Genomic DNA, 59372 nt, shown 5'->3' with positions numbered 1-59372 from the left:
AAGGGGAATACCCACAAACATAATTGGGAAGAAGATGGGAGTTTTGCCTTGGAAAGACTTCTAGATTTGGTCGTGAGCGTGTCCCCAGCCTGGAGGGTTTGTTTGTTGCCTTAACGTGCCGTTTCCAGCACACCAAACCGCTAAGCAACATGTTAGAGAAGGAAGCGAATCCTGTACTCGAGGTAATTTATGGAGGAGACCTAAAGTAGGCAAAATGCGATACCCACCTTGGAAATCTGTGGGATTAGCACCTGTGTCACCGGGAGAGGTGTCACTGGGCAGCCCTTCGCTCTGCATCTGACGGAGAGAAGGCATCGCTCCCAGAAGTATAGTGTTTCCTAATGGAGGTATCAAGTGATATATTTCTATTTAGAAGAAAACTTGCTTTTCAAATACCTGATAGTGTTCTCAGTATCCCTGTTTTCCTTTTCAAGAGGTCTTCATGGGATTGACCCTACTTAACTTAGTAGATCTGACAAGACCATGGCCCAAGATGGCCTGGCTGAAGATCATGGAAATACAAGAAGGTGGCCAGGGGCTTTATTTACAGTCAAGAAATTAGCAAGCGATAAGTAACCACTGAATAGACAGCTTCTGTGACCCAAACAGCATCGTTTGGGAGAATAACATACCAGCTACTGAAGAGCATTGATTTATTTGATAACATCAGGAAACCATTTATGGACTCTATTATGGACAGCAATCGCTGGGGGTTAAAACTGCTAGACCAGATAGATTGATGTGTGGGTCTGCTGTTGTGCTTGCTACTGCATAATATAAAATAAGGATGTCCCCTGAAATACCCAAGGGGCAAACGGAGCCATTACATTCTTGGCTTGGGTTTTTGTTATTTTTTCCTTTACTGCTTATTTCGTTCTTAAATTTTTGCCCTCTTCCCCGCTGTGTAACAGCATTAATTAAATGAGGACCTTTGGATAATGGCTTTTTAACAGAGGTTAACAGGGCTTTGAACACCATGTTTCTTGTTACAAAACACAGCAAAGAGACACTATCGTCATGCAGAGACTATTTTGATGCTGGCAGACTCCAGCAGAGCGTGGTTGAGATGTAGCGAGAAATATGGCTTAAAAGTTGGTGGGGTTTGGTTTCACAGCCTCTCGTCTGTGGTTTCTTTCCTATGAAAGACGCGTTCGCAGTTGCAAGGTGAGGATTTGATTTGATACCCCCTGCAAAGAATATTTGAAATTATGAGAGAAATCTTCCTAATCCAATGAACAGTCCAAACTGCGGTGTACTGAAATTGCACTGTAGTGGTAAAATTACCCACCCACGCTACTCTGCTTTTACAAAGCAGCCATGAGCATAGTGGTGTTGGAGATGATGTGGCTTTCTGGTTTACCATGTAAACTTAGAAGCCTATAAAATATTCTGAACAAAGGAGGAGGTACTTCTTAGCTGGAATGGATACTTAATGAAAAAAAGGATTTCAGCTAATCTTCTATACTTGTATCAGTTCTACGAATATTAGCAAAGTAGATCTTTGTAGTTGCTTATTAATTCTGTAAAAAATGGTAAAAAGTAGGAAAAGGATGAACCCAAGATGAACTGTCAGCCAAGATCTGTTGACAGTACAAATAACATCCACGATAGAGACAGGCCAGTCAAGAAATTGGGCATTGGCATTGCCGCTGGGCAGACTGGATAGGAGCAGGACATGGGTGTGCTGTGGGAAATGCTATGGGGAAATGCTCCCTACGGGAACGTTCAAAGGGCTGGTGCCCGTCGCCGCAAGGAACCCCTGTCCCCAAGCACAAGGTGTGTGTTGTACCAGCTGTTCACCTGCCTTTTTTCCATCTTGGAGGATTTTACCTTAACTAGGATCCGGCATTTGGGAGAGCTCATCGATTGCACAATGGCTGCGCTCACGCCAAAACCACCCACAATATTCGGTCAGGGTTTAGACGTGGCTAAAGGCAGCGAAGAGCCTGCAGTCCCCAGCCCTTTTGAGATATCTGAGACATTACGGATACAGAGACCTGCTGCTGATTCTTCCCACGGTGCAGAATTTCACCGGCACGCCTCGCAGGTACCGTTAATGTCGCTCTACCCGCCTGTGGCGATTCAGGCACGGGGTGAAGCACTGAAAGGCGTAGTGCCCCAGGAGTCCTCTAGAAAATGGCCGTCTCCTGCCTTACTCAATGGGGGACGCACCAGCTGCACTGAAATGTCAGAAGGGTTTGTGCAGCTGACAGGTTGCTGAAAATGGAGCATGGCAGCATCGCCATAAATTCTCTTTATCCAGCCAAGTGCAGCTTAATATAGACTTAGCTGCACGGTCTGTCTCCCTCACTGAGACCGAGAGCTGCCACAGCTCATGACCAAAACGTGAAGTTGTGGATTTAACCGAATGAACTACTACTAGTGAGGGGAAAAAAAAAAAAAAAAATCTTTTAAAATTTATCTTTCTCTTTAGGTTTAAAATATAATAGAGGAAGGAGAGAAGAACAAACATGTCTGAACTCAACCAAAACGCTGATGAAGAAGTGTGTCCTGAGGACATCGATGAAGATGAAATTCTGGCAAACCTGTCCCCCGAGGAGCTAAAGGAGCTGCAGTGTGAGATGGAAGTCATGGCCCCAGACCCCGAAGTCCCAACTGGGATGATACAGAGGGACCAGACCGAGAAACCTCCCACGGGGAGCTTCGACCACAGGTCCCTGGTTGACTACCTGTACTGGCAGAAGGCATCCAGACGCATGCTCGAGGACGAGAGAGTTCCCGTCACCCTCTTGCCCTCTGAGGTAACAAGCAACAAATCACAAATATTTATTATGTATCTGCTGTGGGATCTGTTTTATAGCTTTAATACCTTAACCTGTCTCTGCTTCTGTCCCTTACGTAAGGTACGATACAAACAAATTTAAATTCATCCTAAAAGCCTCAGCAATGTCAGGATCCAGCTTGGACTGATGTCAGGATTAGTAATTTTTTAATTGTTTTTCCTAAATATTTACTTAAGCTTTTTAATATAAGAGTATCATAATTCTGTTTCAGTAAAGCAAATCACTGAGACATTGTCATAAAATCAGTTTGGAGGATGTAACTCAAATTCGTTTGACTTTGCGTATGGAACAACACCATGTTGCTTTTCCATACATTAATCATATGTATTAAACTAATTGACAGAATTTAATGTCATACAGGACAAAACCCCAAAACACTCTATTTTAACGATGTGAAACATTTACTAATGACTAAGCATGCAAACTCCACAAACTAGTCCAACTCTCTTCAATACAGTACTTAAATTTATTCTACTATCACTATGACTTTGAAATAAAGTTAAGGTCATACTTAGATATTTTTCAGGGCGAGGGCTACACTTAAAAATAAGTTAATAGAATGGAAACTTGGCCGGATGAACCACATCCATACCTGAACCTAAGGGAATTTTAGGTAACTGATTTTTAATTTTTTTTTTAAACACTAGTGGTTTTGCTAATACACAACCAACCGCACAGTCCGTCAGGGCCTTCCCAGGGCAGATTTCATGGGCTGCCTGTGGAGAGGGGAGGGAAATCTGTGGTTTTTCCCTCCTGCAACACTCTTACCCTCAAAGAAACAATTTTTTTTTAACGCTTCTGAGGTTAAATCTGGACTTTGAGTATAGAGCTGCCTGCTGCATTCACAACTGGTCAAGGGATCCCCATACTAAACCCATCTACTACCACAGCCCTGAGGGCAGAAGTGACTGTGGCCATTTTGTCTGGCTTTTGGTGAAGCACAAGCCATGACTCTGCCCTGCCTGAACTAGTGCCAGTCTTTTAGGAAAATATCTTGACCTTTATTAGCGCTTTATTAGCATTCCTCAGTGATGGAGGATCTACTTGCAAAAAGATGCTTGGAAAGAAAATCTCAGCGAGGAGGGTCTCTGGAGATGGTGGAAGGTTGCAACTAGTTTTATTTTGATACTAGAAGCCCCACTGCCTTGCAGCAGCTGTGTGCAGAGTCCAGTTTCCTATCTCTGGACTCAAAATAAAACTGAGATTTTGCTTTATCTTCAGCGACATGCTTCCTTAGCTGTGATGCTCTGGCAGGTACCAGAGCAGGCAGCTTTGTTGTCTCATGTGCTGGATGACTCCGCTGTTGTTACTTACGACGTGCCCTCTTCACTCCTCCTTGGGCTGAGCAAACAGTCAGTGGTTAATACTGATTTCTAATGGTTTGTGGCATACAAAATAAACTTTCTCTCTTGTCAAGGAAACAATCAAAATTACACAAAATCCAGAAAGAGACTTTGGATCAGAGACTCTTAACCCCCAGAAGGGTTCAAGGACCACCTTAACATAGCATTAAATACATACAGAATTTAATTGTCAGGATTGAATTTAATAGGCAAAGATGAGAAACTGGTTTGCAGGCACTTTAAGAACAACCGTTCCTGGTTCCCAAGCAAGCCAGCACAGCCCTGACTTACAGGCAATGACACTTTTAAGGATTATTCTATAATGTATGGGCATAGAGGTATCTAAATCCAGCCGCTACATGTTTATTTGAGCAGAAAGTTAATGTAAAAAAGCCACGTTCAATTATTTCAGCTGTGAGGTTTTGTCTTCCTCAGAGAAGCGCTGCGGAGGAGACGGAAGCAAAGGCCTGCAGCAGCGGCCAGGCAGCCGGTGGGAGGATGCCAGGAGTAGAGGGAAAAGAGAGACATTACAAAAATGAGCGCTTGTCCAACTCAGGAACGCAATTTGGGGAGACAAAGAAAGATGGAAGCCATAAGGAGAGAGAGGAGAAGGAGGATGAGAAAGAAGAAGCAGAGGAGGAAGAGGAAGATGATGAAGAGGAGGAGGAAGAGGAGGAAGGGGAAGATGAGACTGAATTGGAAACAAAGGAGACTTATACCAATGAGAACCGTCACAGTGATCAGACAAGTAAGAAACCAGGTACAGAATCAGAAGAAACCACAGAAAAGCCAAATGAAAATGAAAAGAAAATATCCAAATTAAACATCCACAAAAAGTTAGCACTGGATACCAGCTTCATGAAGCTAAGTGCCAGGCCTTCAGGAAATCAAACCAATTTAGAAGAGAGTTTGGAGAAAGTCCGAAAAAACAACCCAGACGTGAAAGAGCTCAACCTGAACAACATAGAAAACATCCCCAAAGAAATGCTGATAGACTTTGTCAATGCCATGAAAAAGAATAAGAACGTGAAAACGTTCAGCTTGGCCAACGTGGGGGCCGATGACAACGTGGCGTTCGCCCTGGCCAACATGCTGCGGGAGAACAGGAGCATCACCACGTTGAACATCGATTCCAATTTCATCTCTGGGAAAGGGATCGTTGCCATCATGAGGTGCCTGCAGTACAATGAGACGCTGACGGAGCTGCGCTTCCACAACCAGCGGAGCATGCTGGGCCACCAGGCAGAAATGGAGATCGCCAGGCTGCTGAAAGCCAACCCCACCCTCCTTAAAATGGGGTATCACTTCGAGCTGCCGGGCCCCAGGATGGTGGTGACCAACCTGCTCAGCAGAAACCTGGACAAGCAGAGGCAAAAGAGGCAAGAGGAGCAGAGGCAGCAGCAAATGAAAGAGCAGAGGGAGTTGATAGCGATGCTGGAAAACGGACTTGGGTTGCCTCCCGGGATGTGGGAAATGTTGGGGGGACCGCTGCCCCAGCCGAGGATGCACGAACCTCTGCAAGCCCCGAAACCACCCATCCCCACGGCCGTGTCTCTGAGCAAAAGGCAGGAGAGCACGAGGCAGCCGGCCCCCGAGCAGCCGCACAGAGAGAAGCCCGTCAGCTTCAGAGTGGTGAAGCTGAAGAAGATTCAGCGCAAACCCGCCGTGCCGGAGTACGTGGAACCCCCCGAGAAAACCAACCTCAGAGACGTCATCAAAACGCTTAAACCGGTTCCCAGGAGAAGGCCACCGCCTCTCGTCGAAATAACCCCCAGAGATCAGCTACTAAACGACATTCGTCAGAGTAACGTCGCTTATCTTAGACCGGTAAGTGCTTAGCGGTGGCCGGGAGGGGAGGGAATCGCGTTCGCCCAGCGCCCCGGTGCCGTCGTTCGAAACGTCGGCCGTTCGGCGGGGTGCGCGAAGGAGCCGGCTCGCACACAGAAATGGCAGCAACCCTCGAGGGTGCAGCCTCGCACATCCCTGTCTGCGTCCATAAAGCTAAAAGAAAGCGAATTCACTCAGGAGTCAAACAAAATCACAGAAACTCAGCGTTAGCGTAACTAGGAATGGCATATTAGTTACGATAGGCAAAGGCTATTATGTTTGCTTCAGGAGAGCAACAGGTATTATTTTTCGCATTAGTCTGTCCTCAGTCCCCCGTAAAAACCATATATTGTTTTTTTAACCGTGTTTTTTACTTTTCAGTAGCTGTGTTTTTCTTTAGCTCTCGCTTTCCCCAGAAAAGCACCATCGCTTGCCCCACTCGATAAAGGCTGAACTGAAACACTGGCAGCAACATAACTTACCCAAGGTCACTTAAGAAACTGCACGGAGGCGGGAACTGGATTTCCAGTAACGCGCTGGCCAGACTCCCCTGTCCCTGCGGTGGGTGCCCAGACCCCCCGGGCTGGCCGGGGCGAGTAACCGCGCTCCTTCGGCGCTGCCACACGCCCGCCAGGCCAAGGCAGTGGGAAGCGAGAAGGGTCGTGGTCCAGAACCGCCTTCGGTTGGTCTGGTTTAAACGAAATTAAAAGCTTTAGCGCGAGGGGGAATTTAATATATTTTTTTAAGAGTTATTTTCTTTCTGTAGAGTTACTTTCTTTAACAGTGATACTGCAAAAACCCTTGCTACAATATTTTTCCATGCACTTGAGCCTTACATTTTGAATTCTAACAAGAGGATGAGTAAAAGATGCTTTTTCTCGGCTGCCTGAACATGTTAACGCATTTTTACAGTTGCCTAAAAACATTTCAGATAAAATAGTTGGTCCTCTAAAATACTGTTTGGTGGCAAAAGATACAAATTGTGGGGTTTTTTTGTTTTGTTTTTTTTTTTTTACTATCATCAGGTTTAAAAAATTGTCAATAAGCTGATAAAAAGCAGGGAGGATCGGGGCCAAATTCACCTGGGGCACACAGATATGCCCACACTGAAATCTAGCCTAGATGCACAGCCTGCAGACTTGCTCCTGCCGGCCTCACCTGGTAACAAGGAGAGTATTTATTTTAGTGACCCTCTGCCGTTCGATTTTGTTTTTCCCTATTTAAATCAACTGCAAAATTCTAGTGCCAATAGGAAAAAAGAAATTAGATCCATTAGCAGTGAAGATGGAGCAAGGTTATAGGAAGAAAGCAGTGATACCACAGGATTTTTTATATTCGTTTTCAAGTAAATCTCTGCCATTGAAAGTGCTCAGTGGTTGCAACTCAAGCGCAAATGTGAGCTCGACATCATCATGGCTTTGAGAATCCAAGTCCCAAACTGTGATAACTGCCTCCTGGTGATGCTCTTACTCGGATGCCAAATTCATGGGCCATTCAAAAATGCTGGCCACCAGATTTAACCTTTTGCTTTCCTGAAATGTTGTATTTCCTTGCATTGCACCATTATTCAAGAAATACTAAAAGACCTATCTGTAGCTAGTGATGTTGATGCATCTGTTTGTGTTGCTAAGGCTAGAGGAAGAGGACAGAAAATCCATTGCAATTAAAAATGGTCTAGTAGTTATTTTGTAATTAATATTTTGTTTAATGTTTACATTTTAATATAGTGGGCCACATCTTGCTTTCATCAATACCTACACAGAAATAATTATCCCTCAGTAATTCCAGAGAGAGTAGTTTGTCCTGAAATTTTGGCAGGGGCAGATCCTGCAGTGACCTCTGACCCTGGTCCAGGTTTAATGTGACCATTGTGTCCTCAAACCAAGTTTTGGGGTTGTGGGTTTCTGCTGGCCAGTCCGACTTGGCTGCAGCCAGGGCCTCTCCTCAGGACATTTCTGGCCTTTCTAGGCCAGTCGAGGTTTTGCGTTTCAGTGCCACGTTTAAGACGACAAGACCTGCTCTTGTAAAGGTCATGGTTTATCCATATGTGCCAAGACGGTGCTTGTGACGGCAGGTTGCTCTGTTGCTGCCTCCTCTCCTCTCCTCTCAGAAAGATGGAGGATGACGGTGCCAGTGCTTTGCTGGCCACAGCCCTTATTTTGCACAGCAATAATTAAGAAACCCGGGTGCTGCTGGGTGCCAGGAAGCAATAGTGAACCCCAGCCATTCCTCCCAAAATCCTCGGGAAGTTTTTACAAATGAGGGCTGTGGAGTTTGGGGCGGAGGGTTCAATTCATGGTCCATCCTAAATGGGGCAGATAACAACTGCTATCGCAGCCCATGGAAAGATGAAGCAATGGACACACGTGTTGGGGTTTTGGGGTTTGTTTGGTGGATTTTTTGGGGTGGGTTTTTTTTTTTTTTTTTTGGTCCTCTGTTATGGGGCCACATGGTTTGGATCTGGGGCCTTAGGGTGTTATTCTCATCTGCCTGCGTGATCTTGGTAACTCATTTGCCTCAATATCCCTAGCTTCCTCTCTAAAATGGGGTTTTACTGCTTGAGCAGAGCTGGGCGTTTGTTCGCTCCATGGTGGGACTCATTGCTTGCAAATTTATTTACTGAGCGTTAAGCACTGCAAACAGCAAGTAATTGGGGAATTACAAACAAAATAAATTCTCAACCAGAGCTCCTTGGAGCTCCCAGCTGTTGTATTTTTGATCTTCTTACAGTTTCTGAAGGTTTCTATTAAACTAAAGGGGTTTGGGAAATAAGACTGAGAAATTTCTTCCTCCTAATACTTACTGTCCTTGTCCAGGTGCCATTGCCAAAGCAGCTGGAGTGAGAGACCAGGCTGACCCAAAGAAACAATTTGGAATTAAAAACTATTCAAGTTCTGCTTACAACTGTTTCGGCAGATGTTTTCTGCGGAACCCAGGTGGTGTATACGACTCTTTGGGAACAAAGCTTGCGATACACACTTTTATAAGTGTGGTGAAAACGGCTGGCATGGGAAAAGTCAGTGCTAAGCGTTTCCATCAGGTATCAAACAATCCTGGTGCCATCTGTCTGCCAAGCGGATTTGAGACTCCAGTTTGTTGTGGGAGTATTTTCTCAGAGGCAACAATAACCTTGCCTTTCTAGTTTGTCAGCAAACTATTTTGCTTCCATGTTGTCCTTCTGCTGCCAGATTCTGCAGGAACATGCTGTGCTCTATCTTATCCTTCTTTTCACACACACGCTCCTTTATTATTCTCTTGTCCATGAGAAATGTATCTGGGTTTCCATGTATACAGCTTCATTTTTTAGGCTAAGGAAACAAATTAAATAAAGCGCTTTCTGTAAGATGTGTGCAGCACTTCCATGGCTAACGAGACGCTCACAGAACAGAACGACTGCTCTGGTATGTGGAACACCTCAGCTTGGTGGTTTCAAGCTACCTCTATTTCAAGAACATAATCTAGTTGGTTTTGCACCTGATCAGCATATAAAAGGTGATGCCATACTTTGTTTTGAGAGCTGTAACCTTCATTACCCATGATTCACCTCTGTCCATGATGTATTCTTTAATTACAGCCACCTTGGAGCGCACTGAAATGCCATTTCAGGTCTCTCTCCACACTATTCTTGTGGCAGGAGGATGAACCTTAACCCTCTCCTTGCCAGCTGTTTAAGAAACTCATCATTCCCCCTAGTAGGAGGTGTGAATAGCACGTCTCACCCCCTTGCAGGGCTGGATATGATGGGGTTAAACCTGCATATACTCAACGTAGTTTTTCCTTAATATTTTTGTGAAATTTTTTCTCCTCCCCTTTTTTAATCACAGTAGTTTTTTTGCTGCAAGCCTTTTTTGTAAAGCTGCTTCAGGTAAGTAAGTCACATTCTTGTGGAACACATCCACAAGAGACCAGTTGTTTTGGGTCTTTTTGTTTGGTTTTTAAAGTTACAAGGCATAGGGAAAGAACAAAGCCTTTCCCTTTGCTAACATGCAGCTCCCCTGCCTTCCTGTGGCTGATAGACTTGCTCAAAAGGCACAGTTTTGCAGCTCCTGGCAGGAGTTCCTTCAGGTGAGTTTCTCCTTGCTCCTGCCTGTAACACCCATGGCAACAGTCCCCAGCAGCTAAATCCCAGTCCCACCTCGCTCCCCCTTCCCACATTTATTATAATAGTCCTGTAGTATCAGCATGTCCAGGACCTCTTTGATTCCAAGGTAGTCTCCGCTTTCATTAGTTCAAGTTTTCATTTATCCTTGTCCTTCCCCTATCTATCATCTGGTCTCTTTCAAAGCTCTGTCTTCCAAACTTGTAAAGCCCCTTCTCACCTCTGCTTCTGTCTGCAACTGTAATGCCGCAGACTTGGGAAACGTGGTTGATGTATTGCCTAAGACATAGCAAGTAGTTTTTAAGTATCACGTAAGGGGGAATAGGAGAGCCATTTCTGCATGGCAGAGACATAAAAAAGGAAGTAACATTTTCATTGTACCCATTTCATACAGCCCTCTCTTTTTGTAAAGGATAAAGTAGGACAGGGAAGGAACTTGGTACTTCTAACCAAGCCCTCACATGGAGCACAGCAGCAAATGACAAGTGCAAAAAGCAACTCCCCCAGGAAGCTATTAGAGCACACTGCTCTCCATACTGGCTTCAAGGCCAAGCTAAGACAGGGAAGTACAAAGGAAAATGTAATATAGTGCTTTACAACCTCCAACTCAAGCTGCCAAGCACAAATTACTGCTACACCCAGAAACAGCCAAAGCAGCAGTGCTGCAGCAGCTGACACGTATTACCAGGATATATACAGCAGGACCTGTGAAGCCCTGCTCTGATCCACGTTCTCCCACTGAGCAGCCTCTTCAGTGATCACAGGAGGAGGGAGGCAGCCAGATACAGAGATCACACCATTAGTTTGACCGCAGCAGAGCTGGCTTCCTAGTACTGCTCAAGGTACAGCTCCCAGTAATCCTAGGAGCAGAAATCCCTCTCAGGTAATTAAAAGAAATGGAAAATCCCAGTTAAGTAAAGTAGAGTTATATAAGATACTGAAACAGCATGAACAAACGCCTTAAGCACTACTCCACCTCTGCAGAGAAGCCTTTGTAAGGCTGCAAGAGCAAGGCCGTAACATTTCTGCAGCTCAGAGGTCCCTCGTGCCTTAACAAAGTTACTACAGACACAGAGCACTCAAAACCAGCAGCTTCATCACAAGCATGAGCTTGCAGCAGGATCTGCAGGGTGACAGCAGATCTCCCACCCCCACTCTATGGGGTTCCACCAACCATAGAAACAGACAAGATCAAGTCTCCAACCACTTTTCCCAACCTGAATAAATGCACTCAGTAATGACCATTAGAATTTATTTTTCTTCATAACTGTTCAGTATTTTAAATTCTACAGTAATGAAGTCATAGGCCACTACGTTCTTTAAGCGTGGAAACAGTTTTCAAAAAACAAAGACCATGCGCTACAAGTGAGGAACAAGCCATTGACTCTTCAGCTGGAATATACAGACATTTTCAATAAATACTGATCACTTTAACACTTAAATGGAATGACATGTTCAGATTTCTACACAGTTCACTATGAAAACAGCATGGTAAGTTACATAAAAGCTTCAACTTTAAGGATCCTTGCTTTTTTGTTAAATTAATTACTTCATTAGAAAAGCGAAATGCAAGAATATCTGAAATGGAGTGTCACCTGGACAACTTTTTTCCCCCCTGTTGTTGGTAAGCTCTTGTTATCAAGATAATTCCATCAGAGCTGGCAGTTAAGTTAAAATATATATATAAAAGAATCCCCCACACCACTTTCAGGAGTTGTTACAGGCAAATATCTTCATGAATTTGGAACGGGTTTTCAAAAACTGCATCTTGACATTTATTGCTTTTACTTGTAAACCTGAAATCTAGTTTATTCCTTCGAAGAGTGTCAGAAGTACAGAGTCAGTGAGACACATGTTTTACTTATAACTTTGCATTCTGGTTAAGAAGAAAGAAAAAAATGACCCACGCTCGAGAACACACATACACCTCCATCTACAAAACAGCCTATACAGACTAAAGGAGAACAAGGTAAGTCCTAAAGTAGCAGTATTTAAAAAACATCAATAGGGTAGAATCCTTGCTCATCCAATGTATCTGAAAACTTTCTTTTCTCCCATGCTTGGCCATAGCTTAGCTGGTATGCAAGGAATTTTGACTCTCCTGCAGACAGGAGCATTTTCTATAGATCAAGAGTTTGGAGAGACCAAAGGTGCATTTTACTGGAACTGACAGAGGCACAGTGCCATACATAGTCTTCATGCTTAGATCTATTTAGACTGTTTCCCAGCTGCTAAAGGAGGAATGTGAGGTGAGGACAGGAACCCATATTCATTACAAGTACTGCACAGTTTTACTGCTTGCCAGTTAAGCTAGCAACATGGTCCCAATACAGACCACTCAAGTGAGGGATTTGGAGGATGCAAGAGATACCTACTTTTGATATGTTCCAGCTCACCTTGAATATTGCCAGCCTGAAGGGGCTACTCAGCATAAACTGGCTAAACTGCCATCTTGTAGAACTGAGATGAAAGGGGTGTTACTTTTAATAGACAAATTTGCTACAAGATAGTTTGCATTCCATAGGTTTCCATCTCTTCCTCCTCTACCTCCCAGAAGAAGAGACAAGCAAACACATTTAAGTTAGTATGTATTTGTGTAAACACCAGTAGATTTTGCTATACAATAGAAAAAAGTTGCTGCTCTTATGTTCTTAGAGGAGCCCTGAAGACCCTGGAATACCTGTATCCTGCAACTATTAATCTGTACCACGTGCATTTCCTGTTTTGTACACAAACTGAAAGCAAGCTTGAACAATAGTAAATAGCAACTACACTCCTGCAACAGGTAAAAATGCCACGTTGCAGCTGCTTACTCCTTCACTTTAGATATGTAGTCAGCCAGTTTGTTGATACTATCCTCTTGCTGTTCTAGAGCATCCAGTATGATGCCCATTGGGGTCTTCTTCAAGCCTATTCCTTCCATCTTGTTCTCCAGCTTGTTCTTTATGTTCCGGAGCCTCAGAGAAGCATGGACGAACATCACTGCATGGCAGAAACACACTTATTAATTGTTAGTGCCCAAGGAATGCATAGTTCTTGCAGCGTTCATCTTAAGACACACTCCAATGCTGTGACATCACTGGAAGAAGATGAAGTCTCACTGACCGCTTAAGTTAACCACAGGTACCCGCTCAATAAGAACACTGAAGATGGTTTGTGCTGTTTTGTGTCCCCTCCCCTGCAATTGTGTTTTGGGATCATTTAACTAGACATAGTAAAGACAACAGCCAATTTAGACTCTGCAGACTTATTTGAGAAAGCTCAAGTCACATGCCACTAGCCCCCCAGAGAAAACTACTTACAGAGGAGAGGAAGCGTGATCCCAAACATGAACACCATGACATCTCCCAGATAGGAGATCAGGAAGTAGCTAGACAGCATGATGACCACTACAAATGTAGTTGGATACTGCTTCTTCAGCCTGCGGAGTATATCCTTGTTGTGTGATACCCACACAAACCCCATGAACACCAGCACCACCACAGTACCACCAATAAGCATATTCAGGGGACTCAGAAACCTGGAGAGAAGAGGGAGGAGGGAAGGAAAAAAAAAAAAAAAAAAGTGTCACATTTCAGAGCCTTCAGGACTTGTATCCATATAGCAAACATCTAGCTCGCTGGTCATTTGTTTACTAGGGAGGTAAGGCATTAAGAAGTCAGTTGTTGCTGTCAAGATCTTTATCAACTTCTGATTTTTAGGTAGAAGCTAAATAAAGCAACAAGTGCAACTGAACAAGCAACCCTTAGTAGTGAGTTTAGATAATCTTTGTCTTTATGTTCTCTTCCTGAGCATAGCTCAGGATAATGAGTTTCTGTAGCACCTCATCAATAGAAGCACTTACCACCAGGACCCCTCCTACCTGTGCAATCAATGCATTCATTTGGTACCAGACCCAGAGTTAGCAAATCCCAAGAGCAGGTGAAGCCAACAATCAGTTGCCCAAGGGACTGATCTTTTCCCTACACATGACCAAAACCAGGCTCAGCCTAGCCTAGTTCAGATGAACTAGCTTTTCATGTTATCTTGTCTAGGTTTGCAAAATGGGAAAGGTAGGGGAACGTTGAGTAAAGGAAGTTACTTCGCTATTTCTTATTTCTGAATAACCCTTCTTATTGATTTACACCCGAACAAAATAATTTTGTGAACCTGCAGAAGGAGCTTACCGCCAACACATGCACCAACACCAGCACAACAGATGGAAGCGCAGTCCCCAGCAAGCATGCCTGAGAGTCAGAAGGAACTGGAGTATGGCATAAAGGTCTTGCAGGAAGACAAGCCAGGCCTGGCAAGAGGGTCACTGCTGAGGTTTGTGTTCTATTATTGTTACTGGCGTTACCAAGCAAACCAAGTCAGAGTCGATCAGCTTTGAACTATAAACAGCAAGTCCCTTTTTTTGGACCAGGGCAAGAACATCACCTGCTCAAACCACTTTCCCAAGTATTTAGAGCTTGTTTAGAGTCAAGCTTTCAGCAATGACTTTGCTTAGCTTGTTTCTATACTCGCGCAAAGTCCAGGCTCTATTACACTTCACTTATATAGTAATAAGTTATGTGATTTCATGTGCATTCTGATTTACTTGCTTGTACATGCACTGATCTAATTACACAGCAGCTGAGGGCTCTGAGCTTTTACAACTACAACAGCAGCATAAAACTGCGTAACACTGCCCTGATAAAGCCAGACACAGTCAAGATTTTCTCTTGTAGCCTTTGCAGTCAGTCTTACTGTTCCAAAGCTAACAGACACAATGACTCACCACTCCACCCCACTGCTGAGGAGGATGCTATGGTTTGTGGTCTGTGCTTCATATCCGGCACAGGCAGAAGAAATCTATTGCTGGACTGGTATGCCAACTCTCTACCTGCAGTGCCAGAGAGCATTCTCTTAGAGAAGGAAGAACCCCCAAGAATTATTTCAGAGCAGAGACTGGCTCTCAATTCTTTAATTCAGTTGTGCCAACAGGAGACAGGATGACTAGATGGAAAGAGATTAAAATTCAGACTAGTTTTTTCCACCTGCTTCTGCTACTCATGCTGAAAAGCCAACAGGGCTTTTTGGAAGTGGTGATAGGGCAGGCTTGCTTGTTGCATCTGAGTCACTCCCTGTAGCCAGCCAGGTTATATTTAGCTCTGAATTGTCAATCTTAAGTTTCCAGGCTGGAAAAAGTGAACAGCATTGCTCTAGAAAGAAATCAGTTTCATCTGTGCTCCTTTGCAGCAGGAGGAGGGTGACTCATGACTGGACCACACTAGTGCCTGGCTTATATACTTACTACTGGACATATTAGATTCTTAAAGTAGAAGTCACCTCCACATCACAGCTATCTTGGAGCAGAAATGGCCAAACTTACTTGACAACTCACAGCAACCAATTTTTTTGTTCCTAAAAATCTACAGGCAAGATAATCCTGGAAGCAACAAAGGGCTAGGCAGAGCTCCACTCTACATATTCCATGTGTCTGGTAAATACTCTTAAAGCTTCATCTTCCCTACCCTTTCCTCTACTCTCGTTACAACTTCAGAAACTGTGGTGAAGTGCAATTCCACCATATTTATAAGGGAGAGACCAAAGACTTCTCTGCTCTACAGTTCTTTCTAGTATTATGCAGGTTCTGTATAACTGATTGGCTATAAGGGATATGAAGGGGAAAAAAAAAAAAAAAAAAAGAAGGCAGCATTCAAAATATCCCACTTTCCTGGGAAAAGTTATTTGAATTACATGTTTTCTGAAGTGGGCTGCATTCCAACGCGTACAAGGAAACAGTGAACATAAGTATCAAATGAAGTCATTCAGAGCCACATGAAAACAGATGGGGATAGTAGTTGCCACTAAAAACTGGTATTCAAATTATCAGCCATGTGTCCACAGACTTCAATACTGTTGATTACAGTACTGGATAGGGTGTCATGTGCCAAGCTCCCCTTTATTGCTTGACTTGCCCACAGCGTAATTCACAGCACTATCTAAGATTCTCCTAGAAATTCGTATATATAAACTTCTTCTCCAGCAATGGCATTTTTCGGGAAGGCGGACCTCCATTACCCAGTTTCACTCAGATCTGTTGGCACACTGCTCTTGATAACGCAACAGCTAAAGACTAAAAAGGAAAAAACAGGGATGTTATTTTAGAACACCGGTGCCTGGGGAAAAAGAGAGCTGTGTAACAGCCCTAGAAGTCACTTTATAGTTGAACCACCAGCATTGATATTGGCCTTGTTTATATAGAGATCAGAACACAATATGCCGAATTCATGCTCAGGCAAGAAGGCTGGAAGTCTTTCAAAGCCGCAGAGACAAGGTAAGTGACCAGCCGTCAAGTATGTTACAAGATACTTTCTAAATATAATTCCCTTTAGCAGGGATTTACGAGACTTCTCAAATACCTAAAAATGTAATGCATGGAACTATTAGCATGGCAATGGTATGGTAACTTGAGTTTACACTGCTCAGATGACTTAGGGGAACAAAAACTTTTGGGCTTGGAGAAGAAAAGCACTAACTTTCATGACCCCGAAAGGAGTCAGTATGGCAGGACTAAATAGCATTTGGGGGTGCTAACAGCCCAGAGCACCCTAGCTGGATGATCTTCTGCATTGCTCTCTGTAGTGGACAAGGTACAACCCTGGTAGGATGCTGTGACCTCCAGTACGTCTGGGTCAAACTGGCAAAGAAAAGCCATCACCTAGATTCAGGTCTAGCAGTGTTGCAGGGCAACTTTCAATTGTACTCCTGCTGCCCTTCAGAGACCAGGTGTCCTTCAGCATCTGCTTCAATACAAAGTAAAGAGATGGGAAAAATAAGTAAAAGAAAAGAAACACCCTGCCTGGCTGCAGGGACACAGGCATTGTCCTGTGCCAAGTAGCACCATGGGACACTTCGTGTTTGTGAAAGTAGTATCAGAAGATAGCAGAGATGCTAGCAGCTGGGGGTGCAGGTGTGTGGGAAGAAGTACTGGCAGCTACCTCACGCCAGCAAAAACAGATTAAGATGAGGTACTTTTTTTTTTTTTTTTTTTTTTACTGGATTGGTAATTCTAGACCTGCCCTACATGCATCACAAGACAGGTTAGATTTCCCATATAGGTGCAGGAAAGTCCAAAGAGCTCTGTTTTCAGTGACTTACCATATCACCTCTTTTTGACAGGTTATTTCATATATGCAGGCTTGTGCACAGCCTTATAGCAGGAGAGGCGAGCAGTTACTTGGAGAATATACAGCTATTACGTAGGGAGAAGAGATGCATCCTTTGTGCAAGGCAAGCAGCCTCCAGCAGCATGAGCCCTGAAATCAGACAGGCCGCAAAAAAAGCAAAAGCAAGCTAGCTCCATCCTTAAATCATCTCCATTTTAGATGACTGTCTCAGGGTGATTATTCAGCAGTTGCTGTCACATCTGTTTCTTATGCATGTGACCAGGCAAGTCTGAACAAAGGCACTGAGTAGGAGACTTGCAGTCATTGAGAAGAGCATCTTTTTACTTAGAGCAGCTCAGTTAGGCCATTACATCAAATAAGCATGAAAATTCCCTTTTAGAAGAGTTTTGCTCCACCACATTCCAAGTGGTGGGCAGGTTAGAGCACTTAAATGCTTCCTTCCTCATTTGTATTAATTTAAACAACTTTATCTTTAAAGTTCTGCCTCCTCTCTCCCCATACTTCTAGCTTCACTGAGGTTATACAGCTGTAACTAGAGGCAGCACACAAAACTATATATGGCATGTTATCCCAGGTGATAGCCCTCAGCATCCACAGATTTAGCAATGCTTCTTTACTTACTGTTGCTCACTTACATTGCTTTGAGAACAGGAGACAGATTCCTTCCTGCAGAATTGCCAGACCTTTATGAAGTTATGTACTAGTATTATTATGCAACATATGTTTTAAAGAGGTGTATTTTGCTCGCTCATTCTTAATCTTTCAGTAGGCATCAGAGAAACTAAGCGTTTTGCTGCCCCTGAGTCTTTGTTTTGGCAAGGGAATCGCTACAAGCACATCAGCTAAGGTAGCTGTTTGGGGGAGGGGAAAAAAAAAGGGAAGAAAACAAAAAGACACACACTCATTCATTGCTAGGGGTTGTGCAGATGGATAGTAGACGTTTTAGAGAAGAAGTGGCAAAGGAAAGAGACATTGAACCTGAGGCTGCAGGGAAGACATGCCAGAAGAGAAAGAAGACTCTTAGATGCAGCACTCTGAAATCCAGTACACCTTTTAGTACTGTCAGATTTAGAAACTAATTTTTACCAAGTTCACGGCAACAAAAGCCTAGAAGAAATTACATCAATTGAAGTAGTGAAGTTTGAACTGCAAGACAGAGAAGCTTTTTGGAGCAGGTGAAAGCACAGACAAATTCCACTTATTAACCAAACTGATTGGTTGAGGGGAGTTGCAAGCTGTTGTGGGAAGCACCAATTTTAATAAATATCTGTACAGCACTCGCAATTACAGGGTCCTGGCTGAGGGTAAGAATGGGCAGTCCAGTTCCCATACAACTGGGAGAAAGGGCACAATCTGGTTTAGTAAAGATCTTGTTTTTTATCAACAGTCTACTGCAACAGAGTTGTAGGGGGAGAAAAAAAATAGCACACTAGTCCAGATTCATTTTTAAAAGAGTTTGCAGGGCGGGGAAGGTGGGAGAGACAAGACTGCTACCACCAGCCTGTATTAGTAGAGTAGCACTAATTCAGTAGTTTTAGTTTCTTGTTCACTGATTTATTATTTTCTACCTAGTCTTGTAGGCTGAATGCAAAATATACATTATTGCAAAGCACAGAACATCATGTACATGTGACAGTAGCTACCAGAGAAGGCAAATGGAGGGAGAAGGGCAGGGAAATGATGCAGTAGAGACCATTACAATTCCACTACAATCATGCTAAGGTTTTTCCATACTTTGTAGAGAGATGGCAAAAGGCTGGAGAGGTCAACTTTGCTGTATGGGAGGCAGTAAGCTGAGGCTGTGGCAATAAGCACTGTACTTCCAGTATCGAGAAAGCTCTCAGCTACAATTTCCATGTCAGCCCAGCACCACCACAGCTACCAAGTATTACAATAGCTGAAAACATCACCTCTGCATTACAAGTCTGTCTATATAATTAGATGGTTTAAGACCAGGTAGAGTTGGTCATGGACTAAGTTTAGTTTTGATCGCAGGAAGACCACTACATTAGCTGTTTCAATAATCCTGCCCTTAGGCCTGTATACAGCCCTGGAGTTCCTAAAAAGCCATGATTCATCATTTATCACTCAGGGATTCCTGTCCCATTACAGAATGAAGTGCGAGACAACAACTTAATCATCAAGTTAAATTTATTGGGAGAACTTTCTTTACCTTTCTCCCAAAGCCACAGTCAGGCCAAGCAAAAAATCTTTTTATTACAAGGAATGGATAGTTTTTCTCTAGTGAAGTATTATCCTGTTTCCTTTAGAGTTTTTCTTCCATCCTCTTTTAGTTCAGTGTTAGAAGAATCAGATTCACCATATACCAAAGTCTCTAAGACATGCAATAAAAAAAGATATTTGAGATCATCAAGATTCCATTCCAGGTGTTCCTCATCCATTAGCTTTCAACTCAGAGGGCTACCACTCAATATTAAGATACTAGAATTGCAGTTCTACTATTAATCTCCACCTCCTGTGGCTCTCTTCCTCTTCCACCTCCCACCCCAGCAAAACAGTTGGAAATAAGTGGGAGATATATCACTCCTGATCTGAAGAAAAGAGATCAGAGTTCAAAGGGAAGAATTTAGAAGACTGAGTAAAAGCTGCTGCCATCCCAGTTTTCCAACCAAATATATCAAAACTGTTTACATTTTTTCCTCCAACTTCCTGGGGAGAAGAGCTGTCCCCCTGCTTTCCAGGGCCACTGCGATTTACCTACTCATTGAGAGCTGGCTACAGCATCGCACTGCTAAACAAGGGTAGATGAACACACAAGTTTAGACCAAGATGGTGTAAGAACAGCAAGACCATGGAAGTCTCATTTTACCAGTCTAGTAGTCTATTGAGCTGACTGCAACATATTATTCCCACCAAAATTAGGAAGAAAGCCTACGCCACTGTGCCAAACCTTTAACCACCATATGCGTCAAGAAGAAAAAGCAGGGTTCTCAGACTCTTCTTTCACAGAGCACAGGCCAAAGCTCCCTGCAACGCAGAGTATCTTCACCAACCTAGATGCTGGGTCAACAGCTTCAGAAGCCCTAACAAGATGCAGGCTGCTTAACAAAAAAAAAATGCATTTAGGGGAAGAATTTTAAGCCTCTGCAACATACAAGATAAGATGCACTTCAGCCAAAATCACTCTGGCCTAGTGTCTGGGCAATTCTCCAATTTAAGCATTCGCATTTGCGCATTGTTTATTGTGAAAAGTGGAGTATTCCAGTTTCCATATTAAAAGCTTAATCATCAGCCTCTGCTGCATGTCTTGCTTAAGAGCTTTCTGACCAATGACCCTAGAGCAATACTTGAAGAAGAGTCACATAGGTTTTGATTCAAAAGATGATTATAAGATTACTTCCCAATTCTCTTCAGGAAAGCTGGGCCTGACAGAACATCATACCAGGAGATGGTCCTGCCTCGAAGGTCTCAATCCTACCCACCAAAATGAAAGGAATGGGTACCTAATTTATTTTATATTAAAGGTTTTTTAGTATGAGCTAGCTCAGAAATAAGACAGGCTTGCTCCGTCACCTGGACATAAGCTTAGAACTGTAACAGAGAGCAGAATTCATCTTGTTGGTTTTTTTTTTTTTTTAATTCAAAGTGAAGCTTATCTTGATCAGTCACACTGGACAGATTTAGTGAGGAAGCGCAGATCCCTGTGCAGGATGCAGCCTGGTTTTTCGGAAAGCAGCAACATCCAGCACACAAACCCATGGCTGCCTTCTGCCAAGCGGACTGTGCACCCGCGACAAGTTAGGTGCCTGCAGCCCTCTTCCTCGGGCAAAGGGACTTGATAAGCCGTGATGAAAACAAGAGGGAGTCCTCAGATCTGTTAGACCCCCACCAACAGATAAGTAAATAAATCCTACACCCTACTCCTAACCTGAAAAGCCCCACCTCCACAAGAGAGGCTGTAACCAGGCCTTAATTTTTTTAAACGACACCAGGCAAGTCAGAGGCTTAAGGAGAGGCAGAGGAAGGGAAAGGCATCCTCCCTGCCCCTGCACCCCCGACATCCCACCCGGCAGCGCAGCGCCCGGGGCCGGACCCTTTCCCGTGGCAGAGGGCCGAGCCGCAGTGCCGCCCGCCCGGGGAACGGGGCCACCCCCCCCAGGGAACGGGGCCACCCCCCCCAGGGAACGGGGCCACCCCCTCCCCGGTCCCTCCCCGGCCGCCACCGCCGGTGGGAGAGCGAGGCTCGCGCACTGACCCCACGATGGAGACGACGGCGGCGGCCACCATCAGGTAGTTGGTCTGGTAGTAGAGCAGGTTGCTGACCACCCGGTTGTTCCATTTCGAGATGTCCTTGAAGTCAGGCCGGGCGAAACGGTCCGAACCCGGGAAGAAATCGTCCCAGGCCCGCAGCGGAGCCACCTGCACCTCCATGGCTGCCGCCGCCTCCCCGCCGCCGCCGCCGCGCAGGCCTAAGAGCTCCGCGGCACCGCCCCGAGGCGGCTCCCCCGGCCGGCGGCTCCGGCCCCGGCCCCGGCCCCGCCACCCGGCCGCGGCCGCTGCTCGACGCGGGGAGGCAAGTGTGCCGAAACCGTGAAGAAGCGAGCGGCAGCGGAGGCGAGAGGCGGCTGTCAGACCGCGCCGCCCTTCACCCGCCCAGGAGAAGGCAGCTGACAGGGGTGTGGTGACGCTGCTGCTGTCGGCGGTGGCTATTTTCATTGTTTCTTCGGCAAAAGATGACGTACGTTTCATATTCGGGTGGAGAATCCAGGTCCTCTGTGAAACAGGGAGCCAGGGGCCGAGTGTGGAGGGGGCCACAAAGCAGCTGCCCCAGCCACGGAGGCACCTGGGGAGCGTCGAGCCACCCCAGGGAGACCCTGCTTAGCGGGGCCATTGCCCCCCAAACCCTCCCACTTTGGAGGGGAAGGCCGGCGGCGGTTGGGACCCCAGCAGTCCCTGTCAGAACGGTTCCTCTTCCAGCGCTTCACACCCCTCGTCCTCTGCGGCTTGAGCGCATGCTGTCCCTGCCTATCCCTGCTGCGCCGCCATGCTGGGCGACAAAGTCCTTCTCAAAATGGAGGGTTAGCGGGAAGCCAAGCATGACCGCAACACCGGAGGTCGGCAGCTGCTTCTCGCCCCTCGATCGGTGAAGGGTTTAGATCCCTAAAATTCAGGAGCCGGAGGCCTGAAGCACAACCCTCGTAAGCCCTTGCTTGCCTGCTTCCCGCCCTGGCCCTAGACGCCATTCCTTGCGTTAGTTTTGGGGCGCGAACGCTCCCGCGTGTCAAGAAGCTGTTTTACTTGTGGACCCGGGGAGAGCCCGCGGCCTGGCCCCGGGGGAGTGCAGACAGGACAAAACCCATTAGAAAACGCAGCGCAGGTGGAGGAGCCGCCCGGCTGGCGGGCAGAGACCAGCCTGAGGCTAACACCACCTCCACGTTTTGCCTTTATTTATCCCGGGGGCTTTAACAGGGCCGCGATCGCCACAGGCTTCTTCCCTGAGGATGCCGCCCGAGGCTCCCGGGAAGCGTCAGGGAGGTGGGCGCGGGGAGAGCCCTCCGCTGCCCCGGGAGGGAGGCGGCTGCGGCTCCCCGGTCTCTGCTTCAGGGGTCGGGGGGAGCCGGGGTGGGGGGTCCCTGCCTTGTCGCCATGGAGATCAGCGGCCGGTGGGCCTCGCCTGGCGGACGCCGTAGGCTGCCCCGCCTCACCGCGCCCCAACTCGGTAGGCCTGCGACCGTGGCGGCGCTCTGGCAAAGCACCGCCCATAGAGGCGGCGCGGTGCATCGTGGGAAGCAGAGGGAAATATGGCGGATAGTGAGGAACCGTAAGTGCCCTGTATGTGTGTGCTCGGCCGCCCCTTCCCCCGCTTCCCGGGGACGGGTGGGCCCTGGGGTCCCCTCTCCCTCCTCCCCGGTCTCTGTAGCGCGATACTGACCCTTCTTTTATTCTCTCTCTTTTAGGGAGAAGAAAAGAAGGAGGCTAGAGGAGCTGCTGGCGGATGGGTTAGTGCGGGGCTGCGGGCGAGCGGGCTCCCGGCCCGGGGCAGGGGCAGGCAGTGCTTGCTGAGGGGCGGCTGGTAGGTCAGGGCGAGCCGCAGCCCCGCAGGAGAGGGGTGGGCTGGGAGGAGGCTGCGGGTTAGCTCAGGGCTGCGGGGCCCGCTGGAGAGGCGCTGGTAGGGGCGACCGTGCGTGAGCGGCCCCGGGGCCCGGCCGGCGGAGAGGCGAAGTCCAGGGCCGGGGCGGGAGGAGGGAGCCGGAGGAAAGGTGTTAGGTGGGTCAGCGTGAGGAGGGGGAAGGCGAAAGGGCGCTTGAAGAGCGAGGACTGGGGAAGAGGAATCTCCCGGGGAGAGGACCAAGGGGCTCACCCGGCGCGGGGGTGGGAGTTGCGGGCTTGGAGCTTGGCATGAGTAAAGGCTGGTGTGCTGGAGAGCTTTGTGACAGGAGCGGGAGAAGCTGCGTTGCTGGGGAGGGCCTCTAGGCTAGAAGCAGGTGACTAAATTTTGGCTAAAAATTAAAAAATTCAGGCTACGGAACAGTTGCCTCTGCTTATTAAAACCCTAAATTCTATGCATCTGTCCTAACGGCCTTGAAAACTAACGCTCAGAAATCTTTAACCTCATCTGCTTCCATCCCCTAACTATTCCCTTCCATCTGCTTGTGGCCCTCTTCCCAAAGATCACAGAGCAGACCTGCCTGCCTAAGCGGTGGACTCGCAGGCAGTGCATGTGTGTGTCGGGGTGAGGGTCACAAAAATCCTTGGGCATGTTGGATGGGGAGGGGTGCATGCCAAGTCCCTCAAAAGCATGGAGCTCTGGGGATATGAAGGTGGTAGGGAAGTCTGGGCCTAAAGCAGCGTAAGGACTGTGGTGCTCTGATATTTTAAACAAGATTTAAAATGAGAGTAATTCAATGAAATAAACAAGGATTTTGTTAAACTCTGATAATACAGATACCTGGTAATGCTGTAACAACACAAAAATAAACGCTTAAAAAAACTGTCTGTGAAAGTTCAACATAAAATCTCAGGTTGAGTTATTGATGTTTTTCAGATCTCCACAATGTCCAACCCTGTAAAAAACAAACTATAGCAGAGTCGCAGAAGTGAAACTAGATCTTACAGTTTTATCACTTGTAAAGGAAAACAGACATCTAAACAGAAAAGGAGTACTACTGCTTAATGGCTCTTTATATGGACTATGTAAAAGGATTAAAAAAGTTGTTCTTAATGTCACCAAGCATAGCTTCTGCACTTGTTTCCACAGAAGTTAAAAATTATAATCTAACCCATAGAAGCAATTACTGTGATGTGTATTGACCCATTTTATTTGCTTAAGTCGGTGTGTAGTGCACATCCTGAAAACTGGTATACAAGAGATGAGCCCAGGCTTCAGCGGAGGGAGTGTTGTATTTATTCACACTATTTCCTATTATGTGAAATATGTGTATTTTCACATTATTGTGAAAACTGGGGGAGGTAGAAAAGTGCAAGTCAGAGGTCAAAAGACCCTTATGAATTCAAATAAATTTTGAAGATCTTATTTAACTGCTAATACAGGAAGTAACTTACCTAAAGTCAATGGTTAACCAGTAATGAGTTCAGTCTGCAATCAAAATATAGGCAAATTATGGTGTATTTATTCCTGCGGTTTAGTGACGTTTTCCCCTGTTACTGAAAATCTTCTGTGAAATTAATTGTGTGCAAGTTATTACTACGGACATACTGTGTTGTCCATCTTCTGAATTTTGTGAGGATAAAGGCATTTGCCGTCTAGATGTTTTCACTAAGTTTCCTTTTTATTTTGAGATGGGTCACCAGGAAGTAATAATAAATTCTAAACATTACCCAACAGTCATTGATACAAGCGTTCTTCATATTACTTCATAGGAGGAAGTAAATAACGCTCCTTATCAATGACAACAGAACATAATCAGGATTGGCAAAGCTCTTTTATAATGAGCTTAGTTTTGTATTAACGTAGAACATAATCGTTCGTATATATTGAGTGGAGCTCCTATTTAAAAAGGGAAATGCACTCTGTTAAGGAAGGGCTCACTCTGTGTAGGTGATGATCTTACATTAGAAAATTACTTGACAGAGCTGATTCTGAACTATTCCAGTAAGTCTCTTTAGCAGTTTATAGTTACGTACTACTAAAAGTGACCTGCAAAAGCAGAAAAAGGGTAGTGGAGTATTTGATGTAAAATTCTGTCTTGAAAATTTAAAAGAAGATAATGGCAAACATTCCTTTTTTCAAGTAAGTCTGCTATTGCTGACAGGCTCAGGAGATGACCGAAAGATAGGGGTGTTCTAAATTGCATAGTACCATTTGAGGGTGAAGAGCATTTAAGATTTGTATGGGTTTTTTAACCATTGTTTAAATAAACCACTATAAAGATTCAGAGGAGACGATACTGGGGCATGTTACTGTTATTTATTCAGTGCCTTACAGTTGCACTTACATACTGATAATTCTAAATATGATTCGTGAACTCAAAAAGTCTGTCGAAAAAAGAATACAAGTCTTGACTGATGAAAAAAACATCACCCTCAACATCTAAAGGGGCAACCTCTTTTTCTATGTCCTCTTTAAATAGGAGGGAAATAAAAGCAAAAAGGCTAGACCCTTTTTTCACTTCAGGTCAACTTTTACTGGTAACAGCAAAATTAGTGGGATGTATTGAAATGCCTGGGCTTTTTCCCCTCTATGCATATTTGTATTATTGCTTTCTAGTTCCACAAATAAAACCCACTCATGCAGATGTTCATGCACATAACTTACATGCATAAAGAATATGCAGGCGCATTTGTATGAATGGTCAATAATTTAGGTATTTTTAAGATATATAAAGAAAAAAAAAACGTTGTGGAGGTGTGGCTTTTTCTCTATGATTTTGCAGCTGAATTTACTGTGTTCTGTGCAGAATGGCTGTTGATGGTGGGTGTGGGGACACTGGAGACTGGGAAGGTCGCTGGAACCATGTAAAGAAGTTCCTCGAGCGATCTGGACCATTCACACATCCTGATTTCGAGCCAGGCACTCAAGTGAGAAATACTTACTTTAAATAAATTTGTAGCGTGTGTTGCAAACTAATGTAAACAGTTTTGTTAATTGACCACCAGCAGTGTATGAATACTAAAACTGCATGAAAAGCTTGTATTTTAATCAATTGAACATTATGATTCTAGAAGAACATATTATATTCTTTCTATAAGCCTGTATTTCTGAATTGTACAGAGTCAACTATGAGCTTGCTGTCATCATATATATAAATATATAACAACATATGAATTATGCTCTGTCTTTGAGTTCCACATGAATAATAGCAGCATTTGTCTCTCCATTTTTAAGTAATTAGATACAGTAAGGAGTTTCTTGTACTTAAAGAAGGAATTAAGGTTAATATGAGTACTTAGAGAATTGGGAAAGATGTTTAGTAGAGAAAAGCAAAATTTAAGTATTTCTTCTGCTTTCCTTTTTTGGTACATTTGTTTCAGAACTTACAGTTGAATGTATTTTACTGTTACCTTTTTAAGGTACTGTTCCATTATTTACTAGTTTGAGGCTGGGGTCTAGTAGAACAGTTCACAGAAAGCGGTTATGTAGTTAAAAATTTCAATTCTTTTTGTCCAGCAATGTCATCTGTGTGTTTACATTTATTTTGTATTATGTATCAGTAAAATATTTGGAGGAAGAAAACATTACTTCCTTAAACTGAATGATAGTAAAGGCAGACCTTGCTTTTTTCATGGTCAAAATTAATACAAAGAGAATACTGATATGAACAAAGGTCTTGCTTTTCTGTAAGCTGGGATATAGGAACTGCATGAACTCCACAGCTGATTAAAGTCCAATATGTAATTACTCCTGCAAGCACAAACTGTTTTATTGATCTAAGTTGTTTTACGTGAAAGTTATTGGGCACTGAAAATTTACGGTGACACATGTGTAAGGGTTATGAAGCAAAGGACAAATTACACTTTTTCCTATTTAGTGTATTAATTTTTTGTTTTATATTTTCCGCAGGCTCTTGAGTTTTTGTTAAGCACATGTAAAGTACTAGTTATTGGAGCAGGAGGATTAGGATGCGAACTCCTGAAAAACCTGGTAATTACTCAGTTTTCACCCTTTGCTTCTTAGCATCTTCTTTTTTTTCCCTTGAGGAAATTATCTTTTCTGCTTTGCTAATTTGGCATTTTTTATTGTATATAGCTACTAAATTTCTAATTTCTAATCAAAATGTATAAAATACATGAAGATACAGACAATAAACTTGAAGAATGCACTTTGTTAATGAGCTTGAAAGGTGGTAGTCTTAATATGTTGCATGCTATTTATTTAGCTGTCTCAAAGCTTGTCATGAGGGACAGCATGGTGCTCTTTATGAAATGTAGTCAGAAGTTCACTTGCAGCCTTAGATATGGTCTAATGTTCGTAATTTTCCCTAATTACCAGATCTAGGGAAATGAAGTAAACTGAGAACAAATCATGCTTATAATGATGGGAGGAAGTGGTGTTTGGAATACAATGGCTAAGATGTATCTTTTCAGATGAAAAGCAATACTTTAAACTGCCATAAGTAGCTAGTACCAAGTTTAGTATTAACAGTCAAAGTTGAATTTAATTTCAGTTTGGTTTACATCTTTGGATTAATTTAAAGTGAGGTTAGAATTGCTGGAATTATTTGTGTTCTTTCATAGTGAAATTAGTAGAGCCAGACTTACGGTGTCTGTGGTGACCTTCATGTCCGTGGAATCTGTTTCGCCTTCCCGAGTAGTGGCTCTTGGGTTTTCCAGTTCCTCAAGATCAGTAAATCAGAGTTTGTCTGCAGAGACCGAACACTCCCTCAGGGCTGCATCTGTATTGCTGAATTCAGCCTATGTAATGGCAGCTTTGCTGACTCAGACCAACATGTACTATCCTGTATAGAGATGGCTAAGGACGAATAGGTAATAGTGTAAGAACAGGGAAGGGATGTTACAGTACTTCCCTGGCCTACAGAGTACCAGAAGGTATTCTGTAATTTTCTTGATACGGTGTTAGTTTATAATGGATTCTTCCACTACGTGTTCTGAAAAGCAATTTTTAAGTGTTTAAAATGCAGTCATGGGATCATGCGCTGTCAGACATTTACCTAATAAATGTGTATGAATTTAATTATCCTATTAATGTGTGTTTTATCCTCACAGATGCTCATATTTATTGTAGTGTATGACTGTTACCATCCTGTTTGAGTTTGGTAGTTTAGACTAATACTATACTTATCCATGCTTCTATTTAATAAGAAGAATTTCTTATGGATTCCATGGAAAATGTGTGGATTGATATAGTAACTTACTATGAAATAACTTTTTTCCTTAATTTATACCAACACTTATGCATTAGTGTACTTTACTGTAGAATTTACGTACTGCTATTTCAGTATTTCCACAGATAACCTCCAAGCTTGAGATGCTTGATAAATTAATAGCCTCCCTTAAAGCCAGGCATTCCAGATCCATTAACTTAGGGGTTTTACAGTTCTAGCACTTGTGTTTACTCTTGTTCTGGTTGCTGGTTTGCTACTGCAATGCTTAAGCAGGATTTTACTTGAAGAGACTATGACAGCTCCAAGGCAGTTTTCTTTCTTTGGGAATTTAGTGTGGTGAATTTAACCTCTGCCCAGAGCTACTGTTTTATGGGTTTATTGGGACATAACAAATTCGATCTGTTGATAGCTCATTGAGAGGGAGGATTTGTATGGGATAAGGCACTTTATAAGTCTGCTGTGTGCACTCAGTTCCCATCTCTTCAGAAAGATTTTAAGTTATCGTGATTTATTTTTACCTATTTTCAGAAAGATAAGCTCATAAGTAAATCTAGGTTCTGTTCACATGGATTCATGTCTTTGGGACAATGAATATAAATTCGATAAAAACTCCAGTCTGTATGTTTGTGATGTCCCAGGCTCACTCGTCTCTTTAGCCGGCTCTCCCAGTCTGTTTTGGTAATATTGAACAAAAGCTGAACATTTATCAATGAAACAAAATGATTGTTCAGCAGCAAGGGTATCCAATATGACATACAGTATTTCTTGCTGCCTTTCTTACAGAAAATTATTTCTATTCTGACAGACTTTAGTCCTGTTGTTCATTTGTTTAATCAGTTTCCTAATACAGCATTTTCAGTACTTATGCATGGGATGGCTCTGTTTATTCAGAAAATGTAAAATGAAAAGTTTGAAAGTCTGTATAAATAATAAGATTGAGTCTTAAAGGAAAAAATGTAGGGGACAGGACTCAAATTTTTTTGGAGTCACTTCAGAACATCACAACGCATTTCCTTTCTCTAAACGCAGTGGTTTACAGCATATATTTCCCTTTAACTGTAATTCACATTCTTTCTTTGTGTGTGACACTTGTTATTACTTTATCAGATCGGACCCGCAATACAGTTTTAAGACAATTTTACTCTGAAGTCATTTGCCAAATCTAGTGATAGCCTGCATGCAAACAGAGATCAGGCAGAACTTCTGTCAGAGGTTCGGCATGTTCTTAAATAGCGAGGTGACTTTTTGTGTTTGCATTCTGTTCCAGCATTGAATGCAGTGAGGAATGCTGGCTTATTTGGAACTGTGATTTGAGGGTGGATATGCCAGACTCATGTATGCCAACTGTGAAAATAGTGAATGTTGAAAAACTTAAGATTTTAGAGGAATTAAACTTTGTTTTTCTGTTCCTGCCAAGCAAGGAAGTGCTTATGATATTTCTTCAAATTCTGCGTTTTTTTCCCCCAATGAACGCTTTTGATTTACTCCAGTTGTGAGGGACTACTGCAAATTCCCCGTATAGATCAGCCTACTGTTGGCTTCCCTGTGTCATGATTAGCTGGCTAAAGCAATATTGTGTTCAGTAGAACACTGTCTTTGACCATTCAAATCTTGCTAATTCCATCTGTCTGAACATCAGCATTAGCCACCCAACAAAGAACATTCTTTTAACAAAGAATGGCCATATACCTGTCTGCACAGGAAGTGAAGAGCAAATATGTTTGTTCCTCCAAAGGTAGCTTTTTGGCATGTGGAATGAATTCTGGAGCACTGTAAGCATTTCATTTCCTGTTAAATGAAGTTGACTATCTCTTTTCACAGGCACTGTCTGGCTTTAGACAGATCCATGTTATTGACATGGATACTATAGATGTTTCTAATCTTAACCGACAGTTTCTGTTTCGGTAAGTGATATTTTCACCATTTGACTTTTGTTTTTTTAAATGTACCTAAACAAAATATGTGAATATGATCATTATTTTGGTTGAACAAGTTGTCATTAAAGATTACTGAACTTTCATATCACAGTAGTACTCATAATTAACTAAACATTGCATGTGATTCCTTCTTGTTTCGAGATCTGTGGTGTCACAGTTTGATCGTGAAGAAAATTAACATACATTCCTCACCATTCAAATACAGCTAATGACTAATGGAAAAGGTGACACCAAAGAATAATGCACACACGTTGGGATACCAATTTTTCTGGTACCCTTTTCTTCCAAGCAAAATGAAAAATTGTTAGATTTTTTTTTTGGTGCTGATAACTGTATGGACATATTTAGGTAACTCTGGGGCTCTCATATCTGATGCTTTATGGGGATGCCTTAATATTATTCACATGAATAAATTGTCCTACAGTAACAATTAGTCACTTAATTCAGTATTGCAATGCACAGAGTCTGGAAAGATTGAATCTACTAAAATAATGCATTTGAAATTGCTTGGGTTTTTTTCCCAGACCGAAGGATGTTGGGCGACCAAAAGCAGAAGTTGCAGCAGAATTCCTAAACAGCCGCATTCCCAACTGTGCTGTCGTAGCGTATCCTTTTATAGAGAAGTAGTAGCGCTGTGGGCTTCAAAAAACCTAGAAAACTCTGTAGGTGGTAAGACTATCTCAAGTATTTTTCTGCCATCCTCTCTTTTTTCATACAATAAAGAACAGATTCATTCAGCTGGTGATTGAGAATTCTTTTTCAGTGGCATTAGCATACAGGAAATATGCATGGGGAAAGAAGGCTAAGCTTTAAGAAACTATTTTGTATGTTTCCACTGAGTCTTTTTATTCAAATGCAGTATTCTAATTTTCACTGAGATATTAGAATTACAGGTTTATTCTCTGGAGTGTTTTGAGTACGTACTGGTAGGAGATGTTAGTTTATAAACATAGAGCAGCACTTACTGATTTAGGACTTTGTGAGAGCACATTTTGAGCTTCCTAAATAGTTTGCCTGCTGAGCTTTCTCCTGTGTGCAACTATTACATTGTGCCCCTTAGTTGTTTTGTCAGATGCTACAGCTTCAGCTGTGGGAATTTTGAATCTTTCAATCACTTTTTTTAAAAAAGGTGTCATAGAAAATTATAGTAATAAATTAGATAATGTTTGGCTTTAGGTTAGCAAATAGAAAGCAGTAAACTTAATTACTTTATATTCCTTTACTGGGCTTACATTCAGGTATTTTAAGAAGATTCAAGATATGGATGAAAGTTTCTATCGACGTAAGTGGTATTTGCCTGCCAAACACCCACTGGTGCTTTACGGGAACATTGCACTTGTTGCTGCTTGCTGCTTTTCCTGGTAGTTAGATTGCTAATTATTTTAGTCTTCTATAGTATACTGGAAGTAGAAGTGACAAATAGACAAAACTTAAATACATCTGTTATATAGGTAGTCTAGGGGAGATAGCTAAACTACAGTCAGTTCCTCTGGACTGATACAGACAGAATACTTTGCTTGTCTTAAGGAGTATGCATTAGTATAGACTTTAAATACAGTTTTTTTTCCCCCTAGAGTTTCATATTATTGTTTGTGGGCTGGACTCTATAATTGCAAGAAGATGGATAAATGGCATGCTGGTAAAGTCTTCAATCTTTTTAAAGCCTGGTTATTGCTTGAGTATAGGTAACTAAAATTGAACAGATTTGTGTGGAATGTGTCATTAAAATGAAATGAGGGCTACTGAAACTCACAGCTTTCTGTATTTCTGTTTTCTTTTCTTTTTTCTTTTTGTGAACAGGATAAAATGCATGCTCTCTTACCTGCCTTTTTCTTGAGTGTTAGCCAACATTTGTGCAGTGCCCTGCAGGGGTAATTTCAAAGTTAGATTACATTGTGGCCTTGTGCAGTCAGCTTTTGAAAATCGTAAGAAGGGAAGTTCCACAGCCTCTCTGGATGATCCCATTGTGAATGTTTTTTTTCATTAGCCAAACAGTACTTCCTGTGCTGCAACTTGTAAATGTCATCTTTTGGAGCCCCACTGCTACAAAGTAGTAGAAAGCTGGTCATTGAACTAGGTAGTTTTATCATTGTGAATTTGTTTATAAAATAATGATCTTGAGTATTTACCAATATTTAAAAAAACCCAACCAACCCAAACAACAAACCAAGAACCAAACCCCCAAATCCTTCAAATCAACCAACCATTTGTTCTGGTATACTATATGGAAATAATAGCATTTATTAGAGGGGTAAGGGGAGGAAGAGGTGGAGGGTGAAGGTGGTAGATGAAGTCCTGCGCACTGGCAAATAAGTAGTGTTTTATACACTATGTACCCTTAAAATAAACTGTATATTAAGCATTCAATCTTGTGGTGTACCATTAAGAATAATGTTTTTAGGATTTTTTTTTTCTTCGTGCAACTTCTTTAAAAAAAAACACAACCAAAACAAACAATACCCAACAACACCCCCCCCCCCCCCCCCTTTATTCGTTAGATGTCATTTCTACATTATGAAGATGGTGTACTGGATCCAAGTTCCATCATACCTTTAATAGATGGGGGGACAGAAGGTTTTAAAGGAAACGTTCGTGTGATTATTCCTGGTATGACAGCATGTGTTGAATGCACGCTTGAGCTTTATCCACCACAGGTAATTGCAACTAGTGATACTTCCTTTTTTTACATTCCTCTGATTTGCTTGTTTCTTTTCCTAGTACTATACATAATGTATTACATGTTTTCTTCCCCTGCCCACACCAGGTCAATTTTCCCATGTGTACTATTGCATCTATGCCCAGACTACCAGAGCATTGTATTGAGTATGTCAGGATATTGCAGTGGCCAAAGGAGCAACCTTTTGGAGGTAATTAGTGTATTGCACTGGTGCTAAACTGACATTTCTCCTTTTAACTATTTTTTTTTTTGAGTTAGGTATACACAGCTACTTCTAATGAAAGAATCCTACCTTTTAACCTTATGTGGCTTATTGTCATATTGAATCCAAACCTCCTCTGAGCTGGTGATGGATTTTCTCTTCTCAGGCTTGCTCTCCAGTTCCATATTTGTTCACATGTTTCTCTCTCTCATACTGCACAATGTCTTTCCTGACTCAAAATGTAACCTCTAACAGCTCTATAAATCTGTGAAGTTAAGGTAATTTGTATATAGAATGTGTTAGAACTTACGATGTTTGTATAAATGATATTTTGATTATTTAAAGTGTCAAGTTTTAATAGCTTAATGTGGTATTTGTTTTAACCCAGATTAAAACAAACAAATTTTTTTTAGACAAAAAGGGTGCTGTATTTCTGAAGGACTCTTGTAACTGTAACTTATCAGTAAATTCTTAACTTTGCTGTAGAAGGTGTTGCATTGGATGGAGATGACCCTGAACATATACAGTGGATTTACCAGAAGTCTTTAGAAAGAGCATCACAATTTAATATTAAAGGTGTTACATACAGACTCACCCAAGGTAAGGGTATGGCATTTCACTAAGTTTGTGGCATTTGCAATTAGGCTGGATTGGCATTCTTTGTATTTGTTATGACTAAGCTGGCAGCTCTGCTAGAAAGAAATAGTTCTGTTCTGTCTTAACATCTCAAAACAGAAGCAAGCAGCTTGTTTCTTGTGCCAGCACAAATATTTTTATGATGAATCAGATATTTAGGCATTCATGATGAATCAGAGGAACTTATCTGGGACAAAACTGAACATTCTTTTTGCCATTTTATTTTTAACCTGGAGCAGCTCCACAGTTTACATTACACTGTGACCACTTTTGCTGGGTCAAAGAGTAGGAACAAAAGAACGTGATTGCCTCTTTTAGCAACAACCACGCTTTATGCCAGTTGAGGCTGGTTAAGACTATAGCATCTGTTTTTTACTGCTGTGTATGCCTCTGTTCGCATGCAAGTGCAGAATGCTGCCGCTCATTTAATCAGCATTTTAAACACTAACCAAATAGAAAAGAAGTGGAGAAACTCATACAGAATCTCCAGAATTTGTGGTAACTTCTATATATTTGTTGACTTCTTGTACTGAGAATGCATTTGAAATGCTGAGCTTGAAATGCCATGCTTGAACTTCAGTGTGTGCTTTTCTGTCAAAAAAAGGCGAACTGATTCCTTGTGTATCTTCTTCAGATTCCACCTAGTGTATTGCAGATAGTCTTTTTTTGCAGCAGCAGCAGTTTATACTGGCTTCTCTAGTAGTATTTTTTTGGTACAGATAAATGTGAACTCCAATTATGAAATATAATTATGTACATGCAAATGGCTGCATAGTTTTCAGCATTTGAAGATAGCTTCATTATAAAGTACATAGCAGAAGGAAGGCAAAGATAAAAGTGTTATGCATGTTTTCTCAGGTATGAAGGTACACACGTCAGTAATGAGCTTCAGACTACTTAGGAGTTTGCTGTCTTTTTGGCAGGCTTGAAAAAAGAGCGAACCTCGTTGTTACCAATGTACAGACTTGTACGCATAGGAAATCTTGCTTTATATTGGTATATACTATGCTGTTTGACTGGATGGGTTCAGTAAGAAGAGTTGGATGAAGATGCCAATACAGTTTGGCAAGCCTGTTCTTGCAGAAGGAATACCAAAACTAAATATCTTTCCTTTATGCATTTCTGCAGTTAAACAGAAATAGAACTGAGTTTTAAATTAATTTTCAGCGCTGAATACAGACTATTTGTTTTTAGAATTTGTTCACTAGTTCTCTTTGTGTGATACCTTCTTTTTCTCAACATGCTTGATCCATTCCTAAAATAAAAAAAATGCCAAAGTACTTGAGCAGCACGCCATTATACCTTATTGTTACAGAAATTCCTGGAAAGTGTAAAGTATCTTTGGGTACACCCTTCTGTAATTATTCTGGCTGAAAGTTGTCTCTCAATATAGTTTCTTGGAAAAGACAAAGCTGTATGTTTTGCTTTTACAGGGGTGGTTAAACGAATTATTCCAGCAGTAGCTTCTACAAATGCAGTAATTGCAGGTATGCTAAAAGAACTCGTTTCACTTCTGCTTTACAGACTTTAGAGTTTTGTAAGGCAACAGTTTGGCATTGAGAACTTGGGGAGGATAATAGTAATTTTTAAATGGGTCTGATTTATTCTTACAGTCTCATTTCTGTTTTCCATAGAGAAACTGCATGTGACTATAAATTTTAAGCTCATGTTTGACTGTGGGAGTGAGCAAAAGCATTTGAGACTGGGAAAAAAAATAATTGGAAAACACGGTATATAAGCTTAACATAGGCTCAGATTAGTCCTGAATCTATGCACAGAACTGCCAGCTACCTTCAGTTGTTTAATTTTCTCTTTTTTTTTTGGTCACTTCTTTGGTACAACTCTGTACATTAATGTCTGCATGTCCTGATATAGAGCTAGAAAGTGAAGAAATCGTTTTTTTTTCTCATTCCAGCTGTTTGCGCCACTGAAGTTTTTAAAATAGCCACAAGGTATTTCATTTCTTATTAATAACATACATGATTTCCAACATAATGATGTGTATTAACACTAACATATTTGTCATTATAGTGCATACATTCCTCTTAACAACTACTTGGTGTTTAATGATGCAGATGGATTATACACATACACATTTGAAGCTGAAAGAAAGGTTAGTGCCATTAAAGGCTTGCAGGGTTGTTTCCTTGATTTCTGTTGAACTTACACAGTTTGTGTGTATTTCTGAAACCCAGTATTGAATCTTTTGGCCCCTAGCACTGAATAATAATATTTCTGAAGTTTTAAAAGCAGAAACTACAATGTTACTGGTCTGCTACTTCTCCAGAGTATTGTTTTTAGGATGTAGGAATTTTCTTTTTTTAAACTTCTGTGGTTTTGGGGTCTAATAGTGATGACAGTGGCGGTCTGACCATGTAGAGTAGCAGGACTCTTGACCTCCAGATCAACAGATGTTTTATTTGATGTCCTGCTAATGAAACCTTTTCTTCTACCCATCAGTCTACCAAAAACTATTGCATAGTATATGTACTGGCATATTTAATTTTTGCCTGTTTAGCCAAAGTTTCTTAATATTTGGAAAAGTAGCTTCTGGTATAGGGAGGTTTTTCAGACAGTTATTTCTGTGGTGTCTGTTGTTGCAACATTGGTATCTCAGCTGTTTCTGCTATGCTTCCTGCAGAGGAAAACAGTACTTGACTTTTTTGAAAGTGAATCCTGAAGATTTCCCCTGTAATACAGGAAATGTGGTCTACAAAATAAAATACACAGTCTTAAGAAGACTCATAAGCAAATATTCTCAGAAGAGGTTATGACAACAATTTACTTGGAAGTTTGTAGTATTAAATTTTATGTCAGATGAATTTTGTAGTTCATAAGTACTTAGTTGCTGTTGGGAGCCAGTCCAATGATGACAGACTTCACAAGGAATTGGGTTTTGTCATTAATATGTGTAACGGTATTAATATTTCTAGAGCTAAAACTTAAAAAAATCTACAAACACACAAATAGTTTTGAGACCTTATTAGCAGCAGTTTTAAAATCATATTCAACGTAACGTGCATTCTTGTGCTACTTTATTGTAGGAGAACTGTCCAGCCTGCAGCCAACTTCCCCAAAACATAGAGATTTCCCCATCAGCTAAATTGCAGGAGATCTTGGATTACTTGACAAATAATGCTTCACTGTAAGTGTGCAACTATTCTGACTTAGTTGGTGATTTTTGCTAGTTCAATGTTTCAAAAAGGTAATTTCTAAATGTGTTTTTACCTGACTGTCTGTTTTTTTTAAAAAATGCTTTGTGTGTAGGCAAATGAAATCTCCTGCAATCACAGCAACTATGTATGGGGGAAATAAAACACTTTATTTACAGGTAATCTCAACATACATAATTGTCTTTAATCTTAATTTATTTAAATTTATTTTCCTGAATTGAAAGGAAATGTTTTGGCTTTTTTTTTCCTTTTTTTTTCAGACGGTAGCTTCAATTGAAGAACGAACAAGGCCAAATCTTTCCAAGACACTAAAAGGTATCATGCAGTTGTCACCTGTAGATGTTCAAGATACTGCTCTAAACAAAGTCCATCAGTTTTGTCTCTCTGTATGGCATGTTTAGTTTTATTTTGTGGTATGCAATAGAATGTGCTTCATTATCCTTTTACGTGCAATATACCTTTCTCAGGTTGCTCAGGGATGAGCTTTGAATTGCTTAAATGTGAAGCGTGGACAGATGCAGAGAAAAACATTGCAACAAAGCAAGCTGATAACTGATGTAATTAAACATACTTCCAATAGTGCTTTATATATTTCTTGACGAGGTCTGTTAGTTTCCTGAATTAGATGAATATTAGTTTAGCTAGTGAGCTGTTTGCAGCTTTATTTCATCGTGTTTGTGGGAATGGCATTCATAACTTTATTTAAAAAAAGACAAACCACATGGGTTTGCTATACTTAAGCTTTTCTTTCTGTTTCAGAATTGGGGCTTGTGGATGGCCAGGAACTTGCAGTTGCTGATGTTACTACACCACAGACTATGTTGTTCAAGCTTCACTTTACCACTTAATTTATTCAAAAGTAAACTGCATGTACAGCAAGAGAAATCTGTACCCACCTTGTAAAACAAATGTACTCTGTGGGTGTTAAAGCAACCTGAAATGTTCACGTTAGTACTAGCGTTGTTGAAGGTTAGGTAATACAAACGAATCACCATATTTCAGAATTGTACGTAGAAGCCAATATTTGGTGGATTATATTTGTATAAATGCTTATTAATGTACAGAACTCTGATGTATAGGAATACACTTTTTTCCAGTTTTTGTTGTCAACATGTTAATGCTAATACACTTTCAGACACATGGAAACTTTAAGGTGGCCAAAAGTCTTGTTTTCAACACACGTGTGCACATACATACGCAAAGAGAACACCCCTTAAAGGGAATCACATCGATCGGGTTTTAAATTGCAGCACTCCTATACACTTGCTGAGTCACCTTAAAACCAAAAGAGGGAAGTAGATTAAAATGAGCATTTTCCTCTTCTTTGATATTGATTTGATCAATTTTATGAAAGGTATTAAGTATGGAAGAGATTACTTTGTTTACAAGCAAACACAAAAGGACAAAATGAACAGCTGTGCATGAAAACACGGATGTGTCTGCTTGCAGTCCCCTGGCAGCCGCCGTGCACAGTGTTGCAGGATTATGTTCAGTTATCAGTGGTGCTGTTAAGGTATTTATTAATAAAAAAACATAAAGACACCTTTATTTGTGGCTTATCAGTGGACATTGTTTGTAACCTCAATTTAAAAAAATCTAGGGCATCCTTTGGCTGCTTTAGTCAGAGACCTTTCTGCAAGCAGTGCCAGACGCCTCGCTGTGAATGCTCTGGTTTTACTTGATGCGTGTCAGCTGTGTTTGAACTTTCCATCTTTTAAACCATGAACTGTGTTTAAAACTTGCATTTGAACTCAGTAGTAAGGGTTGGGGGGGGGCCGGTTTACTGTAATTTTTAAGCAGGTAATTTTTAACAGCTGGACGTTTGGAAGTGTTGGAAGACCCCATGCAAACTGTGGGACTTAAAGCAGCCGAAGGAAGCACTAAGAAGCGGGAACAACAGCTGTCTTTTTGGCATCTCATCTGAACGACAGCAGGGCGACAGCCAGGGCCGGCCCTCCGCCATGACAGGTACCGAGGCGGAAGTGGAGGCGGGTCACAGCCCCGCCCTCCGCCATGACAGGTACCGAGGCGGAAGGCCTTGCTCCGCCTCCCGTGACGGGTGAGGGGGCGGGCGGGCGGCTGCGTGCGAGCTTGTTGGCGACGTGGAGCCCGGCGGCGCGCAGGCGCGGGGCCGCCGTCCCCTCCCTCCCTTCCCCGCCGAGCCCGAGGCCGCCGGCCCCGCCGCCGCCGCCGGGGAGCGGGCTCTGAGGGCGGGTCGCTCCCCGCCCGCCTCTGTGCTTGTGGCCCGGTGCCGCCGCCCCCGCGCGGGACCGGGCGCCGCGGAGGATGAGCTGGTTCAACGCCTCGCAGCTGTCCAGCTTCGCCAAGCAGGCGCTGTCGCAGGCCCAAAAGTCCATCGACCGGGTGCTGGACATCCAGGCCGAGGAGAGCTCCTGGCCCGACGCCGTCATCCCCGACTACGGCGACGGTAAGCGTGGGCGACGGCGGGCGGCCACTCGCCGTGCCCCCAGCCCCCGCTGTGAGGCGGGCTGGGCTGAGCCGCCTCGCCTCGCCTCACGGTCTCCCGCCCGGCCCTCGCAGCGGGGCTGGCCGGGGCGGCGCCTTCCCCTCGCCCCCCTTTCCCCCTTAACCGGGGGCGGGGGGTTACACCCGTGGAGGTTTAACCGGCCCTCCCTGTCCAAAGCCCGTTCTGCAACGCCTGTGGTACTTCTCGTCCCCCCCCTCACAGGCGAGGGAGGGTAACACTGATGAAAAGCTGAGGAAACCTCGGCAGCACAGGCAATACCTGGTTGTTGTTACCGGTGTCGTGCTTCTGTTGCGTGGGTAGCGCTGTGCTTCACACCCGTGTTTCTCAAGGTCTTATTTTTTTTGCCCAGGGGCTAACAGGTGGTAAAAACCTCTCAGGTAATAAAAAAAGGGGAAATTACGTTCTGAGGCGTGTGGGGAGTTGCTTTTTGCGATAGAAGGAGCAGAGGAGAAGCTGAAAGTCTGCTCCGCATAAACCAAGTGAAGTTTTCCACTTTTTGTGGCCTTAAGTTCATAATCCTCCAACATCTGTTGGAAGGAATGTGTTGGTGGAAAAATTGTCACGGCTTGGTTATGAGAAAGTGTCTCTGTTGTACGTGTGCTAATGTAGAACCTGAAAGAATGATCAGTCCTAAGTTATTGTTTGGAAGTGAAAGAGTGAAAAGGAGCCCTCTTGCTGGAAACTTTTTTTCCCGTAAATAATACCTTAAAGAAAAGAATGAATGAAGAAAAGGGTGGGAAACTTAAGTCGTCTGGAATCAGTGTCCTTATTGCAACTATATGTAGGAGAAATGTGTGTGTTTGTAGGAGGAGGTTATTTCCAGGTATACCCACAGCAGAATTGGATTTCTGAAAATTGAAAGCTGTAACAATTGAAGGTGTTCCCTAGTTGGCTGCTCATCAATGCGTAGGGTCAGTTTTGCATGTCTTCATCCTTTTGTGGGAACAAGGGCTTGGCAGTCACATAGTCCAGTGTCGTCTTAAATTACCAGAATTGTTGATAGGAGACTGTCGTGCTTAGTTTCTTAAAACTTTAGGCTTGTTCAAACCATTTTTTAATTTAATTTATATCTTAGTATATATAGTAGTGCTGTAATTTGTAAGGAAAGCAGCAAAGATCAGCCTGCATCTGTTTTTCAGGGAAAACATACTTGTTTTTAAAAGAAGTAAAAATATTTTCTGAATGTTACAGTTCACTCACAGGGCTTTTTCTGAAGTTATTGAATCATGGACAAAGTGGTAATAAATCAGCTGTTTGTAGTATTTTTGGCAATGAGAGCAGTAATTACCTGAATTTGAGATCTCGAGGCCAATAGCTATCGACAGTTTCTGAAAGTGGTAGTCTGCTTTAAATACTATAACTTGGCATTTTTTAGTAGATGCTGCTGTATAAAGTGAGCTTGTTTTTAGTAGCCTGAAATAGTTATCCAGATTATGTTTGTAGGTACAAAATCAAATTGGGTTTTTTTGTTTTTTCTTTCTTACTTGGGATGCTACTGAAATTTGATGCTGAAATTCCTATTATCCTTGCTGATGACAAGTCCTGGAAAACCTGCAAGAAATACAATAATAGGAACTGTTGATGTTTTTTTAGGGCAGCTTCAGAACTAATCAGTATTTCTCCACAGGAGAAGAAAACTGTCACCTTAGCTGGGCTGCTGCCAATGTGTATTGTCAGCTTCATGCTGTTGCTTGGTGTGTGAGGAAAAATATGAAGCCTGTTGCAAACTGAAAGGGCAAGAACCCTTCTTATAGTGTAAATTCTACAAATATTTAAAGCTTTTTTCCCCCGTTTTCTGTAACGGTGTGTGAAGTGTTTGTCTGTATGCTACTGGCAGATAACTTTTAAGACCAGTAATTGTTTCCTCCTTTTGTAATCTGTATAATTCTCTACATTTAAACTACAGTTTTTTCAGATTGTTTTGCTTAGCTTCCTCTCACTATAGGAAGCAGGAGGCCACATTCCCTTTCGCTTGTTCCCTTTGCAAAGTAAATGCTTGCTTTTTGTGCCCAAACAGGCTTCAGGCTTGCCCATATAGCTTTCAGAATGCTGTATGGGCTTGTTTCCTCTTCCCAGACATTTCTCCATCTTCTTTCTGAAATTCTCACTCTTGGATTTACTGGTGTAACTTGTGTATTATTTCCTTCCACCTTTATTTAAGTTACTGTTTAAGAAGGAGGGAGCAAGTTGGTTCCGTTGAGGTACTCCTACTTTCTAGAGGTATCTGTGTCCACCTTAAGTCTCAGAATTACTTTGTGTCTCCCTTAAGCTTCTTTTGCTTTGTCTAAAAATCAGTTCCAAGCTTTGTAAGGAAGTAGTAATGAAAACGATGCTGATTGTGATCATGTATAATATTTGCTTTAAGTTACATGATATTGAAAACATTTTTTCTGAACTGTTGCATCTAAAAAGACAAATACTGAAAAAAACCATGTTTTAAGTGTTCTTGGCTTGTCTCTCTTATCGTTTTAGGAACAAATTCTCTCGTAAGTGGAGGATGGGATACATCTTCCTGGCGCTTAAGTTCAAATACAGAACCACAGAATCAGCCAATATCGCCAACCGCAATTACTAAGCCAGTGAGGAGGACGGTAGTAGATGAATCTGAAAACTTCTTCAGTGCCTTTCTCTCTCCGACAGATGTTCAGAGTATACAGAAAAATCCAGTGGTGTCCAAACCTCCAGCCAAATCGCAGCGACCCAAAGAGGAGGTGAAAAGCACTTCAAAGGAGTCTCAACACCCCAGTCAGCTGGAAGTACCAGTGACAACAGAGGCAGAAGTGAAGGATTCCTCCATAGCTGTCCTAGTGGACTTGAAAAACCTCGATATTCCCAAGGAGAAATTGGAAGAGAATTCTCTGCTTAAATCTAATGCCAAGCCTGAAGAAAGCACAAATGAAGTTACTGACAAAAAGGTGTCTGCTCTAAATTTGGAAGTACCTGAAGATGCTCTTAATGAAAAATCCAGCATAGGAGGGGATGCAATGGGAGGTGCACCGGATAGCACTTCGCAGCCTCTTAATGCAGGTACAAAAGACATGGGTTTGGAAACTAAGGAGCGGAAGACTGAGGACAGGCAAAGCAATACGCCTTCACCTCCAATTAGCACTTTCTCCTCGGGGACATCCACAACTAGTGATATTGAAGTGCTGGACCATGAAAGTGTAATAAGTGAGAGCTCAGTAAGTTCAAGACAAGAAGCTGCAGATTCAAAATCTAGTCTTCATCTAATGCAAACATCATTTCAGCTTTTATCCACATCTGCCTGTGCGGATTATAATCGTTTAGATGACTTTCAAAAAATGACCGAGAGCTGCTGCTCCTCTGATGCTTTCGAAAGAATTGATTCATTTAGTGTACAGTCTTTAGATAGTAGAAGTGTAAGTGAAATAAATTCAGATGATGAGTTATCAGGCAGAGCTTCTGCTTCAGCATCTGTTGCTGTCAGTCCTTCTGCGCCAAAGACAGAAACGGTTGATGCCCAGAAAAATAAATCTGAAAACTTGAATGACACTCCTGTTTTACATGCTGAGGAAGCTGAGATGGAAGAGAGTGGGAGAAGCGCAACCCCTGTTAATTCTGAGCAGCCAGATGTTTTGGTTGCTACTGTGCAAAATGTTGAAGAACAGGTTGTGAAAGAAGAGACTGAGCCGCAGCAGGATGCTGTTGAAAAATTGTTAGAAGAGGATGCTGAAAAGCAAGAGCTTAAAAAGGTAACTGTAGAACATGTTTTGCAAACACACCCCTTAATTACAAATGAAACTCCTATCATCTCCTTAGATAGGAATTAGCTTCACCTTATTTGAATGAATTAATTGATGCTGAACTACTACCTTACCTTGTAGAAGACTCTCCTTGATATTCTGCAGTGGAATAATACTGGTGAAATTTCTGGTCAAATGGTTTTGGATTTCACCTAATCTACTTAGTTACCATTACTGTGAATTGTGAGTAGTGCTAGCAAACAGGAAGCCTTGATAGGTCAAATGTGTAATTTTAATTCTTTGGTGCAATTTTTTTTTTTCTGTGAAAGGTGGAAGAGATTCCTTTAAGTATTTTGATTTGAATTATGAAGCTAAAAGCCTTTAGTATTTTGGCAATAATCAGGGTAAGATTTTGCAAGCATTTTTTTCCATGGACTTACAAACTGTCAGAATTTGATTATGTTCCAGGAGCATTGTGCATGTTCTTTGAGGACAGCAGTAGTTGGTCTAAATAAGGCCTTTTTAGTAGACAAATTAATGTTTGTTTTTAGCAGAAATAATCTTTCCTTTTAAAAAGAAGGTACGCTAGGCTTCTTAATGAAGATGATGAGCATAGTTATGGATAGCGAATAGATTAAAAGAAATTTGTATGGCTAGTTTAGATAGATGGAATGACTAGACATGTGATGAAGTAGGATGCTCAAGTGTATGGAAGGCTAGACTGGAGCTTTGAAGTAGTGTGTTTTGCCCAGTTCTGCCAGTGTATTGTTTACACTATCTTTTTTCCATTTCCTTGGTCACCTTTCTGTACCTCTATGCATATTTTTAATTTCTGAGCTCCTTTGACATGTGTTTTGCTCTGTTTCTTTGCATTTTGCTTTGCTCATAGTCTGTGTGCCTAGTATGTGACATAAATGGGCCATACTCATGGCCTTGCGCTGTAAGCATGTTTGCAATACTGATGGTGTTTCTGATAGTAATAAGGGAAAAGCAATTGCTTATGGGAGTTTATAAAACCCCAATGTAATCTGCGTTTTAAGAAAAGCATTTTTTGTGTAAATCGTACAGAACATCAGTGTAAATTCCTTAAGGAGATCCAAAGCCATGGACGGTTATCCATAAGTTTTTCTAACTTAAATGGTTATATGTTGTGGGAAATAGTGATAATGGACCACAGCAAATTTTCTCTTTCATTGGCCATATTGAGCTACACTTACAGAATCTGTTTCATTTGTTTATATTTCTATATTTGCATGTATGTCTGTGTTACTTCTCTATATTTAGCTTTCAAAAATCTGGTATTAAGAAATTATTCTGATGTGAGCTAAGAGCTCTTGACCCTGTCGGGAAGTTTTCTTCCCTCATCTGATCATGTTTTGCTGCTTTGGGCTAATGTTTCACAGAAGAGATCTTCCACTGTAAATTATTCTGTGATTCTGTAAAGAGTGGTGTAAGGAGCATTGGGAGTCTTAATGGTTAATATTAGCTATAGTTTTATAGGCTATCAGCTCTCTTTAAAAACTTTATAATTAAATATAACTGTTGATGATTTTGTTGAGGAACTTAGCTGAGCCCAGGTGTGCTTACTTAGTAGGATTTCCACACCTGTAGAAAACAGGTGTCTTGTGTTTATATATTGCTTAGTTCTAAATTAATGTGGTAGAAACATGGTAATCTTCACTGACTTTTACCTCAAATTCCTGAAAACATTGACAAGTTCAGCTTTAAATAGTGTTGGGAGGGAATGGTGGGGGGAAAGGGGAAGCCTGCCTCTCTTGTGTTTTAATTGTCCCATTCATCTGATCTTTATCTGTAAAAACATTGTCCAGATGATTGATTCATTAACTGAGAAACTGGAGAAGAGGGAAATACAGTTATTAAGTACTAGTAAAGAAAAGGCGCGCCTGGAAGAAGCTTATGATAACCTAAAAGAGTAAGTATGAAAATATACACAGTAGTGGGTGTAACTGTAACTTTACTGTAATACAATCAGTAGACAATATTGTAAAACAAATAGCTTTATAACTAGAACAAAGGTTGCAAGGGATGTGCAGTGTTTGGGAAAGGTGGAAATAATGATTGCATGTGCTGTGATGGTATTTTTTTAAAGAGACATTATTTTGGGGGCCAAAATCTCTTTTGGGAAGAGGCTAGTGAAAGATTTTTCAGTAAGTAAGAAGTAGGAATGACAAACAGATGTGTAGAGTCAGACTTGGTTATTAATAAAGATCTTTGTTATAAGACTGGATTCAGCTATTAAGGGAGACTGACTTTTCTGATACAGATGGATGAACCTGATTTACTAAGTAATTTGCTGACAAAAATGTAGGCAGTGAAAGTGTGGTAGAAGGGCTGGTTGTAGGGAAAAATCTGAATTTGTTATTTAATTCAGTTAAAATTAAAAGGAAAAAAATTTAAAAGTTAGATTTACCAGTTTACTGATCAAATATCAAGTTTAAAAATTTACAGATAAAATGCGAAGGTATTATTTGATGACTAAATTGATCTTAACTTAAAAAATTTGCCCTGTATATGATACAGACTATGGTTAATCAGAAAGAACTTGACTAAGGGGCAAAACATTTAAGGTAAATCAAACATTTAATTGTTTTCATGGGTAAATTACTGAATTAATAAAGATCTTTGATTAGTACTTCTAATATGGTTGTGGTTTTTTGACTTCTGGTTAACATGTAAAATAATAATAAAAAAAAACCCAAAACACATTTTAAAAGCATTTAAGACAACCTGTTGCAAACTGCTTGGAATGTCACATAACTGTGCAACTGTTCTGAAATGTTAATTTTAAATGTAGTGAAATGTTTAGAATGAAGGAAGAGAGCAGTAGCCTTTCATCTCTTAAAGAGGAGTTTGCTCAGCGAATTGCAGATGCTGAAAAGAAGCTCCAGCTAGCCTGCAAAGAAAGAGATGCAGCTAAAAAGGTAATCTGGCTTTTTAGTGAGATTAATGTTTATTATTTTAGAATGCAGTTGAATTTCTTGAGGTCAATGCATAAAAATTAAGCTAGGGAGAAGCATGAGAGCGGCAGGTGCTGTCTCATGGTATTAGTAACTAGCATAAGCTGATTGTAGCTGCCCAGGCTGCTTGTTATTTCCTTGTGTTGACACATGTATTCTTGCAGCTGTGTTGTGAACCAAATTAGGGAACTCACTTAAGTTAAAGGTAGCCTGGTTTGGGGTGGGGGGGAAGGTTTAAGGTCTGCTCTCATTTACCTTGTACCCATATATGCATTTGCATTGCTGTGCGGGAAAAGAATGGCCTGGGGATGTGGGGAAGTGGGGAAGTATGGGAATGGCTTGTTTAGAGGATTAACTGGTAGGAAAATTAAGGACTGATGACGGATTGGTTTGGAATGAGCAAAGACGACTGCAGCAACAAAGTTTATGGAGTTTAAATGTTCTTGACCTGATATCACATCATTAAATTCCTCTAGTTTACTGCTAGTCTGCAAAAAGTAAACTCAAATCTGTAACTGGAAAAAAAAATATTTTTCACAGTTGTTTTGTCACTGTATGTGTCACTGTGTTGGCACAGTGGTAAGTTGAAATAAAAAAATTATCTGATACCTGTGTGCAAATACAACAGTTTGTTTTCACTATATTGCAGAAGTTTAAAGTATAGAAATTGAAGTGGAAGGAGGAATTGGAACAAATTGTGCAGAGAATTTATAGAGTCTCAATCCTTGGAGGTTTTTAAAACTTGACAGAATAAAGCTCTGAGCAATCTGATTTGATCAGATAATCTCCAGAGTTCCCTTCCAACCTAAATTGTTTTCAAAGAAAAGCCTTTTGAGAGGAAGGGGAAAAGAAAAAGGTGATCAGTGTAACTTACTGTGTGTTTTTCCCTAAATATAATTTAATAAATAGTCCTAAGTATTTTATCCTATTATTTAGGAAGTAAAGACTGTTAAAGAAGAATTGGCTACTAGGCTTAATACCAATGAAACTGCCGAATTACTGAAAGAAAAAGAAGAGCAAATCAAAGGATTAATGGAGGAAGGTGAGAACTAATATTTTTTTTTAATAGTAAAAATTTGTAGAATAATTTGAAATTTACTGCCTTCACATACGAACCTTCTTTATGTAGGGGAAAAAAAACCCCCATTATTTGAAGCATGTTAGATGTTTCTGAACTTTTGAACTGTTGTTGTGGTTTAACCCCAACCAGTAACTAAGCACCACACAGCTGCTTTTTCACTCTCCCCACCCAGTCGGATGGGGGAGAGAATCGGGGAAAAAAAGTAAAACTCGTGGGTTGAGATAAAGACAGTTTAATAGTACAGAAAGGAAGAAAATAATAATAATAATAGTAATAATAAATAAATAATAAAAGAATTAGAATATACAAAACAAGTGGTGCACAATGCAATCGCTCACCACTTGCTGGCTGATGCCCAGTTAGTTCCCGAGCAACGATCCACCCCTCCTGGCCAACTCCCCCCATTTTATATACTGGGCATGATGTCACATGATACAGAATATCCCTTTGGCCAGTTTGGGTCAGCTACCCTGGCTGTGTCCCCTCCCAACTTCTTGTGCCCCTCCAGCCTTCTTGCTGGCTGGGCATGAGAAGCTGAAAAATCCTGGACTTGGTACAAACACTACTTAGCAACAACTGAAAACATCAGTGTGTTATCAACATAATTCTCATACTAAATCCAAAATGTAACACTATACCAGTTACTAGAAAGAAAATTAACTTTATTCCAGCTGAAACCAGGGCAAGCATTTAGTTAATAGCAAAGAGCAACAGGAGGGATCAGTCAAATGCAGATGGCTAGAGGGGTACTTTCTGCAGCATGCATTAAAAGGTGCTGTGAGATAAAACCAGCGTGCAGTACAACGCTCCATGTTCCATTCAGCAGAAATCTAGCTAGGGCATTGTTCAAGGCATTTCTACAGTGTCTCCCTTACTACTTTTTAATTTTGGAAGTAAAATACAGTTACTAAATGAACAGGCCATTTTGTTTTTTTTCCCGATATGATGAGCTCATTTGCTTTACTTTCAAAGCCCTTCACTGTCTATCCTATCTCACTATAGCTTAGCGTAGCAAGGTCATCTCAGGATAAGGTAGGTTTAAAACTTAAGAACTTGCATGAAAAAATATGAGAGTAAGTATTTCCGTACATAATTGGTTATTATTTTCATGGGACTGAATAGCGGGGCAGGGTGTGAATAGAGACAGTTTATAGAATAACAGCAATATGCACTAGCTTTATGTTCATTTTCTTCACAGGAGAAAAGCTTTCCAAACAGCAGCTGCACAATTCCAACATCATTAAGAAATTAAGAGCCAAAGAGAAAGAGAGAGAAAATATTAACATAAAACAGAACAAAAAGATTAAGGAATTGGAAGAGGAGTTGCAGCATTTAAAACAGGTGAGATATTTGGGATTTTTTTTTTTTTTTTTAAACCTGCAGAGTAAAACTGTGGTCAGGTATCTTTCCAGCTGCTTGTTTGCACTTGCACTGCTGGTTATCAGGTGGGCTGACCAAACTCAGTACACTAAATTTTAAGTGGAAGACTTGTACCAGCAAAATTTGGGCAGTTTTTTTGCTCAGTTAGTGATTGAATCAAGACCTTACAAGCAGCAGACCCAGCATGAGGAAGTGTGTGAAACTGTGGTGAAGAAGAGCCCCCTCCTCTGGGGAAGATGGGGGAGCAAAACCTTTCTCTTTTGGTGAAGTGTTAGATTGGTTTAGTCATTTTGTGTAACTTTGTCCTGAATTGGTTGCCACAGTTGTCATTGTCCTCAGATGGCGTTGTCTACCTTGTGTACTGGGATTAGTCTCATGCTTCTTGTTTGTGCTCTAATAGGTGCTTGATGGCAAGGAAGACCTTGAGAAGCAACATCGAGACAGCATTAAACAACTAAACAGTGTTGTAGAGCGACAAGAAAAGGATCTTGCTAAACTTCAGGCGGAGGTGGAAGACCTTGAAGAACGGAACAGAAGTGTCCAGGCAGCACTTGACAGTGCATACAAGTAAGCATATATTTGTGTGCCTGTCTTCAACCATACATTCAGCTTCTGTGTCCATTTCTTGTGCAGTGCTTGTGAAATGTTAAGATATAACAAAGTTATTCGCAAAGTCACTGTTGGCATTGTATAAACTGTAAGTGCATTGCCTTCCCCCCCTCCCCTCCTCCCCAGGGAACTTGCAGATCTTCATAAAGCTAATGCTACAAAGGACAGTGAGGCACAAGAAGCAGCCCTAAGTCGGGAAATGAAGGCAAAGGAAGAGCTTGGATTAGCTCTGGAGAAGGCCCAGGACAAGGCTCGGCAGGAACAAGAAACTTTGGCAATTCAGGTGGGTCTTAAATGCAGTGAATAAAACTTTTCATTGAACAGATGAGTGTAGTTGGATGGTGTGTGCATGTGATGTAATGAAGCAGATGCAATGCAAGGTGGAACTTATTTTTGTGTACTTAGCAAATATCCAATGGATTTCTTTCCTGTGGACTTGTTCAGTCTTTAGTGGTAGTTGTGCTAAGCTTTAAAATATTCATTTTATTTAAAAATACTTTTAATTTTACTTGTCTAAATAAAATGACTTTGACAGACTCTATGTTAAGTTTGTAGTGCTCTTATCATGATGCAAAGTTCAAGAAATTTAGTTGAACAAAATTTTTAGTGATAGATAATTCAGTGTAACTATTTCTGTGCATGCAAAACATAAGCCTTTAACTTGTAAACAGACATACCCTGTCTAACAGTGTTTAAAAATGGTATAGGAATGTAGCAATGAATAGGTGGTACTATAACTTTTGGCAATAGATTAGTGATGATGTCTTGTTTATTTAGGTGGCAGACCTGAGGCTAGCACTGCAACGTGCAGAACAGCAGGCAGCAAGAAAAGAAGACTATTTACGCCAGGAAATTGGTGAACTACAACAGGTGCTATAGCAAATAGATGATGTCAACTTGTATCTGCAAGGAGGGCTTCTAAAAACTGAAAATAAAATGCTATCATGACATTAATAGCCTGAAAGAGAGCCTTTGTTTTCCTGGTTACCCGTCGTATTTGTCCTGTGTAGAACAACGATAAAAATACGAAAGGAAGTGGTTTTTTAATCACGTACTGAAAACAAAATCCTAATTTTTTTTTATGATGCCTTGGAAATGGAATGCTGTCCTTTTAGTATAAGACAAAGTACAGCCATTAAGTTTGTGCTAGTCCTCTAAAATTGCTAGCAAATATGTTTTGAATGACTTTTTAGCTGCTGCTTAAGAGTATTTTTATTGTTCTTAAGGTCCAGAAGATAGGTTGTTGCCAAAATCAAGTGATGTCCAGAGGGCTGGACATCTCTGGGCCATTGCTCTATCATGTGTCTAGAAATGTTAAGCTTCTGTCTTGGAATTTCACACTTTACTCTGAGTTTGATCACGTGAATTTTAGAATGTAAAGCAACTGTCAAGCAGTATTTTTAGAATGTAAAGCAACTGCTATGTGTTTAGCTGAATTCTATATCAATCTTTCAAACCATCATATGATTTTAAAGCTTAATTATATTTAATTTGTGATTTCAGAGACTCCAAGAAGCAGAGAGCCGGAACCAAGAACTAAGTCAAAGTGTTACATCTGCTACACGGCCACTTCTCCGGCAGATAGAAAATCTGCAAGCCACGCTGGGAGCACAAACCTCTGCGTGGGAAAAACTGGAGAAAAACCTTTCTGACAGACTTGGTAAGATGTTTTTAGCTTTCACTGAACTGTGAGGCTCTTGATGAAGATGTGAGATGGCTGAAGGTAAATGAAAAGGGCTTGACGCTTGCCCAAAGTGTAGGTGGTGGGTCAGGAGAGGTGAGCACAAAATGGTTTCCTGTAAGGAAATGGTATGTGGGGTATTCTGCCAAGGTTCTTGGACAGGTAATTCACGGATTGTCTTTAAAACACAGTGTAACATAAGATTGTAAGGTAGAGGTGTTAAGGTGTACATGTCCATACAGCATCTAAAGGAAAGATGGACCTTGAGACACTGAAAGTATACCAGCATTTTCAGTTGTCAAGCCTAGCGCTTAGATTCCGTATTGTAAAGGTTGTAATCATTTACTTACCTAACTGCATAGGTAATGAGACATATATTTGTTGATACAGTAGTAATCTAATATTTTAAATGAAAAACAAAATGCCCAAAGTTGGACCCAGAGAAATTAATTCCTTTCTGGAGGCAATCTGTAGTTGTATATTGCATTCTGAAAGAGTATGAAGTCTCCTTGTTCTGCGTTGCTTTGATCCTCTAATTGTATGGTGGAAAATATTTAATTTCCTTTACAACAGAAAACAGATTTTTTTTTTTTAAAGAAAAATAGTTGCATATAAAAAAAAATCAAATGCCATTTTGATGCATAAAAAAATGGCCCATATAGGTGTTTGATCAAAAAAGTTAAATTCCATTTTTTTCTGTACTTTAATACTAGGTGAGTCTCAAACTCTTCTAGCAGCAGCTGCTGAGAGAGAACGGGCTGCTACAGAAGAACTTCTTTCTAATAAAATTCAGATGTCTTCTACTGAATCTCAGAATAGTCTTTTAAGACAAGAAAATACGCGCCTTCAGGCTCAGCTAGAAGTGGAGAGAAGCAGATTGAAGAAAATGGAAAATGAAAACAGTAGGTGAGTTACATTTCTAGTTAACAGCATCTCTCTTAAAATTGTAGTGAAATGGAGTAAGCTATTTCTTAATAACCATCTGCAGCAGATCTCTTTGCAAGTTGGAAGAGTTGGTTCTTTTGAGTGTTGATGTGACTATGCAAAATGTTGACAGCTATTGATAAAGTTGCCCATCTTGTTAAGGGTATTTTGTTTCATGCTAAAGATTGAAGCATGTTACTTTCATAATGTTTTAAAGCCTTGAAGCTATGTTTGTTTTAATAGTACATGAATCTAAAGTAAACACAGAATACTTATTTACTGACTTTCCCTACCTCTTTCTTTCCTCAATGTAGGTATGAGGTTGAACTAGAAGGGCTCAAAGATGAGTATGCGAAAACCTTGGAAGATGCGAAGAAAGAAAAGGTATTGCCTACTTCAGCTTTTATCTACGCTATTGTTGAAGTCTGAGCTAGCAGGAGGTTAACAACCTGTATTTATTTTTGTAGACGCTGCTAGCTACTCAGTTAGAAATGGAGAAGATGAAAGTTGAACAGGAAAGAAAGAAGGCAATTTTTGTGCAAGAAGCAGCAAAGGAGAAGGTACCAAAACCTAACATTTCTGTTCAATCTTATTGATACTGTCATTATTTTAGTAGATATCTAGAACCTGAAACTGTCGCAGGCAGCAAAGTGGACTTAGAGCTGTACAGTATATACTGTCAGCCTAGGCATTAGGGACTTGGCTTTCTCTTTGTGACAACCTTTTATTTCCAGTGACATAAGTGCTTGTGTTATACTCGATGAAGTGAGTCTTGAGTAATAGTCTATTTAACCTGAGAAGAGATAAAATATGGATAATGATTGTTTTAATATTCTGATTTTTTTTTTAATGCTCTTGGATTCTTTTTCTTATGAAGCTGCTTGTTTTCTTTGCTTAGACTACTAGCACTGCTTTCACTGAATTCCTGTTTTGCGTTTCACATGACTGTGTGATGTACTACATGCTTTCACAGCTTAAGTCACAAGTCACAGAACAGTCCTCTATAGTTGGTAACTTTCTTACTGCTAATTAGCAGTTGATATTCAAGTAAAACTGTTTCTATTACTGGTTTCTTACCATCTCCAGTTCTAAAATCCAAGTGCTTTATCCTTCAGAGGCTAGCACACTTTCAGATGCTGCCTGTAAAAAGAGGTCAGTCTGTTTGGAATGTATATCAGTAAGGTATTAGCATGTGAGAAATCTCAGAATTTAATTCATACACTTTATATAAAAAAAAAAAAAAAGTAGTATTAACATGCATTCTGAAAAGAGACATACTTCTGAGTTTAGGATGTTGTTCCTGTGACACATTTGGGCATACAAAACTGCCTCTGAATCTCCCTTGGCTACTTGAAATTCTTTTGGTGTAATTTGCAACTTCTCTCTTCGTTTCCTGAAAAGTCTGAGAACTTGAACATAGGCTATAAGTGTTAGTAGCACAGAAATTCTTCATTGTTGAACTTTCATATGTTTTAGGGATGGGGGAAGGGGAAAGGTTATCTGTCACATTGCGTTCTATAGTTGGTGGTGGAAAAGGGCAGTCTGTTCTTTACAGAATCTGTCTTTCACCATCTTGTAAACTTTTTTCCTTATCTAACTGGTGGTGTTGTGTGGGTTTTTATTTTATTTTATTTTTTTTAAAGGATCGGAAGTCATTTACAGTTGAAACTGTTTCAAGTACTCCAACTATGTCACGCTCTAGTTCCATAAGTGGAGTTGACATGGCAGGTCTTCAGACATCTTTCCTCTCACAGGTATCATGTATCAGTTACATTGGCTTTTTTTTTGACAGACTGTTTTCTTTCCTCTTCAAGAAGTTTCATTAATGTAGAAAATGACTCTTCAAGAGTATATTGGCCTTAGACAAGGTAATTCCTATGCAGAAACGTCTAAAACCTGCTTACAAGATGTCTATGACTGTAAAACATCTGTGAAAGACAGTGTGAAACTACAACTCCTATTGCAGAGTAATATATGCATGTATTGGTGCTGAGTTCACATGTCTTATTTCATCTAGAATAATTGAGTAACACTAGTAGGAGTCAACTCAATTGATCTATTTTTACTAGCAACCCTGGTTTAGGGCACAGCCCTGCTCCCTAGGCTGTTGTGGTCTGTGTGAAGTCCACTGCTTCTGCTGCTTCCCTGTGGATATGGTTATCAATGTCCAAGTTAAATGGTGGTTGTATAGGTGACATGAGAACTTGCCAGTAAGGAGCTATCTCAAATTGTAGCTATTCACCTTAAGCTTTTGTTTTAAAAACAAACTTTAAGCATTGAAATGCTTGCCTAGTGATAGTATAATTTAAAATCTTAAATGGTATAATACTTCAGGGGAGGAAAGATTCCAAAGTGTGCATGTTTTTGTCTAATTTTAAGCTTCTCTAATCTTTTGTTTTTAGGATGATCCTCATGATCACTCATTTGGGCCAATAGCTACTAGTGGGAGCAATCTTTATGATGCTATAAGGATGGGAGCAGGTTCAAGTATAATCGAAAACCTTCAATCACAGCTAAAACTAAGAGAAGGAGAGATTGCACATCTGCAGGTACTGTAGTTACTCTTACATAACCAAACACAGCATTTGTAAGTGTAAATACTAATACAGTCATTATTATATTGTTAGTTTTATATTCAAAAAGCTTGGTCCCTTTCCTCATAGCAGAATGCATTCACTCTTCCCCTTTTATGACAGTTCTGTTAACTGGAACAGCCGCTGGAGGTATGTGTAGGGACGAGCAAGAGAAGGATTTGTTGGTTCCTTTTTTGTTTTGGCAAGGACCTATCCAGCAAACTTGTCTATCTGACAAAAGAAAAAAAAAAAAAAAAAAAGAAACCACTGATCAGAATTGAGAAGAGAGTGCTTCCAGGGTGTGCTCTTTCTTAGTCCGGCTTAAGAAAAAGCCTTAATTACTGTATCAAAATATTTTGATATGGTGTTTTATAAATATGGCAAATTCTTTCCTCCTCCTAATTGTTAAAAGTGTTTACCTTAGCTGGAAATTGGAAACCTTGAGAAAACTCGATCGATAATGGCAGAAGAACTGGTTAAATTAACAAACCAAAACGATGAACTTGAAGAAAAAGTGAAGGAAATACCAAAATTACGTGCACAGTTAAAGGTAAGTGTTTTTCTGTTGTAAATCTGATGTAAAATTGACATATTTGGGGTGTTTTAGGAATACCCCTATCAATTTAGGATTATATTCAAATCTGTCCCTAATAATAAATGACTGAAGAGCCTGGGGGTTTTTTTTGTATAGAAGAATCTGAAAATGCCTAGTCTATGACTAGGTAGTCACTTCAAAATGCAGTTGTTAGAAATGTGTGCTGCATAAGCTTGCATACTAAATCAAGGAGAGAACTTTTTTTTTTTTTCTCTCATATAAGACACTTGTCTGGAAGTAGTCTTTTAGAGGAGGGGGTGTTTTGATAAATAGCATGGATTTGTGAGAGTTTGATGCAGAAGCTGAATGAGTGTGCAGTACTGATATAGGTAATAGGACAAATATCTTAATCCTCTAAATGTTTAAGAACTTAAATTGAAATATTGAAAATAGTTCTGGAGTAATTCAAGAAATGATCGTTGTTCTTTAAATGCAGAATGTTAAATTTTCCTAAGAAACATTTCACAAACTGTGGTCATTGCTGTGGTAAAACTTTGTGCAGTTTGCTAACTGTTCTTTAATGTTTATAGCAGTTGAACTTCAAGGTGCTTCAGTGCATCCTCTGAAGCCAGCACTAATTCTTTGTAGTCAAGGTTCTTTGTCTTTGGAATATCTTCCTTTTATATCTAGAGTATTAATCTAGCCATATTCCGAGAGTCAAAGCATAAAATATTTTTGAAGAGTTTACTATGTGTTTCACTGTAAAGTAGTTATACTTTGACAAAATAATGCTACACTTACTTTCCCTAGTAGTGTAAGACACTATCCTAGCAGCAACTTTTTTTTTAAGCTGAAAAACAGTCAGATAACAAACTACGTATCCTTGCAGGATTTGGATCAAAGATACAATACAATTCTTCAGATGTATGGAGAGAAAGCGGAGGAAGCTGAAGAACTCCGACTGGATCTCGAAGATGTGAAAAACATGTACAAGACTCAGATAGATGAACTTTTAAAACAAAGACAAAATTAATTCCTGCTGGAACTCTTAACATTATATGATAACAGATTGTAAAGATAATTGTTTATGTAAATGCTGAATTTAAATGTCTTGTAAAAAAAAACCCCTGTATTATAGAAAGTGTGACTATATAATAGAGTTCATATGTTGACAAAAAAATCAATGCTTTAAGTGTCTTGTACTGTCTGCAGTTAAATTATTTGTGCAATATTTAATTTTTTTTCTCAGTCATCCCTTTATTTAACTTTTTGCTAAACAGTGGACCATTTATCTTGTAAACAGTAGCAGAAATGATGATTGTTACCTTGTGAGACCAGCACTGGAATGCATGAGTTTTACTAAAGCAGCCCTGGATTCATAAACTCTGTATATCTATGAAAATGACATTAGAAGTCTTTTTTAAGTGTTCTTAATATGAGTATTTCTAAAATCGCATCAGTAAATTTTTAATAACAAAATAGCAATGGCTTGCTATCTGAAGCATAATTGGTGGATATTTTTATGACAGGAAAAATCTCATATTTGTACTCAACATCTGAACATGTTAGGATCATAATTCTCTATTCTTGGGCAAATCAGATTAGTCTGACTATTTTACACTAACTCCTCTAAGCAGAGCATGAGACTCGGATGAGATTTTATAAATTACAGTTTCATCTTCTATATTGCTTGTGTGTTGTCTCATGAGCTGCCTAGAGACAGCAGCTCTGCTTGTAATTCTAAATGTGTTTAACACCAGAAATCTGAACTATTGCATATTTGTTCTAGATTTGGATGCTGATTTTTAACAGTAGCTAAAACAGTTCAGAAGAATGCAGAAAAATGATTTTATTTTTTTTTAATTAATTACTGCTGCTCTCATGGTTCCTTGTATAGCAGTAGCAAGGTTTGGAATTTTTGCAAAATTGTACTGTGACTTAATATAGTTTTCAAGCAAGTCTCCAGTGGCTGCAAAGTATTTCTCATGCCATTCCTTAAGCAAGGTATTGGTCAAATAGCATCCACATGGCTTGAAGTTTAGCTGCATTTTCGGTAATGTCAGAGGAAACGTTTGAATTGGACCCTTGGGAATGCTGAGAATCGGGGGAAGAAGCTTGCGTCTTCCTCTTTGCATTCCAGACAGCAAATATTTTGCTACATCTCAGAACTGTAGCTGTAATAGGTACTTGTGTGAAATATGTGGCAGTTGAAATTCTTTGCTTATCATACCATTGCCTCTATTGTGAGAGGTTTTTTTCACATTTGTGCCCGTTGTAGTTTGTGTTAGAGAACTCTGTTCCTGCTTGTGTATTCAGTGGCCTGAGAGACACAAAGGATGGGAATGATGAGGAATTGCTTCTGGAGAAAAGCCTCTCAGTAAAACTACTTTTCTATGGGTGTTGGGGATTTATTCCTCATTGGGAGAACAGTTAGTCACTGAAGTTACACAGGCAAGGGTGCGTTCGTGGAAAAGCCTAGTTCAGTTTGAGATTTAGGCAGTTATTCTGAGGATTTCAATAAAGTCATAGAGCAAGAACACTAAAATTTGTCTTAACCCCCCCATCTGTCATAGAAACTTTAACTGCTTAAATAAAATACTTTTTTATTTTCTTTTTTTTTTTTCTTCATCGGGGGGTGGGAAGGAACTACCCTCTTACTGTCTTAGTTTCAGTTTTGGAAACCAGGGTGAAACCATTTTTCTTCTAAAAATCTCAGAATTTAATACTTTGCCTTCATACTGAAGCATGTTTGGTTGCTCTATGTTTCAAACAAACCCCACCCCAAAACCACCCCACAAAAAAACCAAAAAACACTCCATATAAAAGCACTTGTTGGAACTTATTGATTTGCTGTGTGTTAGAATTATGATGTGCAAATGTTAGAAGTTCAGCCTTGTCTTAAAAAAAGAAACTTTTTATGATGGTCAAAGATTAGAAATTCTATTCAGCTTTTATCTACTGCAGCGAATCAATAAATTGCTGATTTTCACTTTTTTTTTTTTACAGTCTTGGTAGACAAATGCAGCACTCCTTAAAAAAAAAAAAATCCTTTGAACTTTTATTTGGACCTATTGCTGCCAGTGCTTTTGAAAGTACATTTCCTGTGTAATGTGGGAGTAGCTACTCCTTAAGGGCTGGCACAGGTGAAGTTTTGAGCATGTCTCAGACTATCTTGGGTTTTCAGGAAGAGCTTAGGTAAATGGGAAGTTTTAACATGCAGTCAGCATTAACTGTTTTAGATATAAAAGCATTTGTCAGAGCATTAGATTTTTAAATTTTACAAAAGTAGATGTAAATACTTGTATTGACTATTTTGGGATTCTTTATTCCCACTTAGTGCAACCTTTACTATCACATGAGAATGGGATGGCCTGCTGTGTCTTAATCATCAAAGCCTTAGAAAACAAAGTGGCTGTTGGAAGGTAACAAAGTATTCTGTTTTCATCATCTTTGATACAAACCTTGTGTCTTGTGAAGAAATACTAAGATTAATGTCTGCTTGGACACCTTAAGTTCCTTGCTATTACTGAGATTGCCTAGAAAAGTAACATGCAGAATGAAAGCACTTGGGTCAGAATGCTGATGTCCACTTCTGTTTATTATTTTAGAATATTCTTTCTGAAAGCAACTAACTCATACCTCATTTTCACTGCATATGCAAGTATGAAGAAATGCTCTTACTCAAAGTATACTGTTCAGCGGGAGCTTACTTCCTAGTCTATGGAAGGTAACGGAAAGGCATTTAAAGAGCATTTCTTCATACTTGCATAAATTTAAACAGAAGTGGTATTTGCTTCTCTGGGCATTGTTGCATCCTTTATGAAGGCAGGAGGTGATGTTCAAAATCCTAGGTATCCATACGTGAGAGAGGGTTAGTTCTATTAATTTTTTTGTCCTACTGCAAGTTTGTTGCAATTTAGGTACCTATGTTTTACTAAGGGCTATAATGATCATGAATATGAAACTAAATGGGTTGTCTCACGGTGAAACTGGAACCCTTGGTTTCTAGTTGTAAAATGTGTATAAACTGTAAAAAGCATGGGTCGGAGTAAAATAAAACTTTGTGCTAAGAGTGTGCTCTGGTTCTCCTTGAGAAAAGCCTTAAAACCAGTTTTGTGGTGGGTGGGTGTGTACGAACCAAGTGCTATGAAGGGAAAGTATTGTGAAAGTTTGAATTTTGAGTTACAAACGCCGGTTAAAATCTTATTTCGGTACACGAGGCTGGTTTATTTGTAAGTGCGCTGCAGTAATGGGTTTAAAGCGAATGTGGAAGTTCACGTAGCTTTCCCTTCTTCACGTAGGT

The 59372-nt window shown here is 40.9% G+C and overlaps 4 protein-coding genes across 11 annotated transcripts; 3 read left to right on the top strand and 1 right to left on the bottom strand.

The window, feature by feature from the left end:
• Positions 1-2266: 2266 nt before the first annotated feature.
• LMOD3 (leiomodin 3) lies at positions 2267-9317 on the top strand. The gene is made up of 3 exons (XM_052779154.1): positions 2267-2762; positions 4583-5974; positions 8791-9317. Exons 1-3 carry the CDS (start codon positions 2472-2474, stop codon positions 8815-8817), a joined length of 1710 nt encoding a protein of 569 aa, XP_052635114.1. The 5' UTR covers positions 2267-2471; the 3' UTR covers positions 8818-9317.
• A 1991-nt stretch (positions 9318-11308) lies between these two features.
• Positions 11309-21809, bottom strand: ARL6IP5 (ADP ribosylation factor like GTPase 6 interacting protein 5). The gene is made up of 3 exons (XM_052779163.1): positions 21444-21809; positions 13376-13593; positions 11309-13055 (listed from the first exon to the last, which is right to left on the bottom strand). Exons 1-3 carry the CDS (start codon positions 21617-21619, stop codon positions 12883-12885), a joined length of 567 nt encoding a protein of 188 aa, XP_052635123.1. The 5' UTR covers positions 21620-21809; the 3' UTR covers positions 11309-12882.
• A 97-nt stretch (positions 21810-21906) lies between these two features.
• UBA3 (ubiquitin like modifier activating enzyme 3) lies at positions 21907-38664 on the top strand. Of its 7 annotated transcripts, none has more exons than XM_052779157.1 (18): positions 21907-21926; positions 23146-23187; positions 26107-26227; positions 27210-27290; positions 30313-30395; positions 30953-31033; positions 31667-31710; positions 32003-32067; positions 32927-33082; positions 33193-33295; positions 33794-33907; positions 35377-35430; positions 35859-35895; positions 35975-36056; positions 36988-37088; positions 37211-37274; positions 37377-37431; positions 37876-38664. In XM_052779157.1, the coding sequence occupies exons 1-18, from the start codon at positions 21922-21924 to the stop codon at positions 37962-37964; spliced, it is 1377 nt and encodes a 458-aa protein (XP_052635117.1). In that variant the 5' UTR covers positions 21907-21921; the 3' UTR covers positions 37965-38664. The 7 variants fall into 7 exon arrangements, with proteins under 7 accessions (XP_052635117.1, XP_052635118.1, XP_052635116.1 ...); XM_052779156.1 differs by lacking the exon at positions 21907-21926 and adding an exon at positions 22943-23009 and having other exon boundaries at positions 33797-33907; XM_052779155.1 differs by lacking the exon at positions 21907-21926 and adding an exon at positions 22943-23009.
• A 577-nt stretch (positions 38665-39241) lies between these two features.
• On the top strand, positions 39242-59144 carry TMF1 (TATA element modulatory factor 1). 2 transcript variants are annotated; one of them, XM_052776936.1, is made up of 17 exons: positions 39244-39544; positions 42077-43317; positions 45138-45241; positions 46124-46250; positions 47223-47328; positions 48566-48708; positions 49148-49314; positions 49483-49639; positions 50134-50226; positions 50860-51016; positions 51751-51943; positions 52276-52345; positions 52429-52521; positions 53605-53715; positions 54364-54510; positions 54959-55084; positions 55959-59144. In XM_052776936.1, the coding sequence occupies exons 1-17, from the start codon at positions 39403-39405 to the stop codon at positions 56100-56102; spliced, it is 3321 nt and encodes a 1106-aa protein (XP_052632896.1). In that variant the 5' UTR covers positions 39244-39402; the 3' UTR covers positions 56103-59144. The 2 variants fall into 2 exon arrangements, with proteins under 2 accessions (XP_052632897.1, XP_052632896.1); XM_052776937.1 differs by lacking the exons at positions 54959-55084; positions 55959-59144 and having other exon boundaries at positions 39242-39544; positions 53605-53829; positions 54364-54501.
• Positions 59145-59372: the final 228 nt, after the last annotated feature.

This window comes from Harpia harpyja, chromosome Z, assembly GCF_026419915.1.
Source record: "Harpia harpyja isolate bHarHar1 chromosome Z, bHarHar1 primary haplotype, whole genome shotgun sequence".
NCBI lineage: Eukaryota > Metazoa > Chordata > Aves > Accipitriformes > Accipitridae > Harpia > Harpia harpyja.
This window is presented reverse-complemented; position numbering and strand designations above follow the sequence as displayed.

What these genes read in the sequence shown, in the direction of transcription:
- ARL6IP5 (XM_052779163.1), bottom strand. Translation starts at nt 21,619, where the DNA reads ATGGAGGTGCAGGTGGCTCCGCTGCGGGCCTGGGACGATTTCTTCCCG. An exon ending in GCCGTCGTCTCCATCGTGGG is followed by an intron (nt 13,594 to 21,443) that starts GTCAGTGCGCGA and finishes TCTTCTCTCCAG; the next exon opens with GTTTCTGAGTCCCCTGAATA. An exon ending in GATCACGCTTCCTCTCCTCT is followed by an intron (nt 13,056 to 13,375) that starts GTAAGTAGTTTT and finishes TCTGCCATGCAG; the next exon opens with TGATGTTCGTCCATGCTTCT.
- TMF1 (XM_052776936.1), top strand. Translation starts at nt 39,403, where the DNA reads ATGAGCTGGTTCAACGCCTCGCAGCTGTCCAGCTTCGCCAAGCAGGCG. An exon ending in CATCCCCGACTACGGCGACG is followed by an intron (nt 39,545 to 42,076) that starts GTAAGCGTGGGC and finishes TTATCGTTTTAG; the next exon opens with GAACAAATTCTCTCGTAAGT. An exon ending in GCTTATGATAACCTAAAAGA is followed by an intron (nt 45,242 to 46,123) that starts GTAAGTATGAAA and finishes TTTTAAATGTAG; the next exon opens with TGAAATGTTTAGAATGAAGG.
- UBA3 (XM_052779155.1), top strand. Translation starts at nt 22,990, where the DNA reads ATGGCGGATAGTGAGGAACC. An exon ending in GATGGATAAATGGCATGCTG is followed by an intron (nt 32,068 to 32,926) that starts GTAAAGTCTTCA and finishes TTTATTCGTTAG; the next exon opens with ATGTCATTTCTACATTATGA. An exon ending in ATAAAACACTTTATTTACAG is followed by an intron (nt 37,275 to 37,376) that starts GTAATCTCAACA and finishes TTTTTTTTTCAG; the next exon opens with ACGGTAGCTTCAATTGAAGA.
- LMOD3 (XM_052779154.1), top strand. Translation starts at nt 2,472, where the DNA reads ATGTCTGAACTCAACCAAAACGCTGATGAAGAAGTGTGTCCTGAGGAC. An exon ending in TCACCCTCTTGCCCTCTGAG is followed by an intron (nt 2,763 to 4,582) that starts GTAACAAGCAAC and finishes TGTCTTCCTCAG; the next exon opens with AGAAGCGCTGCGGAGGAGAC. An exon ending in ACGTCGCTTATCTTAGACCG is followed by an intron (nt 5,975 to 8,790) that starts GTAAGTGCTTAG and finishes GTCCTTGTCCAG; the next exon opens with GTGCCATTGCCAAAGCAGCT.